Here is a 72,089-nt window from a genome sequence, read left to right on the forward strand (position 1 = left end):
TCGCGCAGTTCTCCACTGATTAGGGTTAGTCTCGCAAAGTATTCGACTGATTAGGGTTAGTTCTCGTTTTCCTCTGATTAAGGTTAGTCTAGCACCACCCGGGAGATTAAGTGTAGTTCTTAAAGACTAGTATACTAATTGCAATTAGTATCGCACCAATTCCAGAGGGTGAGGTTAGTCCTCGCACATTTGTTGACTGATCATGGTTAGTCTGGATCCCACCCTAGAGATCGTACCTCGTGTCTTGTAATAAGAGACACAATTTACATTTTTTTTCGTGATTATTTCTATACCATCGGACCTTGTTGTGGCAACAACATGACATTTGGTGCATTAGTGAAGACCAATGGAATTTTGCGTTTCACCCGATAGACTGCATTTGAACCATCGGAGTGTTAAACCATTGAGTTTTGCCGCAGACCATCGGACTATCAGACGTTTGAGTGAAATCGCACTTTGGCGTCTTACATACATTGTATATACGTTTGAGAGACACATATATCTATTTTCGAATTATTTAACAGAAATATCATACCAGATAACCTAGTAGAAGCAACTTTTAGAAAAACTCAAACAAAATTAAAACCAGGAATTGTTCGGATGGAACCAAAGAATCTCGGTAATGTTACAAATGGCACTGCTGATGTAAAGCAAACAATGGAAATGGTGAAGAATGTCGGCAAATCAGACGGACCCAACATACTTGGTAATATTATGGATAAAATAATTTTGATCTCAATCTGATTCAACTTGTATCATGCTGAAAAAGTTTATCAATAAAAATTAGATTAATCATTGTTTCGCCACCTCTTAATAATTAATAGAAATATTCTGCAAAGCACAGGAACAACGCCATTTCAAGTTCAATATTTGACAATTTTGCCAGGACTGATATTGGCCTGCATGTTCATAGGAATTGCTGCTGGGAGATTTAGAGAAAAAGCCAAAACTTTCCTGAACTTCTTCGAAATCAGTGCTGAAATTGTGCTGCAAATTCTTCGCTGGTTTATCTGGTAAAGCTCTAATGATTATTACAATATACTTAAGAATTTGTACGTTACTGACATATTTTATTTGTGTTTGTGCACTAGATGTTGAGTTGAGACAATTGTGACTTGTGATACATCTACATTACAGGTAACGTGCATTTCGTTCTGAAACAATTTTTTTTTAGATATCAACATAAACAATAAAGATGATTTAAATGATACAGAGAAAGAAAATGTTTCATAACGAGATCGCCATAAAGGGTGTTAAGAAAGTTCATTCCGTTATTTACATTAGGCCTAAATTTATTCATAAAAACACATGTGCATTTTTTTTTTTTTGGATGTTTAATGACCAGAAAGTCCACCTTTGTTTTTCAATTCATTTTTGATTTTATTTGGCATGGAATGAATTAATGAAATCAAATGTTTCTGACGTATTAACCTCCATACACGTTGAAGACGGTGGTGTAATTGGTCCATGGATGTTGGGCCTGAGTCCTGGTAGGCCTCACTGTCCAGAATACTCTAGAGATTTTCTACAGTGTATGTAATTGTCAAGGCCATTCCTCTTTGGAAATAAGGTGTGGTAAAGTATTTTTACACCAATTCTGTGTTATGAGGACAGTGTGAGGTGACGCCCCATATTGAACTAGCATAGCGTGTCCCGGATATTGAACCAACTTTGTTCACGAATCAATCCTGAAATTTATTCTGTTTTTTTTTCCTTTTACAAGTAATTAAAAACAGTAGCATGACTCACATTAAAGCCTGATTTCTTGAGTTCCTTGCTGCATTTTTGTGGTTGATTTTCCTCTTTTGTATTATCTGTTCTCCATTTTTCTCTATACGACGCCTTCTATTTTCAACGGTCGGCCAGATCTCGGTTGATCGGTTAGCGGTCTTTTTTGCTCTTGACTTTGTCGCTCACCTTGACACAGTTGTTTAGCCGCATCCTTAACACTTAGTCCTGCATATAATAAAGCCAATCTTCAGCTCGTTCGTTGACAGTATCGACACTTGTACAGGACGTCTGCTTTTTCACCGAACTCGTCATTTTATTTGATGACGTAATAGACATACGCTATAGTAACACAAGAGAATGCACCTAGGGAAAGATGACTACTGATATGATGAGACATATTGTACAGTGAATTTGAAATAGAAATATGGCTTTTATTAATTTTTTTTTTCAAAATCTACCAACAGAACGAACTTCTTAACACCTTTTACAAGTTGAAAAAAGGTGTTGTTTTCAGTCATGTCATTGTCCATCTGTCTGTCTGCGAAATATCCACATTGAGTTGTGAAGTGATGTAATCGGGAAAACGTGTAAAATAAATAGAAAATCGTCAGTTTAAGTCCACTAATTATACTGATGCTTGTATTTTCCTAACATTTACAAACTTTTTTTTAATATTTACTCTATTTTAAAAGATAAAGTCGTACTACACGTACAGTGATAGATCAAAATAAATATGATAATGGGGATAATTTGTGTTTCCATATTTAGATTTCCAAGGTTGTCGGTGGTATGCTTAAGCCTCGAGCTCTTTACTCCCTCAGTGTTAGTCTTTTAATTGACTGTTCGCACCTTAAAAAAAATTGTTATGAGGGTTGAAAGTTTGCCAGTTTTTTTTTCATTTAAGAAATTTTGTGAGTGGAAACTTCTTTTACTGACGCTCTATGATAGTATTTTGCATTTCTCTTGACCAAGAGTGAGAAAATTGGCGAGTAAAAATTCTCATAATCAGTCATTACGTTTCTAATCGTCAATGTTTCCATCTACACAGTTTAAGAAATATTATTAGTCTCTAATTAAATATTGGTAGCTTTCTAACAACCATGTATAGATGATGTAAAACTATAAGTATGTTAAGTATAATTCAGTAGAAATATCTCTTTCAAAATCAATTATCAACGCTTATTTTACTTTTAGGTTGACTCCGGTAGGCGTAGCCAGTCTTATAGCCGCTTCCTTTGCAGGTACCCGTGACGTCAGCGAGACGTTCATAAGTCTTGGGTACTTTGTGTTGGCAGTTACCTTGGGTATCCTTTTTATTCAAGCCATTCTTCTTCCTCTAATATATTATGCTCTCATTCGAAAAAATCCCTTTTATAACATCTTCTGCATAAAGCGAGCTTGGCTGATGGGATTCTCTTTCGCTTCATCGTAAGTATACGTGTAAGAACCATGACATATTTGGCAGTGAACATGTATATAGATTTCTAGTCATGGACTTCAAGTGCTTAAATTTTCGCTATACATTTTCAATTCCAATAGCAGTTATGCACTCACACAGAGATTCTTAATCAAATATATTCTATAGATACTATGGGAAAATAATAAAGTAACTCAAAGAAGGGGTATCTTTTTTCTTCTCGTGATGAATAGTGGGGAAAAAATAATAGAGCTGTATCTTTCCTTTTAAAAAAAAATATAACTATATAAAATGTTCCTCTACCTTAGACGTAAGAGAATTATCCTTTTTTTTTTTTGGTAATATCATCAATGTATTTTTCAGGACTCTTGCAATCCCTGACTTGTTGCATGCATGTGAAAATATAATGAAATTCGACAAACGCATTACACGCTTTGTCATACCTCTTTGTTGTACATCGAATACAGATGGGAGTGCCTTGTTCATATCAGCAGGTGCTATGTTCATTGCAAATGTGTCCGGGTATAATTTGACATTTGGAAATGTGATCATAATAGGGTATGTGTTTTAGGATAAGTCGAGGCCAAATTTATATACTGCAGACCCTGAAATGTGCTACGTACTTTGGCGCGTACTTTTCGTTTCATAACCCTCAAAGTGATGTGAATTATATAAGGAAAAAAAAACATTACATCATTTAGACTGAAGAGGAAAAAAATAAATATGCTGATTAAAACAAACGAATAACAAACAGAAAAAAATAGATATTTAATGAAGACTGAATAATAAATATTTTTGAAAAGATTGCGTAGTCCTGATTTATCAGTACAATGATAGAGTGATAAATAATATCGATCTTTTACAGCACGTTCCTTTGTTTTCATTTAAATAATTGCCGAAAGAATCCGAAAAGAAACTGACATCGTGTGAAAATCTTGTACAAAGCGTGTGAGAACTAAGTACCAAGTTCTCATGTAGCCTTTTTGTAAACTCTGTAGCGTTTCGTGAAAATTTGTTGGTGCAGACCCGGTAGCATTTCGTGTAAACCTTAAGGTTGCATGGGTTTGTGTAATCTGTGTAGTAAGCGTGTCGGTGTACTGTATGCGCATTTGAGGAAGTAGCAACTTTCAGGTCCGTGTACAATTCACCTAAAATCCATTTTACTAAGTAGACTAGGAAATGAAGTTTTTTTTTTTTTTTTTTTTTTTTTTTTTTTTTTTTTTTTTTTTAATACAATTTTCCATGGGCTCTGCATGATATTGGACGTGCAGTTAAGTGAAGTTAAGGTAACATATATTCATACCATTATTGTTTTTTACCGCGTTTTATAAAATATCTTTGCAGAATTTTGACAACTTTATCATCACTCTCCTTACCAGGATTGCCGAGTGCTAGCATGGTAGCTCTGGTCATGGTACTTTCTGCCATTAGTGTACCTGTACAGGAGGTTTCTTTGTTGTTTGCCGTTGAATGGTTTCTGTAAGTAACTCTACGACACCGACAGTATCATCGTGATTCAGCAAAATTTCGTTCATATGACATCATAACATGTTTGTGTTCGTACAATTAGATTGTAGAAAAACTACTCTTATATAATTAGTGCAGGTACATGTAGAGGCAGTTATACACATATATCTAGTATAATAAATTAACTTATAGTAACTATACGTAAATACAACATACACATAGATTCATTTTTCACAGACATTCATCAAAGTATAGTTTTATTTTTGTTTCTTTAGCGACCGCCTTAGAACAGGAGCAAATGTTGAGAGCCATTTTGTCTGCGCTGCAGTCACGAATCATTTCTGTAAACGGAAATGCGACTTGAAGGAGGAAAATGTCGAAAACAATCCGGAACCAGACATTGAAATCATTGTCCAGTCAGATGAAGAAGAATATATCCACAATGTTTAATTCTTTAATATATTTCCCGTCCCAAACAACCGATATTCAATTTCACAAGACATCCTTTAAATCCACTCCTTTAATGATTATTTTTCATCCAAATTCAGAGAAATTGAATATGCAATAAAAATGATTTGATATTTAAAAAAGAAATATGGTATTTATTTTTTAAGTACATTACATAAATAAACAGAGGGGGAAATTAACCATTTGCTTTGATACGGGAGGTTAATGTTGACAGTTTTGAGTGACATTCCAGTCTTTAACCTGTCCTTAAACGAATCACGAAACTTTGCACACAACATAGGCCAAATCAAATTTAAGCGAATCCATTTTATACAACATGCTGTTATTTCGTGGATTGATAAATTATACCATCCTTCTTAAACTCATTAAAGCCAAAGCCTCGAGTGACCTTTTCAAACTCATGAAAGCCAAAGCCTCTAGTGAGCTTTTAAAATTCATTAAAGCCAAAGCTTATAGTAAGCTTTTAAAACCCATTAAAGCCAAAGCCTCGCGTGAGCTTTTAAATCTTATTAAAGCCAAAGGCTCCAGTGATCTTTTAAAATCAAAAAAAAAAATTAGCTTTTCAGATCAACATTGGTTCTTCGCCCATCTCTGCGACAGAGAGTCAACATTTGACACAAAAAAATATGAATTCTTCAAAAAGTTATTAACAACACCAGTGCCAATTATTCCTATTGATCCACACAACCCATGGCTTGACATTGTGCCATTATTTTTCCCATGATGACGCTTCAATTAAGAAAATTTAGAACAAAGATTAGCGATGGTATAACTAAAAAAAAAATATTTAAAAAGAACTCTCAACAAGAGGCCCAGGGGCCACATCGCTCACCTGAGCACTATGGCTAGGAAAAAGCAGAAATCACTTCAATCTTGAAAGGTTGAAAAGTTTAAATATAAAAGTGGTTGTGGGGGGGGGGGGGGTGTCATGAATTGAACAAATTTGAATCTACATTATCTGAGGATGCTTCCATTTAAATATGACCAATCATGGCTTTGCTGTTCTTGAGTAGAAGATTTTTAAAGATTTAACCAATGTATTCCTATGTAAAACTTTGATCACCCATTGTGGCCCCACCGACCCCCAGGGGTCATGTTTGAACAAACTTGAATGTACACTATCTAAGAATGCTTCCATATAAATATGACCAATCATGGCTTTGCTATTCTTAACAAATAGTTTTTTTTAAGATTTATACTATGTGTTCCTATGTAAAACTTTGATCGCCCATTGTGGCCCCATCCGACCCCCGGGGGTCATGATTTGAACAAACTTGAATCTACACTACCTGAGGATGCTTCCACATAAGTTTCATGTTTTCAAGCACAGTGGTTCTGGAGAAGAAGATTTTTTAATGATGCCATTAATTTTTCACAAATTCTTAATTATCTCCCCTTGGAAGAAGGCGTGGCCCTTCATTTGAACAAACTTGAATCTCCTTTACCCAAGGATACTTTGTGGCAAGTTTGGTTGAAATTGGCCCAGTGGTTCTTGAGAAGAAGTCGAAAATGTGAAAAGTTTACTGACGGACAGACAGACGGACAGACGGACTACAGACAAAATGTGATCAGAAAAGCTCACTTGAGCCTTCGGCTCAGGTGAGCTAAAAACAGGATAACTGAAAGGAGCAATTTGACCTCAACAGATAGAAGTGTTTACTTGAGAATCATTGCTTATTGATCAAATTAAGGTGCAGAATAATCTAAGTTTTTAGCAAATAAACTTTTAGATTAAATAAAACTGTATGTACTTACTTTAGCATCTTGTAGAGTACATGGATGTACGTGTATTTTAGTGTACAGTGCTATAGTTTTACAAAATAGGCATTTGAATCTTACAAAAAAGATACCGAAATATTACAATTTCACTAACTTCACTTTCGAAAGAAAAATAGTTAATAGACGGTTTCTTTTCTTTTTTTTTTCTTTTTCTTTTAATCGAAGATCACATTGGTGTCCATTATAATGCACACTATTCGGACTTTTCAGAGACGGAAAAATACAAGTTGTTTGTGAAAAGGTTTTATGGTAACATATGTAAGTATCATCCCAAAACACGTTCTTTACACGTTTTTTTTTTTTTTTTTTTTTTTTTTTTTTTTTTTTTCATTTTTTTATTTTTTTTAATCAATTTATGCTTATATCTCGAATTTCTGAAATATTCAGGTACTTTAATATTTCCTCTTCTAATTCATTTATATCATTTGCATTTGTGTCAACATTTTCAACATATGTAAATCAAGAAGCACTAAATTTGAGCATGCACAGAATACTTAAGAAATTTATAATGACTGCTTTCAGCACATTGGGATGTTGTTATCATAATTTATCTACAAGATTTGATTTGAACATATTTAATTATATAATACATACAAAAGTATTGGATACAAGTTATTTTAACTTAACAAGTGTCTTTTTCACGCTTATTAATTGAATTTAAGCTACAAAAATAGTTGTATTGCAGGTCTCAATGATACGAAAGCCGGATAGGCTCATTTTTGACAAGATAAAAAATAATTAACTCGTTATAACGAGATAGTTATCTCGTTATAACGAGTTAGTATCTCGTTATAACGAGTTAGTTATCTCGTTATAACGAGTTAGTTATCTCGTTATAACGAGTTAGTTATCTCGTTATAACGAGTTAGTATCTCGTTATAACGAGATAATTATCGCGTTATAACGAGTTAGTATCTCGTTATAGCGAGTTAGTTATCTCGTTATAACGAGTTAGTTATCTCGTTATAACGAGATAATTATCTCGTTATAACGAGTTAGTATTTCGTTATAACGAGTTAGTTATCTCGTTATAACGAGTTAGTTATCTCGTTATAACGAGATAATTATCTCGTTATAACGAGATAATTATCTCGTTATAACGAGTTAGTTATGTCGTTATAACGAGACAGTTTTCTTGTTATTTCGAGACTTAATAGCAATATAGGAATAAAGATGGCTGCAGTTTTAAATGCCGTTGAATTTTTAGCAAGTAATTATCAGTCAAATTTAACTTGAACAATTGATAAATGGTTGAAAATTTAATTTGCTCTGGGGTTTACTTATGATTAAATCTTGAACTATCTCGCTGTCAATAATCATAGCAACTCTAAGGCGAACACATTTACACATTTTCGTGAACTCCTCCTCAAATTGTTGCATTAGGACGCAATATTTTTCTTAAAAAATATTGCCAAACATACTTGCTTCAAACTTTGGCAATTTATTTATGACAACTATTTCTGATGAATGACACTATTTCGATATGATTTGGACGACTTACCGGTATACACTTTCATATATCAATTTCTATACCGCTAAAATTAAATATCAGAGACAATATAAGTGCAACATATCGTTTATGCAACATATAATATATAAATTACAGTGTTATACATATGTTACTTCTGAGATTCATAATTGTTTTGAAGACGAGGGATGGTGAGACATCAGCAGTTAGATCATAGGCGTAGTAATAGAGGGGCTAATGTCCACACCACCACTTTTGAAAAGGGGGCGGTCAAGAGTATCTTTGTGCCCCTTCCTCCATATTTTTTTTACCTGAATAAATATCTCCCGAAAATAATGGCGAATACTCGTAGTTGGAATATCAAATCTATTTTTTTTTCTTTTTACTTGTCAAATATTTTACTTGGTTTACCCCCTCCCCCCCTTTGAACTTCGTGACTTATGCATATTGTCCACGATAATGAGGAATGGTGAAGCAAAAATGATATCACATCCTTTTAAGTAATAAGACGTTAAATCTGATCTGCTGATATTGACATTTTATCTAATATTCTGTCATGATTCACTGTTTATATTTTTTTTTTTTTTGGGGGGGGGGTCCAAGTTGTGGAGATTCACGGAGACCTATTTGAGATTCACGTCTATTTGGCGGATCCTATATATGTTTACCACATAGTGTCAGAACGTCAAACCAGAGTTTACAAAACAAAAAAAAAAGTTTACAGAGTTTACAAAGCCAGTTCACCTTTATAATCTTTTTACTTAGGATTGATCAACGAATAGGCCTAATACTACATATGTACATTTATATTATTAATACAACATTGAAGCAATGTCGTTAATTATTTTCCTCATCACAATATTTAGTATGTATACTTTACAAGCATATAATTTTTATTTCCAAAAGAGATTGATGATTTTTTTTTTTTGGGGGGGGGGGGATAAATAGAGGATATTCAATGTTTTTGTAGTTGATATGGAATTTATTTCACGAGTGGGACAGGAATTTTTTTTATATTTTCATGAGTGCGAAGCACGAGTGAAAATATCAAAAATCCTGTCTCAACATACAATACACATTTCTTGGCAAAATTTATGCTTGAAATACACCTTAAGTAATGCTTATCATATTGTAAACTTTAGATATTAAACTTTCATTCTATACCCAAAAAGGATCACAAACATGTCAACTGTTTTTACTAATGCTGACCTTCACCTTTTATTGTGGCTTCCGTAGAATAAAGAGCTCCAAAAGTTTTTTTTAGTTCTACCACATTGATAATAACGCAAAAATTACATATTGTAATCTAAGATTCCATGCCAAATTGGTAAATTAAAATGTTTCTTTCTTTTAATAAACAGAAGAAATATATAAATTATTAAGTGATAAGTACAGTATTAGTTCTTGATATTCATCATATTTATTATTGAGGGGAAGGAGGGATTGATGATAAAAACAACGTGAATTTAGTTTTTTGTCATGCAGACATTGAATTTTGATCTTGCCCCTTTAAGACGATAAAATTGAACTGGTATTCCTTGTTAACAGGCAAGGAATTATCAAAATATGATCGTTAAAGCCTAACAAATGGTTTCATATCCACATGATTTATTCGGAATATTCAAAATAATGGGATTATTTCTATGCATTTTTTATTGCGACAAATATTACGCAAACATTATTATAATTTTAACAAATTCAAGAAAGCTTGAACAGGGCAGTAAAATCAGCCAGAGTATATCATTTTTTTCTGATCTCCTTGTACAAGTTGACAAAATTTTGATGTTATATACATTCCGTTTGAAGATGACACTAATTCTATTTTGCAATTTTAAGGTATAACACAACAACATGAGGCGGTCAAAATTTCCGTATATTTGTCTTCGGTCTTTCCAATAAACAATACTAATCAAAGGCATAACAAAAAAAAACTAGTATGCTGTTCCATAGAATCTTTATCACGCACACTTCAAACAAATTTGATCGACTTGCTTCTGTTTATTTCCTATAAATAATGGTCTATTCTTTACTTAGATATATCAATTCTAGATCAATTTTTATCTTGTTATAACGAGATAATTATCTCGTTATAACGAGATAACTAACTCGTTATAACGAGATAATTATCTCGTTATAACGAGATAAATAACTCGTTATAACGAGATACTAACTCGTTATAACGAGATAACTAACTCGTTATAACGAGATAACTAACTCGTTATAACAAGATAACTAACTCGTTATAACGAAATAATTTTCTCGTTATAACGAGATAACTAACTCGTTATAACGAGATACTAACTCGTTATAACGAAATACTAACTTGTTATAACGACATAACTAACTCGTTATAACGAGATAACTAACTCGTTATAACGAGATAACTAACTCGTTATAACGAGATAATTTTCTTGTTATAACGAGATAACTAACTCGTTATAACGAGATAACTAACTTGTTATAACGAGATAACTAACTCGTTATAACGAGATACTAACTCGTTATAACGAGATAACTAACTCGTTATAACGAGATAACTAACTCGTTATAACGAGATATTAACTTGTTATAACGAGATACTAACTCGTTATAACGAGATACTAACTCGTTATTACGAGATAATTATCTCGTTATAACGAGTTAAATATTTTTTTGTCTTGTCAAAAATGAGCCTATCCGGCTTTCGTACAATGATGATAGGTTTATATTAAAAAAAAAATTATTTCTCCCTGAATTTTAATTGGGGAAAAAAACCCTCAAGGTGATTACTTTGCTTGCAGTAATCAACATAGTCTTTTGACAAGTAAGCTTGTGTTGTCTATTTTCTACGTCTGTTCCTTTGTTTAACGTCCTTTCGAGAATTTTTCACTCATATTGAGACGCCATTACTTTCCGGAGGGTTGCAAATTTAGACCTATTTCTCAGCACTTACAGCAAGTACCTACTTCAACAAGGGACTATAGTTTATAGGTCTCATCCAAGGGATATTCAAGTCACAAAGTGATTTAGAACCGATGATGTAAGAATCAACTCCTTACTCAGCGACGCCAAGGCATTTGCTCTAAAAATTGCCTCACGTGGGCAACACTATTTTCTTTGTAGAATAGCAACGGAATTGCTAAGGTAGCAAAGTTAATATTACTAACATAGCAGGTAAAAAGATAAATTCAAGGACATTGTATGGTGATAAAAGTTTTGCTGATAGGATAGGTATAATCTTTAACATTCCACTTTTTGTGGATTAAGAAAATAAGCGTGTTTTATATGAAGAATTTCATTAGAATCATGCATCAGATCTTCTGTAATTTATGCCGACAAGCTCTATTTGTACAATTAACAACACCATACAGACGATTTCTTAATTTTTATTCACTGCATATTATAATTTTTCATCATTCTATTATTTGCTCTGCACAGCGCTGAAAAAGTCCAATAAGGTCACGACGGTATTAAACATTGGAGCTTTAATAATTAGTTAAATTTTAATTTCTTTGTATCGTAACTTTTTTTTAGAATAGACATACGTCCAAGCAAACTTGTTTTAAATGTGTTTTTTAGAAGAATTAAATATTTGAAGATCTCCTGATGACTTAAAATTAACAGCTGTAGGCTCGTGTAAATGTTATATAGTGGATAAACCTCTTGTTACGAAAGAAATGGCTTACATATATTCATTTCAATATCCTTTGAGGTTGTACTTCCATTGGTGTGGGATACCCATGAAATCAACAAAAATTGAACTCATGAGAAAAAAAAAATGCCACAGTATTTTTGTAAGTAACCATGTATGAGATTTTAATATCGCTTTTGATTGCTCGGATATTTTTCAGCTACGGAGACTTTGTGAAGTTTTGTCTGTAAATAAGCGTTGTTATTGTCTCTGAAGAATAAAGTTCTTCGAAATTTTATTGATGGACTATCCTATAAAAATCATTTTTTTTATATATATAATTTGGTGTCACTATTGTATTTGGCGATTTCTCTTATGATATTGAAAAATGTGTTTTTGACTGTGCACGTGTATCAAATTGTGGAAAAATCCAGTAATTCTACAATTACATAGAAAGAAGGCTTAAACAAGTATCCTATGTAAACAAAGAAGTATTCAATCTTTACCAGAAGGCTCCCTTCAGGCTTCACTGACACCTTTGTAATTATCTTCAGGGTAGCCCCTGTATCGCATGTAAAAGGCGTAAAAATTTAAGCAAATAGTTTCAGATTCAATATATTTATATCTTCATTATATAGTGTCTGTGGTCAAATCAAGGAAAGTAAAAAGTTAAGGTAGGAAAAGTGTCAATATGTTTATCGCAGTTATGAAATTTCAAGTAAATCTTTATCATTCATCCATTTTACAAGATTTTGTTATTAAGACTACAACAGGTGAAAGGAAAGCTTGTAGAGCGCCCTTTGGTAGAAATTTAGATATACCTTGTTCTGTCTTTAATCTTTCTAAGGTATTGGAAAATATTCTTAATCTATTGGGCATTGTTCTATATACGTGATTCCGAATGGTTGACGCCAATTTATCAAAATCCACGGGGGAAATTTTTCTTTTTATTCCTTTATCTAATGTCACAGACTCTACAAGTAAAATAAAATAATTAAAATCAATTGTATAAAATGAAAACACAATAAAGGATATTTGATAGAGTAAAATAGATAGTTGATACGGTGAGATAACTAATTTTCATTGGGGTGTGGGGTATTTTTTGTTGATTTAGTGACATGGAGATTCCAAAGAATTTATGTCCTCCTCGAAATGTAACGTTACAAATAATTATGTAACTTAAAAATAACAACACACACTTCGTCAACCGTAAAATAAAATCTCGATAAACCGATATATTTTATTAAAATCAGGAAAATTAGACCCCACGAAAATAAGTGATTTTGCAGTATAGCAATCTGGAAAAAAAACCTGTGTCTTGAAGGACATCAGAATTGATCAACCAATTGAATAAAGAATTTAAACCATACCAATAGATGTAAGATTTGGTGAGCACCCTTCATATTGGTTGCATCTAAATTCGGAGCAGTTACAAGTGAATTGGCAGCTTCTTCCATATTGTGGGTATTTGCAAGCTATGTAAACATGTAGAAAATCAGACTCTATTAGAATATAAAAAAAATTATACATAAGCTTAAAGATAGTAGCTTTATACATTTGTATCGCCTTACACCATTCATATTCTCAAAATAGCAAACCGCTTTACTTAATGTTTGATATTTTAAAATTAAATACTAATTTTTTTTTTCTAATTGTATCAAAATTTTATCTAATTAACAGACCAGTTTCGTCGCGCTTATCATAACGTACATGTACATTATAATAATAAGTGGTTCACACGACGCTCGAATGATGAGGCAGTTATCATGTATGGATGAACAGTCATCAACTATTTTTTTTTTGCTACCTTAAGGACTCTCTATACAGTAAAGGGAAATATTTTTTGGATATTGAGAAAATTATAGTGTGTAAAGGTGTAAATGTTGAGCTTATCTATTACATGTTAAACATAGGGTACCTTGCATTTACCCCCAGGAAAAATATTTAAAGACAATGAAGTACTGATGAACAGAAATCTCTCTTGTTAACTTAAATGGGCAAAATACAAGCAAATTGAGTGTTCAAGCTATTTATCTTGGGCTACTAATTTGCTATAAATGCTTATATGATCACAAATTAAGAAATAAACTGTACAAATCAATTTATTTTATTCTAGATCAAAGGGCAGATTGCTCTAGCTGCATAAACTTACATCAAAATCAGAACCCTTTGGTGTACAGTCTTTAGAGGGCTCTTAAGTGGAGTTTATATCATTAGTGGCACTACAGGGCATACATTCGTCTGAGTCTATATTTTTTCTAATATTTGTCAAGTCTGTAGAGTATATTTTTCGAAGCTTAATAGGGAATCTGTCAGAACGAGCACTATCGTTTGAACTATTTTCTTGTCGCCTTTTCCCGACATTGAAGATATAATCCTTTAAATTCTTACATACTGATTTCACATTTCATTCTCTAGCTACATGTATACATCTTGTATGAAAAGGCTGTTTCTTGAAAAAAAGTGACATACATGAATCCTGTGAGACCTCTATTTTTTTTTTTTCTTTTTCCAGGTTAACTATGTTCGAAAATTATCTCAAATGAAAGATTCCATTTCCTTTTAATCGAAAGTTCATCTCCTTGGAATTTGTTTTTGAAAGAATTTGCAAGAAAACGTTTAAACCATCATAACTACCTATCGGATATGTTGTTCGCGTGAATCAAATCCTAAAATGTTACCATACCTTTTTTGCATTCAAAACTGGAATAACACAAATTAACAAAATAAATGACTTGCAGTAGTACCTCTTTTATTCAGACAACTTACGAAAGCAGTCTTGTATCTGTGAGTCCCATTTATAACCTCTACAGCACTTTAAAGGCCTTGAAGAAAGAAAAAAAAAGAAGCAAAGGAACAGAAAAGTTTTATGACTTGAATTACATATATACATGTAATAGAAATACTTAATTATATTGCCGATAATACATCTGAACACTAACAAGTACAAAATTATGTCAAGTGATTTGTACTAGCTCCATTTTATATAAGGAAAGAACTTTTGCTTTGTAATATATACAATTATTGAAGTTTGTTGAGGTCTTATCTTGATTATATGAGCAATATACTTAGAAAGCTATTATTAGTGAAACTAATAAGATTATAATATAGAACGTGCCGAAATGTTTAATTACAATGATTATGAATCTTAAGCTCATAATTGTATAAGAATTTCCTTAATAAGGGAAAAAGTATAAAGTAAGCATAACACAATTTATTTTATTATTTAGTAATATTTACAGTACTATTTTATATAATTTTGGCAATTAATATTGAAATCGATAATGTTTATACATCATTTAATGCTACTTATTTTCTTTTCAAACCTCATGCAAAATATATAAACTTCCTTGTCTGATGCAAAAAAGGATGGAAAAGATAAAAATGTTCACTTATCATGTTCATGTTTAAAACTATATTTTTAAAGTTATAATCATAAGGGAAACGTATGGAATCAATGTGGAACTTTACTTCTTAATCAAGGATTTTTAGTATTTTTTTTTTTACTTTTGCATTTAAAAGTATAATTAAAAGGAAATTCTTACCCAGAACATCGTTGTCCAGAGATATAAATGGGATCCAGCAAAATAAATAAAAATAGAGCACAGATCATTCTATAGAAGTAATGCAGAAATACCGACGCATGAATAGCCTCTGAAATAAACTGATATATCTTTTTAATTTCTAGCACTTTAAATGACACAGTTACTATAAACACACTTGCGTGCATGCATCATCAAACTACGAAGTATTTCCTTAAACGTTTTATGTCTGTTAACACGAACATAAATTGGAGTTTGGAGAATTGAGTGTGCATCGCAGGTGCTTGCTATTTCCGGTAAAAAAATGTAAATGATGAATATAAACGAACAGAGACCAGTCTCATAAAACCCTATAAACACTATCAATTGTGAACAGGGTAAATATACGGACCTCTGGGAACACAAGAGGTGGGATCAGATGCCTGGGAGGAGTAAGCATCCCCTGCAATTCATAAAAAAAAAAATCATGAACCCTTCAATTCAATTCGCCTGTATACATTTTTAAATCTATTTAATTACAACAAAAAAGTTGTCTAAATAATATTTCATTAGAAAATCTCGGATTTGTTTCCATATTAGAATATTCGGGTCCAGATCATTGTACACAGAAAAGTTTATGCAAAGAAATAATATTAAGCATAAGGAAAAAGTCCGTCTCACATTTCAAAGATTCTGTGATGGTTTAGGTAATACTGACCCGTGTCTGTAAAAGCATTAAATAGTGTGTTTAGCTGACATAAGGGGACATCACAGACTTAATGATGACCATAAGTGAAAGGAGACCATAACTCGTTTCTTTCAAAGATCTAAAATCCATTTTTAGGGTGACGTTTTCATTGCTTTCATTGCCCCAAAAATATCATAATAGATTACTAAATAAGATTAATGAGCAACTCACTATTAACTGTAACATTCCTTAATAAAGTGTCATTTTTTGTTCATGTTTAGTTGTATGTGTGGTTTAATTTCTAAATTCTTAGTAAAGTGAATCACTGACCTTTATCGCAGATTATTTGTACATGTATATATCGATGGTAGTGCTCGACCTGTTTTTAATCTGTTCAATCAAACATCCTGGATTGAAGGCCATGAGCAACGAAATTAGTGACAGTTGTTTCCTGTGTAATGAAGATCTGAAATAAATTCTATTATTTTGGAAGAGGTAAGTTTTCATATTTTATCGAAACATTTTGAAATAGGATATTATCGATTAAAATATATTTTTGTTTGCTTACCATTAAGTTATCATGCCTTTATAGTAAATCATAGTTTCTATAATTATATGAAAATGAATAATCTTCATTTTGGGTTATTTTTCATTTTGTATTATTTAGAATCTTATTTCAGTCGCAGTGTTATTTTCTTTATGTTTAATTTTAGTGAAGAGACCTGACATTTTTTCAAATCTTGACGAGAACACCGTGGGCTGTTTTTATCCTTTGTAATACTATAAATTGAGCTATCCCCCGTTCGAATTAATTAAAATAAATAGTAACAAGAATTAATTAAAATAAATAGTAACAATTAACATAGTTATTTAATGAACGTAAACATTGACAGTCTTTTTTTCTTTTCGGCAACGTCTAGTACACATACTGGTGTCTAAAGAAACATATTTTCAAACTCAGTAGTAATGCCCTATACTTTCAATATTTCAAAAACTCGTAATTAAGATACAATCAGAAATTACATAAAGGACAATTATCTGAAATAAATGTATGCATGGTCGTTTGTGATTATCACAATCACCAATAACATCTCGCTTTATGTAATATATGAATTCTTATGAATTCTTATTCCTGGTGAGAATCTGTTTTGATGTTATAGTGTTAATAATATAGTTAATTATTGAATGCAAAAAAAATTGTGTAATCAGAAATATGCAATGAACTTAATATGGGAAGAAATAGTACTGTTTATGCCACAGGTTGTGAAAAATCAAGTCTCAACAGGGCCTCGGACCACGGGCCTCTGACCTGCGCGAGCGTTCTTACCACGTGGCAATTGAGACACCTGTCAACTCGGTGACATTTATTTTGCATTGCTAATAAGGTAATTTCTTATTGAGATTGTAGCCTTAATTCAAAAGCCCATTTCATTAGCTAACATAAATGTACAGTTGTACAGAAATATTTAATATGTCGAAGAAGTAAACAGATTATTAAAGTTCATGTTTCACTAGGATCGAGAACAAGGGGGCTCTTAATGAATTTTTATAGTAAACATTGATGAAATATACTAAACTAGAGTGTAACTACGTGTAATTCAAGTAATTTCTGTGAACTGAATTCTCTGAATTCTGACATCAATCTTAAGTAATACATGAAATAGAAAATAAATCAAATAATAGTTTCCTACATTTTTGTTGTGAAGAACAAATTATTTTTACTTGACTATTTTCTGCTGAGAAAGGCATATAAGACAAATAAAATAGTTTTGATCATTTAAGCAATAAGTGACTTGGTTTTTAGATAGAATTGGTAACCCTGGGCAAACATGGTTTAAAGGCATAATTGCATCGCCATATGCTACATTTACATGTATACTGATCGCTACTTTACATCATTAGACTTGTTGTTCAATCCAGAAAGGAAGGAAGAACGAAAGAAAGATAGATAGATAGATAGATAGATAGATGGATAGATAGATAGATAGATAGATAGATAGGTCTTCATTTCATTTATCGATTTTTTAAATTTGTTTTTGTTAGATTACTCAACATATTTACAAATGAAATTTTGAGTAAACATGAAAAAAAAGTCCTTGGCTTTCCCTGATAAGTTTCCTTTTCAACAAGTAGAAGCTGATAGAGAATGTTTTTATTAATAATTTGAAGTCATCCATAGTATATGTATTCATGCAAACAGAACATGTATTAGAAAAGGTATTAAATTTTCATTTTTGTCTTAAAAGTGATCATTATTTGATCACTTACATGTATCAAGGCGGAAATCATCTTATACGAATTTTCTTTTGCCATCCTTATATCCGTATAAATTTTTAATTGGATATTATCTTGGAAACCTTTAAATGTTCAAACGATACAATTATCAAAGGACATGTATCGATCTGCTTAAACATGCTATACTATACTCATCAGTTCATTTAAAAAATAATAATAATAATAATAATAAAAAAAAAAAAAAAAAAAAAAACAAACAAAGAAACAAACTCAGCGATTTCTCCTCTAAAAATATGTTGGTGCTCTTCGTTGCTTAAAAACATGAAACAGGATTATTTCAAATCTATAAAATGTTGCACACTTTTACACTGTTCGTAGAATGGGAGCAAATCAGAATTTCATATTCCAGTAAGTTAATTTAATATACACAATAAACATATAATAGGAAAAAATTGACATTATAGCCAATTTTGAATATCATTCATAGTAAATGGTTTTTATAAGGATCTATAAATTGCCATTCTTCATTCAAATCTATCACGCAAAAATCAAAATGTTCACCACAAGTGAACTTATGACCATCATGTTGTCAATTGATAGTCATCTCTAGAAACAATGCACTATATCCTTTTTAAAGTGTTTTCGCGAGAGCCATTTTGACACTTCTGAAATACAGAATTCCATGGTCTGCTGTCCACCAACCAATCTTTTCATCATTTAGGGCACAACGATAACAATCGTTAAACCACCATCCATTGTGGTTTACTGCGCATGACTTGGATGCACTTCCGTCGTTGTCTTGATCATAGGTAGAAAACATCATGTCGTTATGACAATATCTTTCACAGACAGATCCAAAAGCATCAACTTTCGTGGAAAAGAAAAGAAAACAGGGTTAACAATGTTTTAATCTTATTAAGGCTGTTCAATGAGTGCAATCAATATTAGATTATGATTTATGGATTTATTGCTAATTCATATTAATGTTACAAACATTCAAGATATCTTTAAAAACTAAACTTTATTGTGTTTGATAGTTAATTTCATTTGCATTCAGTTTCATGTGTTCTTTACGCTTTTAATATGTTGTTTTATCTAAACAACAGCATGTTTTGTTTTCAGGGCTTTTTCATTACATTATATCATATTTGGTGGTACCTGTATTTGGAACTGTATATTAATCAGAAAAAATACGCACCAAAACAAACAATAAACTATCTTTCATACTTTATTTTAAATTAATTGTGATTTTGAGATTTGGATTAAGTGTAAGTGATGTACGAGCTCAAATCAAGATTGAAATTCATGGATTTCCCATAAAAATGATTAAATGATATATTCCTTTATTGCTTAAAGGTTAATGGGAGTAGTTTATGTATATATATATATATATATATATATATATATATATATATATATATATATATATATATATATATATATATATATATATATATATATATATATATATCACTTTTAATTTGACGGAAAAGTGTGCATAAGGGAGTTTGCTATTCAACTTTTATTTGTTATTGCTTGTTGAATAAAAAGCCAAGGTATAACTTATTCTGGAAAGTTAAATAATGATCATTTTGAGTTTGGATTAGGTTTTGGTGCAATACATGTACATGTGCCTGACAAAGTCGCGAATCAATTTTGAATATGTATAATGTAAACGCGACCTATTATTGGATAAAACTGGAAAATTCTATACTTTTAAAGCTAAAAATTTATGATTCTATACATTTAAAGATAAAAATTTGGAGTACTGATTGTTGTGTTTTGTGGAATTCTAACAATTTCTGACTGGCTTGTGTTCTGCTATTTTTAATGCCTGATGTTTATTTAAGAAGTTACCGTTTCGTGTTAATGGTCAAAATACATTTCAATACTTTTTTTATTTACAAGAACAGACATGAACTGAGAAATTGTATTAGTATGGATTAATTTCTTTCCTCTACTTAATGCACATTTGAAGGAAATATTTATTATATCATCGGCTTCATAGTATAGCTACTATTAATAATGATAGTACAATTTGAATTCTCATGATGTCTAGTCCCATAAAACAGGCATCTACATCAATAAATATGTGCATTAATGTGACATTTATAATTTGCGAGATGAAATTACCATAAGAACAATATTTTTACTTATAAAAGTAGATTTTCACAATAAAGGTCATTCTGCACGCGCATGCATGTACGTGCGTTCGATTCGTGTGCACTGAGTGAAATGAGCAATATACTTGATATAGGCGTAACCTTTTGCTTGGTTTGTGTAAAGATGAATAGTGAACACCGTATAGTAACACTTAAAAATGACTTATAGTTGCTATTTTACGTAGAAAATAGGCCCAAGAAGCGTGTGTGTTCAAAGAATATGTAAATTTCAGCAATCAACGTTACCATCTTGTGTTTTTTAAATTAAAATCCACAGAAAATTAAACATTATTATCTTAACAGAAACCCATCAGCACTAAGACCTAAACTACAGTTTCTATACCTGAAATTAATAAATAGGACCGAAAAGATTAGTTTTTGTTGTGCAGCTGCATTCTTGTAGATAAAGTATGAAAAATACATCAGTCATGAAAATTCTAGGTATTCTTTGTGTGTTCACGTGCAGTGTTTCTTGATTTACCAGAGTTGAGAATGTCGCAAATGTTGAAAGGCACATGATATTTATGAATTGGAGGAGAATATACTAAGACATTTGAAAAATTCAGAAAGTTTTAGATAAAATATATATGCGTCGATTAGAAATATATAAAAAGTGTTTTGGATGATACTTACATATATTACCAGAAAATCCTTTCACGGACAACTTGTATTTTTCCGCCACAGCTTTAACTGAAAAGTCAGAATAGTGTGCATAATGATGGACACCGTTGTGGTCTTCCAAATCTCTAAGGAGGCGTTTATGGTCATTTTGAGTCAGAACATGAATGACCTTGTTTCCTGAATTAAAGAATTGAATAAAATAAGATATTTAAAAAAAAAAAAAAAAATCATGAGGTTGATACATATTAACTTGATCGTGTCATACATCATCCGAATTTTGCCAATTTACTCAGAAAATGTGCATAAGCGCCGTCTCGTGGTTTCTTGAACTTTTTAATGCAAGGAACTATCAATTACATGTAATGTTTCTTTTTGCGTTTGTCTACGTATATCGAATAATATTTCAAAGCTGTCTTAAGTCTTTTTTACCTTCTAGCCAAAAAGTCACCGATGAAATATAGTTTTTTGAAAGGAGTGCAATGTAACACTATTCAATCACAAATATGGAATATATACAGAAATGGAAGACGAAGAAAATTTACAAAACTACGTTATTCAGTGTTAATGTAAAGTCTACAGGACTTTTGATTTATGCTAAAGAAGCTTCCACCATGAAGACCACTTAGGAATATATTTATTGGAGAATTTGTTTTGTCTGAAGTTGTACAGAATCAATCCTAGTAAGCGCTCTGATATATCTAAGTGTAAATATGCAATGACTTGAAATTTGTTTTTTTAAAAAATCCGAAAATGTTCGATAGGATTGTTTTATCGATAACAACATACATGTATTTGTGTCGTGGGACAACTTAAATTTATGCAAACTTTGAACTGTGCAAAGGAAATATCCAGTAACTTTATAATTTTAGTCTTCGTTGTTGATATGATATTTCCCCTTTCATACAAATGTTTAAGTGTTGCAAATTTTACAAAATTTAACTTGTATATTAAATAAACATTACATCATTTTCATTAGTGGCTTGCATCTTAATTGATATTGAATGCGTTTAGATCATATCAAAGTAACCTATCCCAAATAAAAAATAAATTACCAATCCAAAAGTCAGTGTCTAAGCAACCAAATCCTTCAGCATATTCTTTCCAGTTTCTTTTAAAACTTATCTACCCATTTACACGCCTTTGAATAACCTATTTAAAGAAAATTTAAAACATTTTCTTCAGATGAGAAATAATTTGTAAAACAACTGAAAGATATTGTATTTTGCCGAAATTATTTGATTCATTAAAAGTTATAAATATGAAAAAAGGGTCAAATAGATTTCATTTTCAAACCTATATAAAGTCAGCACTGCAAACGTAATATTAATCTTGAGTCATAAAATATGAAAATAAGCAACAGTTATCATGCTCAAAAGTCCAATGAATCAATGCAAATTGTGAGCACAGCAAACATGAACCTCTGAAAATATCAGAGGTGGGATCAGGAACCATGGAGGTGTACGCATCCCCGTTTAACTGTCACATCCGCCGTGTGCCCTTTGTCTTGATCGGGTTTAGGGAGAAACCTTGGCTAATGCAGTATGAAAATGATGGTCTAACAAATTATATGAAAGACGCCAGTGAACATAGATTGTATTGTAAGGTCAGTTTATCGAACATAGCATTTGCGAAATTCCAACTGAAAACGAGATTGTTGATACCCCTGTATCAACAACAGTAGATTTTTAGAAATTTTGCTCACGAAAAACATGTTCTTGCTCGTTGAATCTACCGGTACTTGGAGACATAAATTCCATATGCAGGTGAAATCGGTATATTGCTACATAAACATGGGAAGTTGACGAAAGAAAAATTGAAGTCATCACGTTCATCATAAAGTTTAGTTATAAGTTTGCCATCAATATCTTTCTCTGTGTGATGTGTAAGACTCTGTGGTGGCTTTCATTTCATTTAACCGGTGGACTGCAAATTTAGTCCTGTACTCGGCACTTAGGATCATTGAGCAGTGAGGGATCTTTTTTGTGCCAGCACAGGCTGGATCTCGGTTCCTACGGTCTCATCCAAAGTACCGGTCTCCACGTCGCAAAGTGGAATTTAACCCGCGACGTAAGGATCAACCCTTAAGCTGTGACTCTTAAGCAAACGCTCTAACGACTGCGCCACGCTTGCAACCAGATTGTTGATGAAACTGGTGTACAAAGACTACATAGTTTTTGTCAATGAAGAACCCAGGCAATTTTTAATGTCAGATTCAATTTTTTTGTGTAAAGAATCATAATGTTTCTTAACGAAGTAAGTTTGTAGATGTCAAATGACAAGATTTGAAAATCTGCAAGTTCCATTCTTATTTTTTTTAAGTTATCGATGATATCAGAGAAACGATTTTAATTTATCGTAGGGAATTGTTGAGCATTGAAAAGTGTTGATAAGTCATACGTTTTGGATGCTTTTGATTCTCTTTTTTAAAGTTTTATGATTTTATCAACACATCATCCATAGATATTTGATATTCTTTAAGCAGTACTCATAATTTACATTTTTCCTCCATTTTTTCATCAATAGATTTTGTTTGTTCAGAACACTATTTATCTAGTCATATGCATGCATAAATGATATTTTGAAAGATTTCTGACTTATATATCTTTTGAATTTCTTTCTGTTGTTCTAACAGAGCAACTATTAGTCAATACATACTGTCCAGGAACGTCCGTTTCGGAAATCACAAAATACTCTCACAAGTGATTCTGCCAACTGAATGATGTATTCTCCAGACTCCGAGGTCTGAGAAAAAATACATTCGCAGTCACTGCATCCTAAACATGTTAAAAAAATAAACATCTATTAAAAGTAGTAACAGTAGCAATAGATGTAGTAGATGTAGTAGTACCCCTGGTAGTTGTTGTTGTTGTGTTATAATATTAGTACAAGTAAAAGTAGAACATTTTCTTACCATTTGTTTTTTCATAGTTAATTCAATACTAATAGAACAGTAAAATAATATTATTCAAATGACACCAACAATTTTAACTTTACTTAATATTCCAACATTCTTACCATTTTACCCAAATATTTGTTTTTAAAAAAGAGAAAAAAGTTGCCCAGAAAAAGACCACCGAAAGGGAACTGTATTCTAAGTATTTCTTTTTAAATCATATTTTCTAATTTTAATGATATATATTGATTAAGGACTTGCCACAGTGTTGTATTCTTTAAATATTCTGTTTTAAATTCTACAAAATCAGGACTAAGAAAGAAAACTTGTCAATAAAGCATGCCAAATATTTGTTGTTGTCCTTAATCAACACCAAAATGCCAGAATATTGACGGAAACGGTAAAAAATGTTTCTACCACTCTAATGACAAAATTATTTTTGTTTTGGTAAAACTGTGTCAAAAACATAACAAAGATATTCCAAGATTGATAACATATCCGTACCAAAACTTGCGTTTCCCTTGTTCATCATAAATGGACTGACTTGATTTTCACATGAAGTATTTGTTGTTGTTAAGTCAGTTGCAAATGTAACAGATGTATTGTCTATGTTGCTGCTTGTTTCTTCAATGTCCATGTCTCGATGCTGTCAAAGTGAAATGCAGGTTTAAAGACTAATATTATTGTGTTATTATTCATACCTATTATTGCGACCCGCAATAAAGACAGGTACATTTAAATGAAAATGATTAAAATAAAATCATACCTTTGTGTAATGTTTACATGTTGACGAATTGGTTTCCGTGCCATATACGTATGATTGGTTGAAAAGTGTGCATGTAGTTTCTCCTTCAAATTTACAACCAAATACTGAAAGGCAGTCCTCTGTCTCTTCACAAAGTATGACACATTCTATGACGGAGCGTCTTTCTTTCTGTATGATTTTATTCATATATAAACGTTCGCCCGTTACCTCTTTGGTGGTTTTGAAGTAAAATTCCTCTCGATAGAGCCCTAAGCATGCTGCACACATGAGACATGCACACAAAAGGAAAATTCTAACTTGTTCGTGTGTCATGTCTTGCCCCTTATTTTATCATTTAAAAGTGAACAGTTGGAGGACTGCGTCAGTAGTTATGTTAAAAAGTCACGTGGTCGGAGGAACCTGAATTTATAATAAGTTATGATTTTTTCCAGTGATAGAACATTTAACGTAAAATTTACCTGAAAAGAAATACTGATAGTGAAGGTAAAGATTCACAATCAAAATTTAATCAACTGAACACTGGTAAGTCTGGTACTTTGAATCTACAGTGAGGCTCTTTGCGAAAAAAAAAAAATCTCTATGTACTAATCTGTTGATCTTTTTTAGATTAGATAACTTTGAAGAAAAAATGTTTTTTAATACTGAAGAAAAATGTTTGCTGAAGGATATGACAGGGCCTTTAATCCATTTCATGGAAATCTAATCCAATATCATTATAATTCTTCTGAAAATATAATTGAATATTGACTTGAAAATAAAATTCACCATAACATTCATATTTTTTCTGGAGAGAACATATTTTTTTAATTTCAATTTTTTGTGGTTTTCGTAAAGAATGAAGTTGATTTTTTTTTAAATATGCTTTATCTAGATAATTCTAATGGCAATATTGCTTATCTAATAATTAATTAATTACTATAGCATCGTCTGCTCGATAGATGATCGTAGATAATAAATATAGGCGTAAAACACCAGGACACTTGTAGAATTTCATAATGCGCTAACTCTAAACTTAGTGCTACTGGATTTCCATACTACATTTCTTATGTAAAATGCTTTAAGAATAGAGATTGTCAATCCGTTTGAGAGAATGAGAAAACAAATGCCAACAATGCATTCTATACGTAGGATGATTTATCAACTTGACAAGACATTCTCAATTTTAATGGAAATCACGAAAATTAAACATTTTTAGTAGCAACTTTTAACAGCATGGTTGACCCTGAAAAAAAAAAATATAACAAATAAGAAATATTTTTTTTTGTGAATTTAGAGTTAACGGATGATGTCAAGCTTCAGCCTTCTTTTGTACATATCTGAATTATCGGTGAAAAGATCATCGAAATTCTAATAACCCTCGGGGGATTTAAGTTTGTTATGATTTCAAATCTTACATTATTTGTCACACATTCTTGACCAATAGCCAGTGAAACGTGAAAATGAATGTTTTAAATCTTCGATGTCTTAAAAGTCGGGACTCAGTTTTAATAAATCATCTGAGCAGGCTCTAGTTCATTGAAACAGTCTTGTGAAGTCCTGTGACATAGATGACATTCTGAATTAAAGACGATTTATACACTTATCTATCGTATAAAAATGAAAAAGGTAAGCGAATGATACTAATAATGCAAAGTATAAACTACATTCATTAACATTTCCTTAACTTCTTAAAAACTATATATTGATAATTTTATTTAAATGTAGACTTAAATATAAATTCGTATTGTATTATTGTATAAACGAGGGTTGATTATTAAAGATTTTATAGCAGTTGTGACATTATTTTGGATCAATCCTCCTATATAAAGGAATATTGGGGGGGGGGGGGGGATCAACATAAATCACGGATCCTTTAGACACACACACTGCAGTTCTACTTTTTTTGCAATTTTTTTTACACAGTTGATTCAAGCTACAGAAGTATCATTTAAAATTTATTCTTGTATCATTTATTTTGCTACTTTTTCTTGGGGCAAACTAAATGTAAATAAGTTAAATATCATATGGACAGTTATAAATTTGGCAGATTTTATTATTCTGTTAATCATTCACTTAAAATTAACAGCGTATTGTTTTGTTTTGTTTTTTTCATTTTTATACAAACGCGAAGTAAATGTATTTGTTGAATTACTTCTTCTGAAGGATCATCTTTCAATTAATGAACAAATTGGAAGAAATCAAATACCCATACATATATAAAAATTTATTTATTTAACATTGGTAACAGGTTAATAGAAGAAAACAATCTTATAATCAGTTTGCCCAAAATTTCAAAAATTTGTATTCCGGGATCTTTAAATGTTTTCAGAACCCACAATTGTAATTTTAGATGTAAACTATATACATATTTTATCTGCTGCATCTTACATGTAGCACCGACTAATATGTGAATTAATTTGATGAACCATACATGATTTCAAGTAAAAGAAATTTGAGCACATGGATTATTTCTGCATAGTAAAAAATACTGTGCATTTGATATTTGTCCTCTGCAAGTTCTCAATGATGAAATGAACGAAATAAACGTACATCTATTATAGTGTATGGATCCTGATTTCAAATAGTGTACCTTCATTATCCAAACATGTGAAGCCTTTCATTGGCACATACATTACTTGGATATTTAAAGATGCATTTTATTATTTTGAGAACTGAACTATTTCCATTTTCCTTCGCTCATTATGCATTAATAATGCTCTTAATAGCTTAGTAACTACGAACGCTAAGAAAAAGTTATGTAGACCATAACATTAGAATCGATGGTATATAGTTTGTTTTTTAAAGCGTCCAAGGCTAAGCGATACCGTCGCACATTGTTAACTAGGTTGAAATGATGTACATTTATGCAGTATTTAATGGGTACATATACTTAATTTTAAATGGAATAAAAATGAAAATTGCTTTGTTAACAATGATGCATTTTAGGACTACATGAACTTACCTTAAATGGGAAAAAATAAAATAAAATAAAATGTCCTTGTTAACGATGAAACTTCAATCTTTTAAAGGATTTTATTCAAAATTACAAGAAAAAAAAAAACACATCGAAATCTTTAGATCTTTAATGTCAAGAAATGCCAAGAATGACATGCATATTGATCGGTCTTCTAATATCTTTTCGTTTGTAAAACTTTGTAAAATAAATCAACCAAGAATTGAAATTAGCATTTATTTATTTTAAATAAACATCAAATCAGAATTCACGGAAAGAATCACATAAGATTACAGATGTGTCAATAATACTTTTACTTTTCACTAGCGTAAATTTTATTCATTGCTGTATTTAAGAGATGAAATGATATTAAAATTAAAATTTCTTGATAAATTTTGCAACATTAATGTTTCTTTTTCATTCACATGATAAAGAACCAAATAAAAGTCGAAGGCAACAAGAGAAGGTCCTGTATTCAAAATATTCAACGAATCCTTCATGGACAATTGTTGTTTGTGCTGACATTTCTCGCAGTCATTCTTGGATTTATAATCGGATTCGGAATTCGTGAAGCTAGACCTTCTGCGGACTTCATACAATGGATCGGTACGTTTTCCTCAGCTAGAGAAAGTTTGAGCCAGATTTATTGAATCTTTCAGGCTTTATTCTTGATACTTTAGATGTTAACTTTATTCTCGACAACTGTAAAGTATCGTTTAATGAATGATTTTTATGGTATAGTGCTTTCATTATATAGGCATCTGTGCTTTTAAATTATCTTTTTTTTTCTCTTTTTATCATCTCTTGCATTTATACCCTTTTCTGTTTAGCGCATTTTTTTTATAGATTTATCCTGTGAATTCGGGAGAAATAATTTTATTCGACAAAAACAGCAGGCTTTCTTATAAAATTAAATTACATATTTCAAAGAACATAAATAATATATCTTTATCAATCTCTTCTTTGAAATAAAGAAACGAAACTGAGGAAGGCAGATATAAGACATGAATTTAAAAAGATATAATTTAGGTACATAATGACTTGCAACTATTTTATACAAATACAAAAAAATTTTAAACCAACTGAGTGCAACACGACATTGTATTGAAAGTCTACATATTTTAGAATGAGCCCTATATATATGTACTTGCTTTAACAAAAAGTACTTCAGTTGGATTTCGATCTTATAGAATTGTAAAATTATTTACAAATCGTTTGTACTACCGTTTTGCATTTTTGCTTATATTGTTAATCAGATTTTCAGTAGTTCGTGATGATCTTTTAATCTTTTAATCATAATTCGCGTGAATTATGTGAAGAATAAGGCTACATGTACTTTGACTCTGACTTTTTGGGGTGGGGGGGGGGGGGGGGCGGGGCAGAGGCTTTGACATTCAACCTGATAGAGGTTCCTTCCATTAAAAAATCATAGAGGATTTTACATCTTTTCCATAAGAAATGTATGATTAAATAGAAATAAATTGCAATATGTAGTAGAATTTTATAAAATCGTAAAAAAATGTTTTATACCTGATTCTTTCTTATACTTATCTTGGTTTTGAAATTAAACTAAATATGTACATGAAATTGAGATTTGATACGGGCATGGTGGACGGAGAAGATGAATTTACAGAGAGTTTTACACAAGCCTTAGCCATTCTCAGATTTCAGCATTATGGTAAGAAATTAATGTTTGATGCAACATAATTGAGATATATTTATAGATATATTATTTATATTTCAAAGGTATGCCAGGCGATCTTTTCATGCGGTCGCTGAAAATGATGATCGTTCCACTCATTGTTACAAGTGTCATACACAGTAAGTGATTGTTTTCTCATAGTTTGAAATATTAGTATTTGAGACTCAAACGTTCTTACAATTCATGGACTTTTTAATAAAGATTTTACACATGTCAAAAAATTCCAAATAAATAAATAAAAATTCAAAAGCTTGATATTATATATACATGTGTATCTGTATATATGAAATGGTAATTTAAAAAAATATATTGCTTGAAAATAGGTCAGTTAAGCTAGATTTTGTGAATTTTAAGTAAGTACGCTGTTATGTTAAATACTTTTGTCAGATGATGAGAGTACATTTAGCTGCGAAAATATAATACATTGTAATAAAACATTTAAACCACCCCCCCTTTTTTTTTTACCAGGTACTGCTTCTTTAGACCCAAAATCAAACGGCAGAATAGGCCTGGTATCCATCACGTACATATTGCTTACGAACATGCTGGGTTGTATGATTGCCATAACACTTATTTATATCATCAAACCAGGTAATTACAAACAAAATGTTTTCAAAGTATCAATATACATGTATATCAATCGAATATTCAAAAACTAATGCTTTGCCTACAAAATGAATTTTCAGTAAATGGAGATATTTATATCAAACTACTAATCTATAGTTGCATAGTTTTCATTGAATTTTGTGGAATCATTAGAATTTGTTGGGACCAGTTCTCATGGATTGCTAAAATTTTACAGGTTCCCGAAGAGGGAATTTACCTATAAATGAAAGATAACCCTAATTTATTAATTGGTATAAGGGTGCACAAGAATCCACGAAGATTGCGACACATCTAGGTCTTTTGATACCAATGTATTGCATTAAATCAAAAACTTTCTTTGTAGGAAAATATTTTTAACGATTGAATTTCGTATAAAAGTTAACAATTTTAGCCTGGTTGAAATTGCCTTGGTGATCATACATGTACATGTAACTACGTGTGTTTCCTCTGAAATAAAGGGAAAAATACAAATCGTGCATAACAACAAAGTTTCATTATTAATTTATTTAAAGGTGGTCTTTTCATAATAATTTCAGGCTTCATTAATTTTTTTTTCTGAATTTCAATTGTTAGTCTCGTTATACTTATTGAAGCAAGTTTCATTTTAAGTTTTAGTTCCTACATTTAAAGGTCCCGTTCACTTAAAGTTTGTGTTCGCCGGCGTCATTGATGCTCCTATCTAAGAGAGACTGTATTTGCGTTGTCACTCATTCTTCATACATAAATTTCATAAATATATAATTCTGCTTCGAATCACAAGCATTGTCTAACTTTTCGTATCAGTTACATCACTTAAAGTGATTAAAAAAAAAACGAATAATTTCTTCACAGTAATTATTCTGCGATTATAATATTTGCTTAGAACAGCGTGAAATTCTCACACAGCATTTAAAACATGGGACCGACTTTTGGCGATTTGCTAGTTTTTACCTTCATAATTCCTTTTAAAATGTACAAAACATGTAATTACATTAAAAAAAAAATAAAATTGTTAGATAAGAATCGTCTAAAGCAAACACCAATTAATACAATCATTTGATTTCTCTATAATGTGAATCACTCTTTTTTATTATGAATATTATTGATAATGAAGTTAAATAGTTGTAGATATAAATTAAATCTATAACTACATGTATATAGCTTCATTATCAATAATGTCCATTGCGAAAAAGACAGAAACCACCATTTACATCATATTTTATATGATGTAGATGATGGTTTTTGCTTTTGCAATAGATATGCATAGCTTACATGTATATACATGACTGTTTAATCTTCGAATTTTACCTTATGCTTTCATTTGTAGGACGAGTCAATGTTGCACACAACGAAAAAGTAATGGTCAACAAAATTGAGCCACAAGATATATTTGCAGATTTACTAAGGTATTGATAATACTGGAAACATAAAACATGGTCGATTTTTCCTCAGTGTTATACCACACTGTATCGCTATCGATGCTCCGTGCGTCTCATGACGTCCATAAGTTCCCATTTTCAGTTACAATTATTTGCTTCTTAAATTGATTTCTATTCAACGTAAAACATCACAATTTGGAGCATGAAATGATGCAACAATCCAACTTTAATGTTTAGCTTATATATTTAACCCAACTTAAGAGATATGCATGTGATAAGAAAATATATACAGTGTTGTAAGTATGTTACTTAATATTGTCATGTCCCATGACCCTATGTTAACAGTTTTAAATTTAAATAATTTTGAGAGATACATGATGATATATTTAATTTTTTAAACTTAAATTATTCAGATTTATAATTTAAAATTGCTACCAATTTAGGAGGTGATATGAAGTTGAATAAAAAAAGAGTGTAACAATTTTTAGTAACTCTGTAATACATCTTATAAATACCAGTTCTTAATAGACAATATCTAAAACATTTGTTAGTTTTTGTTTGTTTGTTTGTTTGTTTTGATTTACGTCCCATCGAGACTTTTTTATTGAGACGGGTGTTGGCACGAAAAAAATCCCTCACTGCTCAATGGCCCTCCGTACCGAGTATTGGTATAAATTTGCAGCCTTCCACTGGCAAGTGGTGGCGTCTCCATATGAGTGAAAAGTTCTCGAGAGTGACGTTAAACAACAAACAAACATACACTACTGGACGAAAAATGTGCTGAGAATCCCAAATTTTACTGATAATGTTTGATAATTACTGATACGGTGCTGTTCTTGCTGATAAATACTGATATTTACTGTTATTATTACTGTCGTTGCTGATAATTTTGGTTGTTTCTGATAAATACTGATAATTACTGTCGTCTTTACTGTGGAGTCTGATAAATACTGATAAATACTGTTGATGTGCTGTTGATGCTGAGATTTACTGATAATTACTGTGGTCATTGTTTTTAATCCGGGAAGGGACTAAAATAGCCTAAGAAATGATTATTTGTTTTAAAGAAAGTATTTTATCAACAAAATCATTACAGTATTCTAACAAAAAAAAAATATTCTGGAAAAAAAAAGTCACATTTTTGATTGTTTTCATATTTCATGTATTAATTTTATTATAATCATTTTTACATCATAATATAAAAATTAGATCATAAATGTTTGTGTTTTTCTTTACCTTTATATTTCTCATTTCACAAAGTTTTCAATATCTGCGGAAAATAATAATTGTGTTGTTATTGCAATGGTTTTTCTCCCCAAGTACTTTTTAAAACAAGTTTTTATTTAAGGTTAAAAAAAAAACCCATCTCATATTTTTTCCACGTGTATTTGTATTGTCATCAAAAGCTTAAAGAGGACATCTTTAATATAGTCAATGGTTGTTATTGTCAATTTATTTTTTCGTGTGGAGAACTGAACATGTATGAGCTCTGTAAGTTGAGACCCCCCTGCCCTCTATTTACATACAACTCATTTTAAGAAGACACTTTAGCCAGTATTAAATATATCTCACAAAAAAATCTATTCTGATTTTATGTTGTGTTCACTATGTCCTTTTAATGAAGAATGTGACAGGTTTGAATAATAAAAAAAAATCTTTAATTTGTAGAATAATCTCTTTTATACACATATAGCCAGTGCGCTCTAGTTCTCTGATTATGTCCTCGATGCGAATTTGATATCATTGTGTGGTATCGAAGCTTTCTATCTTTGGGTTTTTTTAATTTTAATTGTAAAGTCATCAGTACACTATAAATCTTATGCAGTGTGATTTTCAATCAATGAAATACACGTCTTTCTTTAACTCTTTGTTAATAGTACATAAATCTGCGTTAGGTCTATGGACATACGCCGGTATCAGGGAGATCAATAAATAACTGCTTATACATGTTATACGCGGTCAGTCAGTTAAAAAACAAAACAAAATAAAATAAAACAAAACTTGAAGTTGCTCTCGTCCATTAATGCCGTCTAGCTAAATTGCTGTTCTGGAACACCCATGTCAACCACGTGTATAAGTTTTACTTTCGTTTTGATAATCGGGTCAATTATTAGTACATTCTGTGTATCGTGCGATATGAATTTGTAAAATTAGAAGTAGTTTTGTACAGAGATTATAATGTTTTTTTATTCTATTTTCTCCTTGTCGGAGACCTTTGTATAAACGGACAGTACAGGCTGGGCGCTTACCGACTTGATTATGCTTTATTGTTGCACAAAAAGGGGGGGGGGGGGGGAGTTGAAATACTGTTAACTTAAAACTGATACGTGCAAGATTGATTCTTTAGTTTTATGTTTAATAAGTCATACATGTTATAATTACTTATCACATATTTTTTATATACATGAATAAAATTATTTTAGAGAATCAATGAACGATACCAAATTCAGAACTATTATAACATTTATTCATGAGTGCGATAAACAATGTCATGTTACTGTCATTCAAAATTCATAAAAGATTTTTTTCACGGATTCTGAGCGATGTGGAGTTTAATTCCTTGTTTCTGAATTGTGAACAGTTAATGCTAATATAATTTCAATAATTGCTTTCACTAAACCATCTATTTTTTTTTTAATTTATATGTACATTTTCCATAATGTTTTAATTATAAGAGGAAGTCAAATGTTCCGTATCAATTTCTCGTCTCCGTTTCACGGGCCCCACCATCGTTAACCGAGATTCAGAATTGAAAATACATGTACAGTCCCTGAAACGTTCTACTTTCCCATTTTTCCGTTCGCTCACCGTTCGTTCACCGTTCGTTCAGCGTGCGTTCACCGTTCGTTCACCGTGCGTTCACCGTTCGCTCTCCGTTCACAGTTTTGCGTTCACCGTTCACCGTGCGCTCGCGTTCACCGTTCACAAAGCGTTCAGCGTTCGCTCTTCGTTCCGTTCACAAAGCGTTCACCTTGCGTTCAGCGTTCACCTATCGTTCAGTTTTCATTGCCATTCGGAACTCCCAAGTGAAAGGACTTATCTTTTTGTAGGTAAGGAGTTACAGATCTTTTAATTTAATAACTAACATATCGTGTTTAAAGAATCATTATTTCATGGGGGAAAATATCTAAGATATATATTTTTATTATTCTAACTTAGCTATTAGGTTATTTATTAAATTACTCTGGAAAATAAATGTTGTTATAAGCTCATTCTGTACCTATCTAGAACGATGCTGAAATATTAAATTTAACTAAGGGCAATGTGCAAATACTTCAAGCACTGCAACATTTTGTTGTTTTGTTCAAGGCGACAAATCGTTAATGGAGATATAATTATCCAAGTCAAATAATTACGCAGCAAAATTACGAAAATATTTATTTCTAACGCGTTTTTTTTTTTTTTATTCAATTACTACAGAAAATATGATAGAACTAGTTCTGAGAGTTATACATAGTACTGCGGATATCCTGTTAATTTATTATCTTTGGAACGAATTAAATTGATAGTGTGTTTAAAGGAAATATTTATTTAAAATGTAATGCACTACAGAATTTTCGCTACTATAATACATGTAAGTAAAGTCTATAGTTATAGAGAAAAAAAATTCTTTCTTCAGCGTAACTTTATATGTTTGCCATTCGATATGATTAATACCCCCCACCCCCCTTTCCCCTAAATCGGTTACTTAGTCAGTACTGTATTTCCAGAAAAATTTAATTAACCTGTTTAAAAAAAGTTAAGGTCTTTTTTAGAACAAAAAATTCAGTCTCAAAACAAACATGCATCTAAAAAAGTCACAAAGCAATAGTAGTTCAAAATGTACACGTGTCGGCGATGGTATTTGAAATTGGCTGAGAGTATGTTTCAAATTCAAGTGTTAATGCCCAATATATTTTATTCATTTATTATTCAAATGTTGGTATCAAATCTAGAAATGATAAAAATAAATGTTATAACTTGTTGGAAATACTCGCACTTCGTCTTTGATGTGACGAAACTTTCACACCTGCACAGTGTCGAATGATTTTGATTGACAGGACAAGCACGTGGACTTCGTGTGAACTTGAAGCAGGAAAATAAAAACGAGTAATACTGTCAAACAGATGGATATGATTTGTTGATTTAAAAAAAAGTTACTCTCACTGTATAATATATTTAGAAAACAATTTCAGAGTTATTGTTTGATATAGGTACAAACATTTAGTGAAGCCTGAAAGGAAGGGGGGGGGCTAAAACGGAATCTCTCTCTCTCTCTCTCTCTCTCTCTCTCTCTCTCTCTCTCTCTCTCTCTCATATTTGTCTGTTTAATAAAAATTATAACAGCATATTACTTAAATATCAAGTTCTGAAAATTGAATTTATAACAAATAATATGAATACGTATCTTTGTATTATCTTGTCCGAGTATAATCACGGCCATCTACAGATACATGTAGAAATCTGCTCAATAAATGAAAAATAGAAATGACACACAATATATTATTGTATTAAAAATTTAAAATACCAGCGTATAAATGCAAAACGTCCACTGATCTTTGTAATTAATTTTTTTTCATTACTTTACATGAAATCGCCTTGACACGGAGATATATGAATGGATGTTACAATCGCTTTAAATCATTCTATAAGTCAGAAGTTTTCTCTGATTTGTTATCAAATAAGAATAAACATTTTTATTTTTCAACTAAAAAAATATCTTTTATACTTCAGCGTTCGGCAACCATTGCAATGTTTTAATGCGTTAAAAATCGTGTGATTAAAACTTAATGTGCATGAATCGTCTTTCTTAGGACAATTTGGAGAATTTATTTTATTTACTTATTTATTCATTCATTTATTGGTTTACTTATTTATTTATTTATTTATTTTTTGGCACCTGACATTATAATACAATAAAATAATTTCAATGCAAGGAAAAGATCAGAGGCATTCCGAATATATCGTTCATCTTGCGTTCACCGTTCGTTCACCGTTCACTTTGCGTTCGCGTTTGCGCTCCGTTCGCGTTCTGCGTTCGCTCACCGTTCACCGTTCACACATCGTTCACCAAGTTGCGTTCAGCGTTCACACATCGTTCACTGACCGTTCGCTCTGCGTTCGTTCAGCGTTCGTTCACCGTTCGTTCAGCGTTCGCTCACCGTTCAAGTGGGAAAGTAGAACGTTTCAGGGACTGTAGCCCCCTCCCCGGGATTTTCTTTTAAATTTATCTCAAGCATGTCAAGAAATGTGCATAAAACTAACAAATAAAATTAAATACTGAGCAAAGATACATGTAGATTTATGTGAATTAAAATAATTATTGAATATTAAACCTGTACAATGTGTATGTATATAACTTCATTTCTTTTCTTCTTTTTTATCTTAGTACTACAATGTCCTATTTTGCTAAATAGTTTTTTTTCTTCAATTTTCAATTTTATTAGTCAACAAATTGAATATTACAGGATAATTTTTTTTTCCGTGCGACCGTAAAGATTTTCCTGCTAAAAGAAGAAAGTACATGTACATGTACAGTGTAGGTAGTTTGTTTATTATGTACACCGGTGGCCGCGGACGAGTAACAATAGGTAATTAGTGCCCATTGTTACGCTGACCACTACAATTTACATGGAATATACAAGTTGTACCCCGTTCTACCCCGGGGCGGAAGACTTGTACACAATACAACCAAATCAGAGACTGATCTTCGATTTTTTATCAATGAAGATCAATTCATTCTATGCAATTTTTGACCACACAAGACTAAATATACATGTAGTTTACTAAGTAAACATATTATATTACGTCTCATTTATTTCACATTCCATAAAATTAAATTAATGAGATTTTAAAACTTATTGAATAAAAATGTTTCGTGTCATGAAATTTTAAGAGACCAACATCAAAATAACATGAACACATGTGTACCTTCGCTCTGACACTGGGGATTCTGACCATGCACTAATTTTTAATCAGCCCCCAATCTGCCGGTTGCACATGTATGTATCGTGTACATGTAAATGTAGAAGAGATATTCTGGAAGAATCTAAAAAGCCTATATTACGTTCAAATAAACAAATAAATAATCTGTGCCTCCAGATTGAACATAATCACCTCTGTTTTCATCTCTTTATTAAATTTAAAAATGCATAGCATTTCTCATTTTCGAGCAAATTTTCAAATATCTTGACAGAGATCAGAAAACCGAACATTTAAAAATGAAAAAAAAAAAAAAATAAATGTCTTTGGGAATGATAAAACAAAAATTGCTATATGAAAGGTCATCTTTAAAAAGAAAATGTCGTCCTCTCTTGACCAGTTGACGAAGTGAAACCGTGCGAATCAAACTTTTCTAACCTGCAGGAAATATTTTCTATCCCAATTTTTTTCCATCCATTAAGAACTATTTCTTATTATTGAAAAAAAAAAAAAACATCACCGACCTCCCTACCCAAATATCTTTGAGACGGGAGAGGGCATCGATGAATCTTTTAAAAAGATAGCCTTATTTTCTTTTTATTTACAGTACATTAATAAAATTCCATTTATCTTGCTTACAGATAAATTATACAATTTTCAAAGATTGGTAGAAAACATTTGCTTAATATACGCGGAAGGTTTCATTTATTTATTGTCAACATTTTCACAACCGTATTGTAGTAAATGAGATCAGCGTCATTTTTGTCACTAGCAGACCATTTAAAGAAATATGAAAATGTCGTAATGATAATTTATAATTCAAAGAAAGAAATAATTGAAGGTTTTTACAGCCCTCAGTTCTTCTTTAGCCCTTCCCAGATTAAAAACAAAGACCACAGTATAATTATCAGTAAATCTCAGCATCGACAGCACATCAACAGTATTTATCAGTATGTATCAGACTCAACAGTAAAGACGACAGTAATTATCAGTATTTATCAGAAACAACTAAAATTATCAGCAACGACAGTAATAATAACAGTAAATATCAGTATTTATCAGCAAGAACAGCACCGTATCAGTAATTATCAAGCATTATCAGGAAAATTTGGGATTCTCAGCACATTTTTCGTCCAGTAGTGATATTGAGACGCCACCACTTGCCGGTGGAAGGCTGCAAATTTAGACATGTAACTTAGAGCCTTTGAGCAGTAGGGGATATTTTTTGTACCAGCATCTACAGCGACATGGGACCTCGGTTTATACGGCCTCCTCCGAAGGACCGCTCTCCACGTCCCGCAGTGGGATTCGAACCCGCAACGTAAGGATCAACTCCTTACTCGGCGACTCTAGAGCAAACGCTCTAACCACTGCGCCACGCGAACGAACTATCAGTTAGTAAATTAAAATTTGCATTCTAGATATTTCGATCATGACAAAGAGCTCCGACATGAAATAGATCAATGAGCCTTTGCACAAATCAAAATATACATTGAAAAGGCACATTTATTTAAAACCTTATAGTATGGAACACTTTTTTTTATTTTAAATATCATAAAGACACCTTTTTTCTCTAAGGATGTTATAGCTTTATTTTTCTAAGTTGATGCATAGGATAGCAATGACATTTTCAATATTCAAAACAAAACCTTAAAAGTTTTTATTTTCAAAGAAAAACGCATATGGTTCATGAAATATATTTTATACGTTTCATACACACAACTGTTATTTTCGAATCATTTGACAGAAATATTATACCAGATAACCTAGTAGAGGCAACTTTTCGCAAAACACAAACACAATTCAAGCCTGAAATTGTTTGGATCGAACAAAAGAATATTGGCAATTCTTCGAATACCACTGCAGATAAAAAGCAAACACTGGAAATGGTCAAGACTGTCGGGAAATCTGACGGACCAAACATACTTGGTAATATGTGAATTGAAATTTAATCTCACTAAATCTGTTTTATCGTTTCTGACAGCGTAAATATAGAATAAAAAAAGAGCTTGATATTTATTTTTAAAAAAATTGTGGAAAAAATTGGTTTTATATCGAAATACGTAACTTCATCATTTAACATTCGTTACTCGACAATTTTCCAGGACTGATATTGGCCTGTATGTTCATTGGAATTGCAGCTGGGAAATTTAAAGAAAAAGCCAAAATATTCATAGACTTCTTTGCAATAAGTGCTGAAATTGTGTTGCAAATTCTTCTATGGTTTATCTGGTAAATTTCTTTTGAATTATACATATGTTAATAATACTTATATGTCACCGGCTAATCATCGACAAGATATTTATAAAAAAAGTAGTAATGGTTAATCGCTTTTAAAAGAAATATTTTTTTTATTTGAAGGTTAACCCCCGTAGGCGTTGCCAGTCTTACAGCTGCCTCCTTAGCAGGTGCTAATGACATCACCGAGACGTTTATAAGCCTGGGATATTTCGTTTTGACAGTTACCTTGGGTATCTTTTTTAGCCAAGCCATTCTTCTTCCGCTCATATATTTTGCTTTCACACGAAAAAATCCCTACAAACATATCCTTAGTATAAAGCGGGCTTGGCTAATAGGATTCTCTTTCGGCTCATCGTAAGTATACATTTTAATTTAAAAAAAAAAAAAATAGGCATGATATATGTTTCCAACAGTGTCTTTAACGTGCTCATTTTATGTCGTATACTTTAATTCTGTTATAAGAACTGCTTTCATCCGTAGTTTGATAAGAAAGTGTATGATTTAGATAATGTTGGAAATTAATTCATTATTGAATCGCAGTAAGCTATCTTTTCTGGAGTTTGAATTTGAAAAAAAAAGTGTTATCTTCAAACCTCATGAAATAAATGTTTTTGTACATGTATTTTGAATCTGAGAGAACAAACCTATAATTAAATCTAAAACATGTATTTTTCAGAGCTCTTGCAATGCCCGATTTATTGCATGCATGTGAAAATGTTAATAAAATAGACAAACGGATCACGCGTTTTGTCATACCTCTTTGTTGCTCATCGAATGCAGATGGGAGTGCCCTGTTTATTTCAGCTGCTTCTATGTTTATTGCAAAATTTTCCGGTTATACTCTGACATTTGGAAATGTCCTAATCATAGGGTACGTGTTTCATGATCATTCATGGCCTAATAAAAAAAAAGTACTTTAACTCTATTTAATTACATATTCTAAAGCAATAAGGATATTGAGAAAAATACTGGTTGATCCGATGATTGTCTGTGTTGTTAATTGTTTCTAAAGAGTTTTATGAAATATTATTGTAGAATTTTGACCACTTTTTCAACACTTTCTTTACCTGCAATGCCGAGTGCTAGCATGGTAGCTGTGGTTATGGTACTCTCCGCCATTAACATTCCAGTACACGAAGTTTCTATGCTGTTTGCTGTTGAATGGTTTCTGTAAGTAAGTCCATTCCCATCACCAATCATTGTATTTCAATAACATTTTGTTAACTTGACATCGTAGCATGTTTCGCAATGACCAAACACTTCTTTTGTGGAGGAGGTTTTTACTTGTAATTGTACGAGTAGAAATTCGAAAGAGGTGCAAAAAGAATTGTAATTCCTAATAGCAGACGCACACAACTGCAACACGCATCTTGATTCAAGTTTCAAATATAGCTATTATTCATTACAAGTTTTTTTTTTGTCCATAGCGACCGCCTCAGAACAGGAGCCAATGTTGAGAGTCATTTTATCTGCGCTGCTATTACAGATCATTTCTGTAGACGAAAATACCGCCTAAAGGAGGAAGATGTCATAATCTATCCAGAGTCAGAGATGGAACTCATTGTCAATTAAGATACAATGTAACATATTTGTAATATTCAATTCTTTGAACCATTATTGACTTTCATAGGATCTTTGTATACTCGAAATAAACACACACTTACGTCCATACAATTTCACATTAATTGAAAATGTGTCTCATTCAATTGAAAATTTGAATTTTTAACTTGAATCATTGATACATGTATTTCTGTAAAGGAAATATTATCCCCACAAATCAGTCAGATTTTGAAGCCAGATATTAGTATTTTGTAGCGTTTTTAAACGTATTTTATTTTATATTTCAGATTTTATATATATATATATATTTCCTTTGTATTGATTGCTAATTACTTTATGTACATGTACTAACCAATAAAATTTTACCTGTATATCTTAGATTAAGTTACATTTATGCAAAACAAAGATTTTGTGCTGTGTACTCTATTACAAATTTATATTTTTTCATTACCAAAAAGATGATATGGGGACTAAGCTTGATAAAATTTAAGTAAAGTAGTTTTCATGTTCTTATGCATCACGTGTTTATTTGTAAAACAAAAGTTATGAATAATTTCCGAATTCAGAAGTGAGGAATATGTAGTATACGGCTTCTACTATCAATATTACTTTTGACTGTATCTGCTTAATAGAGATAAATTAAGAATTATTCCTTTAGATGAAAATAATCGGGAATTGTAATGCTCAACTGAACATTAACTCCTTCTAAACATCTTCATGTATGGAAAAGGCACGTACGTAATGTTGAAAAGAAACTTCTGGACAAATTTACTTATGAAAAACAAAATAAGTATCCCAAAAGGAAATATTACTCCGTTACATATTTTCTTGTGAAATCACTAATTTTCGTAGGTCTTTCCTTTTTTATGTTTTCCAGGTATGAAGACACCCCGAATTCATGTCCACCACGAAATGTAAAATGTCACATACATAACTACTCAACAATTCTTCATCCACAAAATCAAATCTCCGCAAACTCCTACGTTTACTTAAACCACAAAAATTTGTGATTTTACACTCTAGTTAATTGGAAAATGTACAAACGAAGATAGTAACTGATCATTGAGGAGGTTTTACAGGTATCATTCTTAATCCATGTATAAAATTTCACTAAAACGAATGGGACTTCGATTTCCTAAATATTATAATTGATAAAATAATTTACATTTTGTAGAGCATTTATAATTCTGCAGACATTTCCTAGAAATATTTAATGCATGTAAAATTTAAACGTCATATATATTAACTCGCATATTTAGAAGTTTACGTAGTTATTGTCAAATAACAAACAGTTAAATAAAAAAAAAAAAAAATAGACGGAAAGAGTTGTGCGGATTTGTACACGAGTAAGCGAGAATATCTTTAAACATAAAGAGACGCTGTCAAATAATTTTCAATATTTTTAAATAAATCTAATGAAAAAACTAGCACAGTAACATAGATTGTTTGTTTTTTCTTTTTCTTTTTTTTTTCTTTTTCTTTTTTTTTTAAACCATATGATACTATGCAGCACATGGTGTATTTCCAATTCATCTTGTCAGGAGAGCTGCATTCGATTGACTGCGATGGAGTCTGTGTGTAAAACTAGGTCATAAATTATACAATCAAGCGTTAAACAATATCAAACAATCATTTTAAATCTGATACGGTACCAATTATGTGACATAATATACCCATTTCGACAAACTATGTAATGTCAATCTCTCTCTCTCTCTCTCTCTCTCTCTCTCTCTCTCTCTCTCTCTCAGAGAAAGCAATAAAGTTTAGTAAATTACTTAGTGAGGGACAAATAATCAAAAAGGGGCAAGTGTAAGTTTTAATATAAAAAATCTTTTCTTTTCACACATTTGCCCTCTGCAGCAATTATTTGAAATAAAAGATGGTATACTGCGTTTATAATAAATTATATATCATATTGTTTTAAATATTTTAAACATGGACATTTTTTTACCAATAAACTTTGAAAAATTTATGGAGAAAATGCGTGTTCCCCATCCATCATTTTGCCTTGTCATGATCGAAAAAAAAAAACAACTGAAAAATCCGTAGACAGTTCAGTGTTTAAATAATGGCCTAACAATAATCATGAAAAACTTCAGTCAGCGTTTCACTCAATGATAGGTTGTATGTGCTGACATGGTCATTGTAAACGAAACGAAAGACCAAAAACGACAAGAGATTTAAAGAATGTTAATCAAAAGTCTGGGAAAAAAATATAAAATGTAAACCACTCTTTCAAAAAATACTACAGTGTATATGCATCAAGAAAATGTATGTTGAATGTGCTACAGAATGAATATATGGATCGATCCTACGGTTCTAAAGGTCACTGCACAGGGGTCAAGCGAACGAAAAAATATGATTTTTTTTTCATTATTGGTGGAGTTGCTTTTTTCCTTGTCATCTTCTTATGAGGTTTTCATTCCTTCCTTATGAGCCTAGATTGTTTACCTGGGACCTATAGAGTCCAAAGTTTAAAGGATATGGAAATCTGGAAACTTCCTGCCTGTTATGCATCTGAGGATCCAAAAAGTAGACAGAATAAAGGCAGAGCCTTTTTATACAACTTTCTTTCCCGATCCATTTCAAATAAATTAGGACATTTTCACCTGGGGCCCAGCACCAAGTGCAGGGGATCAGAATCTCTTCTTTTTTTTCTAGCCATGACGCATTTTTAAGCTTTAATTATGGATATAAATTCTTAAATATATTTTAAATATTTTTTGATATTTTTATGAGAAAATAGAAACAAGCTCTTGCTGCAAATTAGACATTTGAGAGCTTCATATCTGTTGATAACTAATGTTTGATATAAATATCTAATAAAATATATCAAGAAAAGTCAGATAAAAATTATGTATGACTATAACTTAATATTAATTTGATAATATAGTTTTTAATCTCTAGAAATAATCTTTACATTCATATTTTATAAATAATTTTGAAACAAAATTCCAAAATTAATGAAAAAAAAATGATATATATTTCTAGATTTAATCCTTTCCCGATATAAATTAAAGTAATCCCGACTAAAAACATTTCAAACGGAAATATTTAGGAATTTCAATTTTACAGTAATGCAAGCTGCTTGGCTGCAAGATCGATCTTAACGAATGTGACATGAACTTATTAAGCAAGCTAATTTCTCCCTGCATAGGATTGACAATAATTTGTTGATTTTTTTTTTATTTAGGGTTAATTTTCATTGGCTTTTTCTAAATGGGATTGTTACAAACTGGAAAATTGGTAATTCTTTTGAATGTCCCAAATTCAACTAGAGGGATGATTTAACTTTAATATGAATGAATTTATCAAAAATGTCATATTTATTATTCAGTAAGGGTGATTGGTTATTTCATATTGGAGTAATTTTTATAATGATGTGTGACGGTCAGAGAACGACTGTTCCGGTGCGAGTTAGTTCAGTGAGTAGAGCACCTGACAATAGATTTCGAAGACCCTGGGTCTAATTCCAACTGGTTCGTTGTTTTTCACGCGCCCTTAAAATAATGTTTATGTGTGTTTGTCCGTCTGTGTGAGAAAATTTTGTTATTTGGTTTTAACTTTTAAACCGTAGTAGTAGATTCGATTACGTTTGACCACAAGGCACCCGACGAATGGTTGGTGTAACATCACTACACTTCCTTTTGGGAATATTTTTTATTAGAAACGATGACAAATATACATGAATTCCTAGCCTATCATTCCTATAATCCGGTATCTGGTATCATTTTCGGTTTTAGTTAATATGTTTTAGAGATTGTTCCTCGGTACATTTTTTTTTACACCAACCATTCTTCAGATGCGTGTGGTTTGATATGCATATTGAACTGGATACATGGCATTTCCCCCAGAAGAAAATGTTCAGCTACCATGAAGTATTGATGAAAGGTTGATGTGCGTTTCCCTTAAAGATGGACAACATAGAAAGAAATATTTTAAGGTGCGACTGCAGCATTTAATGATACAAGAGTATGTGCCATTAGAGGCGGTAAAGTAGATATTTGCTTGTTTTATTAAGCGTTGGGGCTGTTCCGCAATTATGACGCTTAATGACATAATTATATCATTAAGCGGCAATTTAGCAATAGCGGTTGATAAGGTCAGCTATAATTGAAATAATTTATGGCATTAAGCGTTGAAATTGCAAAGCTTAATGATATCTGTTTCATTGGGCGGCGTTTAATCATTAACGGTTGCTATAGTCCCTGAAAGTTTATACCCCAAACGAGAAATTGTATTTCTTGTCAAAAAAGCAAGCGCAAAGGCATGTATACATGTATCCATATAATTCTTCTCGAAACAGTTGTACGTTTTCCATGTTGGAGATTTTTGTTAATATTTTCTTTTTGATACTAATGTAGCGTTTCCGAGTAAATCCTTTTCACATTCATATTTTGGTAGCTCTCAATCATAATTCCTCTTTGTAATAAAACACAAAATAACGGTAAAATGTTTATTAAATCCAAATGAAAATAAAATATAATCCAAATCAATGTCACAAAGTATAAATCCAAAAGAATTGAATGAAAGGCACTTAAAATAATTATTCCAATGTAACTCAAGTTAAATTCCCATTAATAAACTACTCTTTCAAATTACTCCCTCCTCATTATAAAATGAGCCTTCTTATATAGTTTATGACTCCTCTTACTCCTCCTAATGTCTCCCCTAAAGTAAACTAAGGTCAAGCTATAAAATCTAAACACTATAAATCACTACCATTGTATAAAACCTCCTCCTAACCTAATTAACAGCTCCCCGTGAGCTGTTCGCAGTCTGGGTCAAGACATTGATAAACAATCTAGTCTAAGAATAAAAGTAAAATAATAAAAACATACTAATCTATTGAATAATAAAAGTAAATATAAAAAAATAATAAAGATAAAAAAAAAATAATTATGCTACATTTCCCCCTGCTTAGCTTTGTACCCCGTACAAAAACAATTAAACAAAAATAAAAGCCTTTCAAACAAAAGTAAAACAATGTAAATAATAAAAGCAAACGATAAAACAAAATCAATCATGTACATCATCAAAAATATGCAAAATAATGGCATTTTAAAACAAAAATACTTATAAATGATGAATTAAAAAAAAATATTAAAATGTCATCTATTTACAAATTTATACACGGTCACAGTTCATTTATTACTCTCATTAGAATTGTCCAAGAAATCGTCCATGAAATCTGATATCAAGTCCATCACTGGCACCTCTCTCATTTCCTCGGTATAAGAAAAGTTTATCTCTTTAACAATTTCTGAATGTCCGTCCTTGTGATTAATTTTCCTATGAATTAACTGGATGGTAATGGATTTCTTTTCCTCAGAAACATTGTCTTTTTCTTCCTCATTACTGTTCTCGGCACTCTCTTCTGTTTTGTCACAATCCTCAGAATCTTTTGATGGCTCGAACTCTTCTTCATCAGATGAAATATCCTCATATAAATCACTTTTCACGGTAAAATCCATATTCCGGTCATTAGAAAAATTTGGAATATCTTCTGGTGAAAGGTCATCTAAAACTTCCATTAAACTGTGTTGCGAAAAATAATGTCTTTTAAAGTTGAAATTCCTTGTAAATATCCGTTGACAAATGTCACATTGATAAACTTTCTTCTTGGAAAAATGGTGTTCTTCTAAATGTCTTTGTAAATTCCTTTTATATTTGTACGTAATATTGCAGTCAAAACATTGGAACATTTTCACATAGAGTAAATTTTAAGTGTTTATTTTCTAAATCTTGTTGGGGTTTTTATAAGCCTGCCCAGTCTTGTTTTCTTGGGTTCCATCTGGGTTGGGGTTGACAAATGTCCATTATTCTCCCCCCCCCCTGCTCCTCTCTAACGGTATATCCTGGGTCTTGTCTTTAACTGGCAAGGTGTTTTCGGCTTCAGAATTTCCAGTGTTGTTAAATTGATCTTCAATGTCTTCGGGGACTTCATCACTTGGACATAAATTTGGAATGATGACATCTGGTTCACTATTTGTAGTTTTCTGAATAATGCGTTGCAGTTTCAAATAAGTTGTCTTGTTCACTTTTAATGGTTTAAGATTGTCCGCATGAATTACAACAGGTTTTGAAGAAATAGAATGTTGAATTCGATATAACACACCACTGAGTTTTTTAGTCACTACCCAAGGTCCACTCCAATTTCTTGCAAGTTTAAGTTTGGTTCCTAATATTTGCTGAGGTTGGAAACGACACACAGTATCACCAACACAGTATTGAATTTTTCTCACATTTTGATCATAATTTTTCTTCTGGGTTTGGCTACTTTTCTTGGTTTCTTCTCTAGCAATTTCATGGCATTGATCTAATTTTTGTTTCAACTCACGAACATAGTCATGATAATTGTTTGAGTCACTTATGACATTATTATCCTGATCAGAGAATAAATCAACCGGCATGACCATTTCTGTTCCAAATAACATTCGGTACGGACTTATTCCACTTGTTTCATGCACAGTACTGTTGTAAGCCATGGAAATTCCATCGATGAATTTGTCCCAATCATTTTGATGTAAGGAAATGTATTTTGACAGCATATCTTTAATTGTACGGTTCAACCTCTCTACCATTCCATCTGATCTTGGGTGAAACGGAGTTGTACGGGTTTTATGAATTCCAAGTAATGAACACAAGTTTTGAAAAAGTTGACTTTCGAATTGTCGGCCTTGATCTGTATGTAACGCATAAGGGCATCCATAACGTTTAATCCATCCTTTGAATATAACATTAGCAACAGTTTCAGCTTCCATATTTGGAATCGGGAATATTTCAACAAACTTTGTAAAATAATCTGCTACCACAAGAATATACACATTTCCACTAGCTGTTTTTGGAAACGGTCCAGCAATATGTGCTGCTATTCTTTCCCAACGTCCTCCTGCTATGAACGATTCCATAATACTTCGCTTTTGTCGTTGTGGATTCTTTCTTTCTTCACACACATAACACGATTTCACATAATCGGTCACATACTCACGAATATTTGGCCAGTAATAAGAACTCTGATTCACTTTACGAATATTCCTCTGAATTCCAAGGTGTCCTGAAACTGGTGAATCATGGAGATACCACATCACAACATCCCGCATTGATTTTGGTGTACATATCCTCAATCTCACTTTATTCAATTCCATCCATTTAACACACAAAACATGTTGATGAACTTCTAGAATTTCCCATCTATTGTACCAAAACTTACACTCAGGATCAAGTTCTGTGATTACACTACTAGATGGTTTGTTTTCAGATCCAAATTTTTCAAATAATTGAAGAATCGGCCCAATTCCTTTGTCATTTTCTTGTTGATTACGAATTTCTTCATACGTAAGTTGTAGATCTGGTATTTCTCGTTGTTTAGCACGACGTGGACGATTACGTTTTCTTCTTGTAGTTGGTACTGTTTCAGGCTCAGAATCACTTTTCTCTTCATCCTCACTTGTCACATTAAATAACTGGAAAATGTCACAGATGATGTCATTTGCCCCCTCGATAGTCTCCTTTGAATTTTCCCGCAGATCTTTCACATGAGTCACTAAGTCACCATCATAGACACTATGTTTTTGTTTACACTGTTTACATGTTTTTTCATGTAAATCCTCTTTTAGTAATCTTGAAAGTGCATCAGCATTTGCATGTTGTTTTCCAGCCCGATGTATAATTGTAAAGTTATATGGTCCTAACTGTTGCAACCATCGGGAAATTTGTCCATCTGGCTCTTTGAATTTATGAAGCCAGGTTAAAGATCCATGATCTGTTCTCAAGATAAATTCTCTTCCTAATAGATAATGTTTGTAATATTTCACAAAGTAGATAACAGCTAACATTTCCTTCCGCGTTACACAATAGTTTTTCTCAGCTGAGCTCAGTGTTCTGCTTCCATATGCAATAACTTTTTCTCTCCCATCCTGGATTTGAGAAAGAACACATCCAATGGCTTCATTACTTGCATCTGTGTCTAATATAAAACTTCCACCATCGACATCTGGATATCCTAATATTGGCGCATTTTGTAGTTTCTTCTTTAGTTCAAATAATGCTCGGTCACACTCTTATGTCCATATCCATTTGCTATTTTTGCTAGTCAGAGAATGCAAACACTTTGCAATATTAGCAAAATCTTTAATATACTTCCGATAGTAAGATACTAATCCTAGAAAACTCCTTAATTCTGTGACATTCTTTGGTATTGAAATCTTTTCTATTGCTTCAGTTTTAGCAGGGTCTGTCTTGATTCCAGTCTTAGAAACAACATATCCAAGAAATGACACCTCTTTCTTGAAAAATGAACATTTCTTTGCTTTCAACCTCAAATTAGCGTCTTCCAGTCTATCCAATACTTGCTTTAAATTCTCCAAATGCTCATCAAAGCTTTTTCCATAGACAATGATGTCATCTAAATAAAGTACAGCTACATTCCACTGTAGACCACTTAATACTCTTTCAATTATTCTCTGAAAAGTCGCTGGAGCATTACATAATCCAAAAGGCATAACATTGTACTGATATAACCCTCCTCTTGGTGTAGCAAATGCTGTTTTCTCCTTGTCCTGATCTGACATAGGTACTTGGTGATAAGCCATATTCAAATCCAAAGACGAAAACCAAACAGATCCAGCCAATGCATCCAAGTTATCATCTATCCTAGGTATCGGATATGCATCCTTTATCGCCTTCGCATTCAAACGACGATAATCCACACAAACTCGCCAACTTTTGTCCTTCTTCTGAACAAGAACAAGTTGCGACGACCATGGATGCTGGATTTCTCAATAATTCCCTGATCATGTAGTTTCCATATTTCTTGATCTAGAATTTCCCTTTTAAACAATGGAACCCGCCGCGGCGCCTCCTTAAACGGCGTTCCGTCACTCAAATTTATCCTGTGTTTACCAATGTTGGTTCTATGCAAAACTCCATCCGGGTCAGCAAACACATTTCTCCTTTCAATGAGAAATTCCTTGAACTTTTCAGACTCTTGAGAATTTAAATTTGTAATTCCGTTTTCATAGACTGGTTTCAGGTACTCTGGTAATTCTTGAGTATCTCCCTGGCTAATTGTTGCTATAATTTTTCCTTTGTCACAAATTGGTTGACTCACATATGCAACAGGTACAAGTAATGCTATTTCAGTATGCTTCGGTACTGTAATTGCATGGTCCTCTGGATTATATAACCGAATGTAAAACTCTGTATTGCTTGAATCAAGAAGTGTTCTGGCAACTCCTAATTTATACGAACTAACGAAAGTTTTCAAAGGCATTGGTATTCCAATTTTCCCATCAGCATTCATAAGCATAGATCTTACAACAAATTCATGTCTGCCTGGTATGGTAAAAGAATCCAGATTATAAATTTTTCTCGTTGGACAAACTTCATTCACATCATTTTCTTGATCATATGTAAAACTCAAAGCACAATGTTGATAGTTCCAATTACACTTGAACTTCACAATGAAATCTTCTCCCAGTAAATCATGTGTGACTCCTCCAACAAAAACACGAAATTCAATATCAACATCCTTCAAAGTAAGAATCATTTTAGCAGTACCCAAAAGTTTTAGTTTACGTCCATCAACTGATAAAAATTTACTTTTCACTTGCTCTAGTACAGGACGATTATCCAAAGGAATGCTATAAAATGTTTCTTCAGTGATAAAAGTTTTCCTCGCTCCTGTGTCAATTTTCCATGTTACTGGTGTTCCCTGAATTAAACCATTAACCAAAAATCCATTCCTTCCTGGGATTAAAATGTCAGATGTATTCTTCTCAAGAACATCACAATAATCACTTTCATTGAGCTTCATATCCATAGAATCAGTATTACATGCTTCCTCATGAGCTCTGTTATTAACTACTTGTAAATTACTGTGAGTTATCTCTTCTGTACTAGGCCTATTCATATCAGCGACCAACGCACGGCCTACTGCCTCGGTCTCCCGCTGTTTAACTGTTTGACAGTTCCACTCATTGCACTGCTTATGTTCCCCTTATTTTTGACAGGACAATTCCTTAGAAGATGTTGTGTTGAATTACATTTGAAGCAAGCCCTCTTCACACGTTGTCTCATATTATCAAATCCATTACTCCCATCATTTGGTTGGCTAACTTGATAAATTCTGGGCTTTGTCAAGGTTTTTTGATCTCTGTTTTGTTGTTCACTAATCCTTATGCATTCTTCTTGCATTGCAGCCGTTACTGCTTCTTGTAATGTTTTAGGTCTAGTTCTCCTAACTGCAAGCCTAAAATTTTCCATCTCACTGCAGTTATCAAGGAAAGTCTTTAGACTACATTCTTGAACATACTCTCGGCTTTCAGGGCGAGCTCTTCGATACAAATCTTCCAGACACTGAGCAAAATCCCTATATGATTCACCTTCCTTCTTTCTTCGTAGTTTTGCCTCTGCAACATAACTTTCCTTCATTGCCTTGTGTCCAAATCTATTATCCATTGCCTTGATTAGTTCCTCATAACTATTTCTCTGTTCATCTGATAATCCATAAGCGTATGTTTCGGCTTGTCCTCTCAAGGTGGTGAATAAAATTCGTCTTCTACGATCAAAATTCCAGTTATTGAGAACAGCAACATTTTCAAAATATCTGATGAATTCGGTCCATATTTCATTTCCATCTCCTCTGAAAGTACGCTTAACATTGACTTGATGTGTGGACTCCGGAAATGATGTTCCAATATTGCGCTCTTTGCCATTGCCACATTTTCCTGGTGTATTTTGATAGATATTCCATCTATTTTCTGATTTGATTGATCCCTTAGAAAATTTTGCAATCAAACTTATGATCAATAAACACAGCGTAACAATTCCAACGGAAACTAGTGCTAATTGTAACGGGAACCGTTACAGATGTTCCCCAAACGGCTCCCCAATCCCTTATGATGCCCCATTCCCTACAAGCTTCAATAAATTAGACAATACTTTTGTAATATAGATGGACACTTTATTTTTAAGGGTATTTCATTGGAAAACTACTCCGATATAGCCATATGGGTATTAGCCAATCAAATTTCAGCGCATGTGCTTGCACATGTTTTCTACATTTTTCACAATAATTTTCTTATAGTGTGTCACAATACATACATTTGTGTTAAATATTAAAGAATTTCATTGAAAAATAAGAGAGATGTAACCCTTTAAGTATTAGCCAATCAGAATTCAGCATACACGCATGCATGGCCTTGCATTCAATTTTGATAGTATCATAATGTAGGAGCTCTATGTGCCTATCCATGTCGTAAATTTCATCCTGTTTTGTTGAAAACCAAGGGAGTTATGGACATTCAAAGTTTCAACCAATCAGATTGCAGCACACCTGCATGTGCGTGTTTTCAAGAAATTTCCTATATAATATGTTGTAGCACCTTATAATATATACTTATATTCTAAATTTCAAAGTATTTTGTCAAAAAACAAGGAAATTATTGAGATTTTTGTATCAGCCAATCAGAGAAGAGCGCACGTGCATGCGCGTGAGTTCACGCTAATTTGACCATGTTATCTTGTCTAGACTACTAATATATCTTTATATTTTGAGTTTCAAAGCAATTCATCAAGAAATATAAAAGTTACGGCTTCATGAAGTATATCAGTCATTTCACTCATTGCACGCGCGCGCACGTGCATGCATGTGCGCGCAAAATGACCTTCGTTCCGAACACCTACACAACATGCCTATTAACCCTAAAAAGGTTTCTTGTCAATCGGATGAGTGGTTCTATGAGAACACTCCCGGACAAAAAAGTACCGGAGAAGAAAGTAGAAAAAAAGAATAATAATAATAATAATAACTAGATACTTATTGCCTCGGCAATAACAGGTCTTCCGTTTTCTTGACTTTTTTGAAAAAAAAAAAAAAACACAATCATCTCAATAAGATTACTCTAAATAATTCACAAAAGTTATCTCAAGGCTTCCAAAGATATGTAAATACAGATAAAAACAAACGGAATTACTTTTCTGTTTTCTTTATGTACTTTGTCATGAACGAAAGTGTCCAAACGAATAAAATGTTCATTCTACACCTAAATTATTCACAACTGATTATCCCTAAAAGTTTCCATGAAAAAACTACTCATGTTTGAGACAACTTCTGTTTTATTGGTTGGCACTTCCGATGAAAATAATTTGCATGGTCATGGTCTATCTAACATCTGCATTAGCCAAACATTTCTATAAAAAGAAAAGTAAAAAGAAAAAAAAACTCTAAAAATTCATTTTTCATCGCTTCCTGTCACGACAGGAAGTGACGACAACGTACGATTTTTACATGATGTAGTTAAACTGGTGACTGACTATCAGTTCTGAAAGTTTTAGGCTTCAGTCATGTAGTCATGTACTGTTTTTCAGCAATTAGGTGAACAAAATCCCAATTTGAGGACAGAAAAACACACGACCGGAAGTGCATTTTCCTAGGATGGTTGACTTTAAACTAGACAATTTAGTCTCAATAACATATGTAAAAATCATTCAAAAACTTTATCAATAAGTGATATTTTTTGGAAAGTTAAAAATCCCAATTACATAGTTTCTCTCTTATAACCAGTAGTTGTCGTTTTTTGTTTCCAGTGAGACCAACATATATAGAAACTGTGAAAGAGATTCAATTATATGATGTAAGTTTTATTTCAAGGGAGAAAAGTTTAAATTTTTGATTTCTTTGATCACTTCCTGTAACGACGGGAAGTGACGGCTGACGCTATTTACCCAAAAGGTTTTGCCTACTCATTAATATCTATTACTCATATAAGTTTGGTGTCTTAATCTCTTACCGTTTCTCAGATCTCACTTTGACAAGTTCTGAATTTGCGGACAGTAGAACACGCGACCGGAAGTGAATTTTACTAAGATCTTTGACGTTAACCTAGACATTTCCAGTCTAAATAACATATCTAAAAATCATTTCAAATGCTTCATCTATAAACGATATTTATGGGAAAGTAAAATACTCAAATTATGTAGTTTTTCGCTTATAACCGGAAATTGACGTTTCTGTTTCCGGTGGGACCAACATATTTCAAAACTGCAAAACAGATGCAATAAAGTGATGCAAGAGTTAATTAAAAAAAGAAAAGTTGAAATTTTCGATTTCTTTGATCACTTCCTGTGAGGACCGGAAGTGACGGCTGACGGATTTAAACATGTTCCACAAACGTACTTGTCATGATCTATAATCCCTGAAAGTTTGAGGTCTTAATCTTTTACCGTTTCTGAGAAAACGTCCGGACATGATCTCTTTTAAAAAACGGAAATCGGACATATCTGACAACCGGAAGTGAATTTTGCAAAATCCTTCAAAATGTTTTTAGTTTATTTTGTTTGTCATAATCCCTGAAAGTTTCAAGGTAATCCATTGAGCCATCTCTGAGAAATCGCTTGGACAAAAAATGGGAAAAAAATAATAATAATAATAATAATAATAAACAGTACAATCACTATAAGGTCTTCCGACTGAAACGGAAGACCTTAATAAGAAACAGAGTAAAAACAATATGTTCCCAAACTTCGTTTGGGGAACATAATAAGAAATTCCTTGGTCAGGCAAAGAAGCATGTATCCCGGAAAATAACGATATAATCCAAGAACAGAAACACATCCACAGAAAAACATTAAAATCCAAAATAATGTTAACATATTCCATTTTGAATGTGAAGAATTTTCTCCCTGAAGTCTCCTATTTTGCACAATTTCAGGTGAATTTTCGTCCACAAATGAATCCTCCAATCTTCGCCTGACATTAGAAATTCCCGAATTTGAAAATAGTCCCGGTGGTGTCCTTTGTTTCGGAGTTCTGTCACAATTTGTCATTTCCATGTCAATTAAGGAATATGAAGTTTCATCCATTTTTCATTCCAGAAATTTTCACAAAACACATCACAAAAATTCCATTTCAACGTTTTCTCTATTTAACATGTGCCTTAATCCTGCATTTACAACTTGGACATCTGTAATATTGACTTATGATTTTTCCATTGTCCGCACATATTTTATGATGGTTTTCCTTCTTCAAAAACATAACAAAACAATTTGGACACTCTTTCCGATTATCAACACGAATAAATCCAACGAAAATCAAATTTCCGGAATCACTATAATCCAACACATTTGCAAATTTAGGTCCGTTAAGATCCATTTTAGTTCACAATAAAGTCCACAAATTATCAACAAATTATCCCACCGCTGCCACCATTTGTAGCGTTTCCGAGTAAATCCTTTTCACATTCATATTTTGGTAGCTCTCAATCATAATTCCTCTTTGTAATAAAACACAAAATAACGGTAAAATGTTTATTAAATCCAAATGAAAATAAAATATAATCCAAATCAATGTCACAAAGTATAAATCCAAAAGAATTGAATGAAAGGCACTTAAAATAATTATTCCAATGTAACTCAAGTTAAATTCCCATTAATAAACTACTCTTTCAAATTACTCCCTCCTCATTATAAAATGAGCCTGCTTATATAGTTTATGACTCCTCTTACTCCTCCTAATGTCTCCCCTAAAGTAAACTAAGGTCAAGCTATAAAATCTAAACACTATAAATCACTACCATTGTATAAAACCTCCTCCTAACCTAATTAACAGCTCCCCATGAGCTGTTCGCAGTCTGGGTCAAGACATTGATAAACAATCTAGTCTAAGAATAAAAGTAAAATAATAAAAACATACTAATCTATTGAATAAGAAAAGTAAATATAAAAAAATAATAAAGATAAAAAAATAATTATGCTACATTAATTTCCTTCTTTATCATTCCCAGAAAAAAAAATCCTTTTGTTCATTAGGAAAAAGACAGTTTTCTACATTTAATACAGTGTATACATTTCTTACAAAATAATAGCAAATGTTAAGTTGGGTACAACAGTTCCTGATTCATATTTTCAGTTAATGGAATACGTCATTGATTTAGGAAGGGATATCAGTTATATGTATAAACAGATAATGCCAAGTCAATACATGCTTAAAATTAACATTGATTGTAAAGAGCAATATACAAGTACATTTTACAGTTTCCAGCACTCCTGAATTTGAAGAATATTCATATTTTCTGTTGTACAAACGAACATGTGACCCATAATTAAAAAAAATCTGGAATTTTTTTTTCCAAGTTTAATTCCTTTTTTAACCTTTTGGTTATGAAGAAATAGACGTGTAATACAGTATATAGGAAAATAAATCATAAGGGTAGCATATGTACAAATGTAAAGTAATTAAAATACAATACGTAACCCCCCCCCCCCCAAAAAAAAAAAAAGAAAAAAAAAAACGAAAAAAAAGAAAGGAAATGTACAATAACATATTTTCAAGAACACTACAAAGCAATAAAACTTGGCATTATTATTTGAATTTAAAACTGCTTTGTTAGTTATAAAAAATCTTTTTAAACAATACATATTCCTAAAAAAAAATTAGTATACGTTTTCAGTAAAATAATATGTTTCATATCTCATAATTCACTCATTGACATTTGAAGAAAGAAAACCTGTTTTTCTTTTGTTACTATTGTAATATGTGTTTCTTTTCAGCTGCACATTCAAAGTAAGCATCTATTGATAAATATATGAATGTATTAAAAGGTTAAACAAAGATCTTATTAAAGTCAGTACTGGATATAAGTGCTATTTGTTTGAAGAAGGTATAGTAAGAAATTAAACATTGCAGATAGTATCCTCTTTATCTGACTGTACAATCATTTCCATCTCTGGTTCTGGATAGATTTTGACATCTTCCTCCTCTGATGGATATTTTCGTCGACAGAAATGATCTGTGATAGCAGCGCAGACAAAATGACTCTCAACATTTGCTCCTGTTCTGAGGCGGTCGCTTTGGAAACAAAAATAGTCTTGAAGCAATATTGCTAGCTACATGTACATAAACTTCATCATGATACCTCTATCAAAATGCAAGTTGCAACTATATTATTACTACTAATAATTAAAATTACCGTTGCATTTATTCAAATTGCTACTTATTCGACCGATAACTTTCTGGCCAAAAGAAGTGTTTGGTTAATATAAAACACGTTATGAAGTCAGGCTAAAAAATACTGTTGAAATATAATGATTGTGTCCTTATATTACAGTTACTCACAGAAACCATTCAACAGCAAACAACATAGGAACCTCGTGGACTGGAATATTAATGGCGGAGAGTACCATAACTACAACCACAATACTAGCACTCGGCATTGCTGGTAAGGAAAGTGTTGAAAAAGCCGTCAAAATTCTACAATGATATTTTATCAAATGAGAAAAAGGAACAATTAACAGTGTGAATATATCGTTCCTTAAACAGCAAAATAAAATCATCCGAGCCACATTTAATTTTTCAATACACTCATTGTTCTAACCTATGTAGCAAGATGGAGCTAAGAATGCATATTAATTAGGTCACCAGTTATCATGAAACACGTACCCTATGATTATGACATTACCAAATGTCAGAGTATACCCCGAAAACTTTGCAATAAACATAGAAGCAGCAGAAATAAAGAGAGCACTCCCATCTCCATTTGATGTACAACAGAGAGGTATGACGAAACGCGTAATCCGTTTGTCCATTTTATTAACACTTTCACATGCATGCAATAAATCAGGCATGGTTAGAGCTCTGAAAAATAAATATTTTAAATTTTAATCAGACGTTTGTTGTCTGAATTTCATATTATAAAAACATTTATTACCTAAAATTTAAAGATGGCCATTTTCCCCCAAATTTTAACACGAAAAAAAGTGACATCTTTGTTCATTCCAATGAATGAATTATTTTCAAAAATTATTTAAGCATACTTTATAAACCAAACTATCCTGGAATACATTACTTAATACATTAAAATCAAAATATATGGAAAACAAATTGAATATTGAATATGTCAAAGAGCATGATAGAAACACGCCAAATTTGTATTTAAATGAATACTTACGATGACCCAAAAGAGAATCCTATCAGCCAAGCTCGCTTTATACTAAGGATATGTTTGTAGGGATTTTTTCGTGTGAAAGCAAAATATAAGAGTGGAAGAAGAATGGCTTGGTTAAAAACGATACCCAAGGTTACTGTCAAAACAAAGTATCCCAGGCTAACAAACGTCTCCGTAACGTCACGGGTACCTGCTATGGAGGCAGCTGTAAGACTGGCCACGCCTACTGGGGTCAGCCTTCAAATAAACAAAAAACTTTCATTACTTTGAGAAACCATTAAACATTTTATAAACATAGTTTACTTTAATCTATATATGTATCCAGATGGAGATCAAAAAGTTCTTAAAATTTGAATTTTGATTATCAATACTTCTTTGGATTTTTTTTAAAAGTGGAAACTTTGCAAACACATATAAACCCTCTCTCGATGAGTTAATTTAGGTGCATCAAAACAAACATTTGTAAGAAATATTGTGAAAGCTTAAAGTTGCATAATGAGTCAAAACCATGTGTTATTTCTAAGAAAATGGTATCACAAAGCAAAGATTTCTGTGAAATATGAATATAGCGAAGTTTTGACAACTCAACTGCATTGTAAAGCAAGAAAAAAAAAATGCAAAATATAAGTGCCGGAAAAACAAATGTTGTATCTATCGCTTTGCTTTTTATCGCAAATATCAACAATGTCAAGGTCACGCGTCCTTTATTTTTAGCGTGAAACTTGTAAACAACATTTAATTGGGGCAAGCAGAAGTAATGAATAAGTTATGATCATCTTTTTTGAAGATTGTATCAAAATTCTCAGTCGTCCGACATTTATATGTATGGAATTGAAACCATGGTAAATTCCTCAACTTTTCAACGCATGCGTACAACAAAGAGGAAAAAGTGTAGCAATATTTTTGTGATGGGTAATACAAAGATAATTTTTACTTTTATTTTTTTCCATTAAATTAGATTTTTTAGGTTCTGAAACCTGTAATTTTCTGAAACCTAATATCTTCAAGAACTGAACAAAATTTGCATGTGTCATGCAAAAATTCTACTGTCGTCAATTTTCCTGTTTGTCCGTCACAGTGTCAGTTTAAGGTATATGTATGTCACTCGTGAAATTAGTTGTATAAAGATTTTTTGGAGAAGTATTTTTTTTTACATAAGTACTTGTGTAGTATGACTCAAAATCGCAAAGAAAATGGGTGGTCAGTGTACATCTTACTGAGCTACGGTACGATTAAGTTGACCTTTTTTGACTTAAATTGTGACTCTTTGGTTTATCACTTTAATAATCATCATTTTTTTTTTTACCAGATGTAATTATGGCAATAAATATCATCTTATTTTACGTGAAATAGTTTGAATGAAAAACAAATCATGCAAATTGATGCGCATAAATTATTGTGTGACCTTTTTGCACTAAAAAGTATCATATTGGGATATAAACAATCTAAATAGCAATATAATAGAAATATAATACTTTCTTGTATCAAACTTTTTATGACTTAAGTGTTGCTCGGTTGTAGGGGTGAAACGATACACCTCCTTCACGGTTCGATACGTATTGTATAATTTTGTCTCGGTACGGTTATTCTCGATACAATACATTTTGATAGAAGGAACAAATTCAACCTTGTTTTATGCTTTTTTTTTACTAAATCTAGTCACTTAATTTATGAATTTTTATTTGCAAATTGACCAGAAGAAATTGATTAGATTTTTTTGACTGTCAAGAATTATTTTACAAACTATCAGTTATCAAAAATTTACGTTTTCTATACTTATTTATACTGAGTAACGTGTTTTACCTTATGCCAAACCCGACTGAATAACGATCCCGACTGAAAAATGAACCGAACCGAAAATTAGAGATTTTGCACCGTGTATCAAACCGAGAAAAAATACCACGGTGAATCGATACCGCGGTGAACCGTTTCACTTCTACTCGGTTGGAAGTATCGTGTTGTTTAAAATAATTAAAGAAAAGTTGGGGTCAGTGATGTAAAGTTTGAGATAAAGATCAAAGTGCGCAATTTTCAGGCAAAAAACGGTGTAAATTTTATCTTGACTTCTTTAATATATCTTCATTTCTTGGCAAGGTCTGTTGAATGAATGCGTAAAATTTGTTCTAGAAATAAAATCTCAGACCTGTATTTAATATTCCTAGCATATCTTAACGGAAAATATTCTCTAAGTAAAAATATTCGGGACTTAAGTTCCAAAATATTAAATTTAACAACTGATTTTGTAGATTTGAAAAAAAAAAAATCTAAATATCCTTTCACAGCAAGAAATAGTCCCTCATAAATCTTTCTTTTTGTGAATTAGTGATCAGTTTTTTAATTGAATGTTGAATAATTTGCATTGTTTGATTAAAATCTGTTATAAAAATCGAATTGTATTAAATAGTTTTGAAATTGAAGGTTCTGTCCTGAACTTTTCTAATAAGCTGACGAGTGACAAACCTTTAGGTACATGTATGTTACTCGTGACATGAGTTACATCAAGGATGTTTTGAGAAGTATATTTCATGTAATTACTAATAGCATGCCTCAAAATTGCAAAGAAAAATGGGGGTCAGTGTTTATCTGATTGAACAACGGTACAATAAGATTGACGTTTTTGCATTTAAATTATAACTTTTAGGTTAATTACTTTACATGTAACTTCTATCATATTTTATCAAATATTTTATGGCAGTAACTATAATTTTATTTTATGTAAAATAGTTTGAATATTTATTATTGAAAAGCAAATCCTGCAAAATAATGCGTGTAAAGTATTTTGTTACTTTTTTGAACTAAATAAATATCAAATTTGGGGTATTAAAAGTTTAGTTAATCAATAAAATATTTCTTTGTATCAAGCTTTTAATGACTATAGTGCTGATCATAAATGATATAATAAATCGTGTTATTTAAAATATTGAAAGAAAAAGTCAGCGATATAAATTGGGATTTTCAGGCGAAAAACAATATAAATTTTATCTTTATTTCCTACGTATATCTTCATTAATGGCAAAGTCTGTTGAGTGAATGTGAAAAATTTGTTTTAAAAATATCAACTTGAACATATATTTAATATTCATAGCATTTAAATTTAAAAAAAAAAAATATCCGAGTAAAAATGTGTACGGCGAAAGTTTTAAGATATTAAATAAAAAAGTAGAAATTTGAAGAAATATCCTTCCCCCACAAGGAATAGTCCCCAATAAATCTTGTTTCTTAACAATTTTTTGAGCAGCTTTTAAATTGAATATTGTATTTGTTGCATTGTTTACATCAAATATGTCATAAAAATTGAATTGGAATAAATAATTTAGAAGTTAGAAGTTCTGACAATTTTTTCTCAAAAGCTGACGAGTGACATACCTTAAGGAAGGCAAAACAGAATATCGACATCGATTTCTCTACTTGATTTTGTAGTGAAATTCCTTTGATCGAGTTAATAATTATATAATCAGGGTTAAATTTAGTCTTAGCGATCAGAAGTTATCTCCTATGTCCAGGCATTGTTTCAAACGTTTAGAAGAACAAGATCTGACTCAGCAGATCTTGATAAAGTATATAAGCGGGCTCATTCAAGTCTCGGTGTTCATTTATTGAGAAGCCGTAGAAGAAGGAGGACGTGTTACGGACAAGGTAAGGTATTTGTGTTAGCTCATTTGCGGTGTATCAAACTGCTGCATACGGACCATTTGAGCTACATGAATCCTTACAGGTTACTAAATCAGGGTAAATTACTATATTATAAACGGGTGTTTGAATCCCGGTGTTCGAAACTATAGGTCTGGGAGCTAGTGCTCAAACATAGTGTCAGACCAGGGGATTAGTACGTAGACTAGGAGATAACAAGTTAAGGAAAATTATAGCAAAATAGAGAATCAGTTTAAATCATAGTATTGTTGATTATTATTGATTGTGTTTGTTATTATATTGAATCCAATCAGCTGAATACGTCAAGTAACGTAAAGGAAAATTCTTTATCTATACTTCATCCGTGGTCGAACCCACAAAATACATTACAATTTCTTCCTCATATTGTACATTTTCCTTCAATTAACACGTGTTCTCGCTTTAACCATTTTAAAATCATTGGAACTATCTTGAGAACAAATAGATGAGAAATTAGAAATGACAATAAATCACTTTTATCATATCGGACCATCACGTTAGCTCAGTCGGTAGGGTGCTCCCCCCGTGATTGGAAGGTCGTGGCTTCAAACCAAGCCCGCGACTAACCTAAGGTGATGAAAAAATGTAGCACATTTTCCTTTGCTAAAAGCTTGGCACATTGAAGTGAAAGAGAAGGGTATTTTTAATGAGACCGAGGCCCCGTTTCACGACATGCGTTGGCCCAATAAAGAACCTTCACTGCTCTTTGGACCTCAGTGCCAAGCACAGGTCAAAATTCGAAGCCTTTCGCCGCTTTATGTTGACGTCTCTGTATGAGTGAAAAGTTCTCGAACGGGGACGTAAGACAACACACAATCAATCAATCATTTTTTTTTATATAGGTCGACTAAATTGTTATGAAATATTATCTTTCTCCTTAATTGATATTAAAGAATGTGTTTATTTTATGTAATAATTGTAACTTGTTGTTTTAGAACGAAATTCTATAAATAAATCGTTGATTAGCATGTTGCATGTCACGTCAAACACCTTTCGGGTAAATATCGTTGTTTATTAACTGGTGACATTGACATGCCAATAGCATAGGAAACACGAAGAAAATTACCAAATAAACCATCGAAGAATTTGCAGAACAATTTCAGCACTCATTGCGAAGAAGTCAATGAATACTCTGGCTTTTTCTTTCAATCTTCCAGCAGCAATGCCTATGAACATACAGGCCAATATCAGTCCTACAGAAAAAGTCAAAGATGAATGTTAAACGAGGAAGCTAAGAAAATTCTTATAAACCCTTTCTTTACAAGAATTTCGTTAAAACTATCCACGCTATCTTTATATTAATCATTTTTTCGGAAACAATAAAACATGTTTAGAGAGATTACATTTTACTCTATAATATTACCAAGTATATTTGGTCCACCTGATTTCCCAACAGTCTTGACCATTTCCAAATAATTTTGTTCTACATCTGCAGTGGTATTAGAAAAATTACCAAGATTCTGAAGTTCGTTCCAAACAATTTCAGACTTGAATTTTGTTTGTGTTTTGCGAAAAGTTGCCTCTACTAGGTTATCTGGTATGATATTTCTGTAAAATTGATTTGAAAATTAACAGTTGTGTAATACGTGCATCATACATGTAATTAGCTTACGTTCAAGAGAAAAACGTACATTTTAGGGATTTGATGTGGAGATTTGAAAATGGAGTGCATCTGACGAGAAATATTAGTTATAAATTTCTTTGAGAAAAGGGGTCTCTATACTGGATATAATTAAAACAGTGCTTGTATACAATCAAGTTTGAAATCAACGTACTTTTTCGATTTTTTTATGATCATTACTCTCCATTATGCGGGTGCTATTTGTCATGTTCGAGATAACTTGGATGCTGATTTAAATTATTTAACTGATATATTTAAATGTTATCTAAGAACTTGTATTTATGAGATGTATTTATACGAAAGTTATTAAAAATGTTGACTTTCTGAATAAAGGTCATATCATTACCTAATTTGGTAGCTATTTCTAGAACAAAAATGAAGCATGCATGAGTTTAAATAGCACAGGAATTTACAATATTGAAAGAAAATTGATTATCAGTGAAAATCTTCTCAAAGCGGTTGAGGAAATTAATGAAAATTGAACGCTTCATTGCAAAAGCAAAAACTCGCGGTTGAGGTGTATATACAAATAACGCTAACAAATTAAGATTTGATTACCGTATAATTGTCAGTAAACTAAGATTCAAGTTTAATATAAACTTCGTAATAAATTTGGAATTTACGAGAGACTGACTAGGAAATATTTTGGTGAATGTTTTCGAGAACGTTCAAGTCGTTTTGTTTTTGTTTTACGTTGTTAAGAGTGCTCCTTGGGGACAAAAAAAATGATTTTAGAATAAAGTAACATAAGTTTCATATCATAAATTAGAATGAAACTGTTTACATAAAGTTATTGATTTTAATTGCTAAAATGTGCCGATCTAAAATTTCTGAAAAATAAGACACAGAGGACCATTTTCTATGAATGGCTTTTAAAATGACCCTCGTACATGATCCTGTTTATATTTCATGATTGATTTTCCAGTCCAGCAATACCTTAAGAAATCTGCAAATATATCTTGTTGCTGAATTTTATTGACCATTACTTTCTCATCATGTGCAACATTTACTCGTCCTACAAATGAAAGCATTGTCTTCAAGTTTAAGAACTATATATGAAAAAATTCAACATTGGTCCCAATAAATCAATATTTTTAAATGTGATTCAGTATTAAATTGGATAGTTTTTTTATGTAGAAGTGATATTGGTGATATGTACAATACATCTGTCTCATTTATATGCAACCATTGGCTGTAATTGACGTCAGAAATGATACTTTGCTTTTGAAATTCAATAAAAATAACACAACATTTTGCTTTTTTCTTGATATTTCTTCATGTGGAATACACAGAACGCAGCTTTTGAACTAGCAAACTTTTTTTGTCTGTAATTAGTAATGGATAGATACTTTTTTTTGTAAAAAAAAAAAAAAAATTAAAGTAGTTCATTTCATCAAATTTTTTTCTGGAAGAAAATCTGATTGAAAATAAGCAATTTTATTCAAAATACGCTTAAATGGCAGGAAAAATGGAAATGCATGATGTCATATTTGTAAACCAATGACATTTTGAACAAATTGAAAATCATGAATAAACGTCACATGTATAGCTGTACAAAGTAAATCTATACAAAAAGTAAAATAAAGATACTCATTTCAAGGGGCGTTTGAGACACCTATCATAGATAGTTCTTTGAAAATCAAATACATGTATGTACATAACATATGCATATATTTCTACAAAGGCAACAGCATCCCCTATGACAGATATTTACAAATATTTAGATTCCCCCTTTTATCGTACTTATGGTTCCTTATACATATACATGTAACATCAGCGAAATCAAATGATTTACATTATAGAGACAACAAATGTTTGTTTTGTGATGGTCTAGATAATTTAAATCTGACAAGAATCTTAAAGTAAGTTTAATGACATGTTTATAACAGAATAATTGGCTTTAAAAGGAGTTATATAGGTGTATTTAAATCACTGGAAGTCAGACACATGTTTGAAAGGCTTTCGAGAATTTTGTGTTTTTCTAAGTTCATATAAAAACCCAAAATAAGTTTCCTCTAAAGATATTATTCTACTTTTTCATCAAATTATGGATATTGACTGACACAGTTGATGCGAAACGTGCTTGCACGAATTCATTGCAGAATTATACACGTCATTTGTGTCAAAGGAATGAGTGAGTAATGAAACATGACGTGAATTAAATGAATGGCATGAATGGCGCTAATGAACACAAAATAGACGTTGGATGAAAAGGAATAGGAAACATAAATGTAGAAACTTTATTTGGAAATTGCTTTAAAGTATATGCAGAGTGAGTAAAAAGACACTCGGTTTAGTTGATAATTTATTGAAGCTTTAGATTATTCTATAATTTTTGTTGCTATGTATGACTAAATGTTCTCTGCTCTTTATTTCATAGGAAAATACATGTTGTTAGATATATGACCACAAAGACCTCCTGAGTTTCATAATCTATATATAAAACCTTAGATTGCTAACTTTCATTTTAAATTCAATCATTTAAGATAATTTCCTGCAAAAAAAAAAAAAAAAAAAAAAAAAAGGAAATTGAACACATGAAAAGAAATGTAAATCAATGTAAAACGGTGGAATCATTAGCTTTCTTGTTGGTTCAATTTTTTGTGAAATTCTTGGTTACAAGTATGCAAGAATTAATATCCTTCACAAACTAATAAATTAGATTTACAGAGCCATCTCTAATTTTGTAGTAATGAGTGTATATACAGATACGAGATGTCATCCCCGGGCACGTGTAAAATTGAAGTAATCCACAAAGTTGGTTTCAAGAAAATCCACAGTAGTTTATGAAGCATTGTTAATGAAAACTACGCGATCCTATATAAGTAATTTGATATTGATTTCGCCCCACACTGAATATACAAGGTATATTAAATTTGATATCCTTTATTCCATAAAACTTGCAAATAAATGCCAAAACATTTTTAAGTTGGCATGAAATATCATACGTTTCTGAATTAAATGATGAATATATCGAACTATAATTGAAAACATATTTTTTGTTATTACCTGGATTAATGGTATAAATAAGTATGATGGCAATCACACAACCCAGCATGTTCGTAAGCAATATGTATGTGATGGATATCAGGCCTATTCTGCCGTTTGATTTCGGTTCTAAAGAAGCTGTGCCTAGAAGAAAAAGAAAACTGTTATTACAATGATTCTATAGGTACAAACACTCTAATCAACTGATAGAAGTTGTCTACATACCATTGCATTTACTGAACTCACAAAAAATTGTTACTCTGATCCATTTTAAAGAAATGTCCAATTTTCAAAATTATTAATTCATTATAACAGGTATATGTAATATCAAGCTATTTCGAGTTGAATAATATTTAGTAATTTTTTTATGTGTAAGACCGTATTAAAAAAATCCATGATTTATAAGAAGGTTTGGTTCAAGAAACCTAATTAATTGTTGAAGTACAGCTGAACATACATCACTTACTGTGTATGACACTGGTAACAACTAGAGGAACGATCATCATTTTCAGCGACCGCATGAAAAGATCTCCTGGCATACCTTTGAAATATACGGATTTATCTTAATCAGCTTTTCTTGCTTAATTCAACCAACAGTTACATGTAATTACATAATTCTACATTCTCGAAATACATAGGGATTGGATAAAACTTTCTGTAAATTTACCCCCCCCCCCCCTTGCACTATGCTTGGAATCTAATATAAATATTTCTTTTCACTCCTAATTCCCAGAAGTATATGAGAAAGAGTAAACTGCATTTGTAGGAATTTCTTAATTATTCTGTTCCGTTGATATATTTATTCAGAGGAAAGATTGTGGGTTTTTAACTTCTTCTCAAGAAATCAAGACAAAAAGAGTGATAAATTTCATTTTTTGTTGTTGTTGTAATTGCTTTTTGGTTTTGTTTGTTTTTTTTTTAAAAAAAAAAAAAAAAAAAAAAAAAAAAAAAAAAAAAAAAAAAAAAAACATACCGATCCAATGTAAAGCGTCTATAGAAGGTCCAGCTTCACGAATTCCAAAGCCGATAATAAATCCAAGAATGACTGCCAGAAAAGTCAATACAAATAGCAGTTGTCCACGTAAGATTCGTTGAATGTTTCGAATACAGGACTTGTTTTCGTTGTCTTCGACTTTCAATTGCTTTTTCATTATGTCCATATATTTAAAACATTAATGCTGCAAATATTTTTCAAATATTAGAATATGTAATTGGGGGAATACACTGTTATATTTCATATTTTAACAACATCCTTAGAAAATATACACTAGTGAGAAATATAACAATACTTTATAAGAATATCTAATCTTATAATGCAATGTGAATTCTTAATTAATATTACTTTTTTACAATATATATACGCAAGTCTCAATTTTGAATAGTTTTAGCTATACATGTCTTTTTCTTGATTGTTAAAATGTAAAGATTTTGACCAGATTTTAGTAATTTTGAATGAAATAAAATTTTGAATAAAAACAGTAATCCCCGTAATAACAAAGAAAGTATCTTTTAAAGAAAGTACTTTTTAAATGAACTTTGAAGATAATAAAAATAGTAATCATACTCAAAAATCCTATCAAAGAATTACAAATTGGGAGTAGCTAAAGCAAACGCGGACCTCTGCAAAGAGAGGTGGGATCAAGCATGAAGTAGTGAGCATCTAATGTTGACCAGCCACCCCCGGTGTGCTTTTCTTGTCATGATCGGTTGAACGGAAAAATTTGTAGACATTTCAGTGTGTAAATAATGGCATAAAAATTTGTGCGTAAAACATCAATCAACATTCAACGTAACGATAGATTGTATTTGCAAACAAGGTCATAGTAGCGACCAAAATGTTTGCAAATTTTTTACTTTAAACAGATTTATTAAAGTATTTGCATCATGATTTGTTAGTAGTCTGTCTGCAGAAACTGATTGTATGTGGAACATGTTCTAGCGTATCGAATCAACTTGGAGACGTACACCTAATACGCAGGTGATCATGGTATATTGTACATACATGTAAATAGAGGAAATTTGACGGTTGAAAGTTGAAGTAATCATGTGAATCCTGTAAGTTAGTTGTTGGTATGCACTTTTTCTTGTGAAACATCTAACTGTTCAAAAGACTTATCAGATACTCTGTTGTCCTTAAATTCGTGTTCAATTTGATACATCGAAACAACGTATGAAGAAAAATTAATGTTGTTAATACAAAAAGTCGACGATATAAGTAAATGTCGAATAGAAGTTAATGAACAACTTTAATAACAGAAAGGGTTAATTTCATCTGAACAAATATCGTTTCCTAGCCATTTTAACTTCAGACAATAACATGAAATCTTTTAAGTTGTTCTCAAAATATACAATCTACTTTATCTAAATATAAAATAACTTACATTGCGTTGATCATTTATTGAACATTTGTCTGAACAGGGAAAAAAATAATGACTGGTTTACCTATTGCCTTGCATTGTAGTAAAATTTTATTCGTAATTTTTTTTCTCAGTTTGATCAAAGGATAAAACCACCAGACATGTGTTTCATACAGCATTGATCAATATACTTGTAGCATATGGCAGTTTAATTATGCTGATAATGCACGAATTCACAATTTTATACCGTTTGAAGCAGAACTATTCTAAATTGATGTTATCAGAAAAATGATAATGTACAATGATACAAATTAAGGCAATTATCTTAATTTGTTTCTTTTTGTCGGTGTTGGTCTCAGTACAGCAAAACCATTTATTATACATAGAAACATAATATCTGGTGAAGGCAATTATTTGATACCTCCATCACAATTCTCTATATATTGAAGTTATTTTATTATAATTCTACTTTAAGTATTACTCTCACTGAAGAAAATTTTAAACGTAGAGTCAAGAGTTCAAATTTCTCTCAGGACCATGATGCTTCATAATTTGATACAATCCCTTATAAACAATACATGTATATTTAATCAACTTTCTCATGAAGATATATCTACATCTTTACGTGATAAAATGAAATAAAAAAAAGAAACTTGGCATAATTATTGTAATGTCTTGAAAATGAAATGCTTCTAATTTTAATCACATTAAACATATCAGTACTAAGAATACACACTGCTTTATCATTGAGTGTAGGGAAGAACTTATCGAGGTTTAAGAGCTAGGATTACAAGCAAACCCTTTCATGAAGCAAGGTCGGCAAAACGATGAAAGAGTGTACAATGAAGCTAAATTATTTTCTTCCTTGGGGAATAATTTACATTTTTTTTTTTGCAGCCGTTTGGCCGAAAACATGTTTGGTTCAAAGGTTTTTTAAAACGCATGATCGATGTCAAACAATAATAGACGAAGAAAACGCCAACCAATCCAATAACATGCTATTTCTTCCAGAAAAAATCTTTAGATTTAGAAATTGTTTGTAAAACTGATTCTTATCTCATCAATCATTTATTCGAAAAAAAAAAGAAGATATAATCTAAATAAATATTACACATACATGTATGGACTGATAAGCAAAAAGTGTTACCTGCTAATGTTGAATGCTTCGTGAAAAAAATGTCGTTGACGCCTTTTTTTCAAAATATTATTTTAAGAAATGTATTTTTGGAGGGAACATCTGTTTCTCACCACATTGCACCTCTATTAGTGTTTCAAGTACTAAAATTATGAAAAGGTTATGTGCATCGATGTATGTCTGTGCGAAAATAGCTTGTGATGCCCCATAAGGATATTAAAATTGAACTACATATGAAAGAAAATACGACAAATAAACATCATTTGAACAGTTATTGCATTCTTATTTCGTTGTTTAAATGTTTATGAAGTGTAATTCTTAGCGGGCCAGATAATTATTTCTCAAAAAAGCTCAATCATACTTTTTCTTGGTTCCTTTTACCCGATTTTCTTCACTATATCATGTAATAATACCTGATTTAAGTGATTATAAATAACTGTAATAACAAGTTTATAGCTGTAAATTTCTTTATTTATGAAGGAAATTATAATGGTCATTCTTTGTTAATATGGAATTCATTGTCTTTTCCACATGAACAAGTATTTGTTTCTTTCTACGAAGGAGATACTTTACTTTACCGTAATTTGTTGTTTTCGAAAAGAAAATCTTTACAAATAACACACCCAGCTTAATCAAGCCGTAGGGAGTTCTAAGTTGTAATATTTATAAGTTAGAACAAGTGTTACAACATCCTGTCAATGTATCTCCTATTTCGAATCCATGTTAATTATGCTTGAAAAAAATCATTAAAAAATATAAATATTTATATATTGCAAAATTTTGTATTTGTGTACACCCCAAATTTTTCGTAACTCCGATAAAAGTGATTATTTGATATGCATTACACACAAGCCTTTAGCATTAAAGGTTTTTTTTTTTTAATTCATATTATTTCGATTTCTTTGGTCATCAGATATTAATAAGGACGGAAAACGCTCATTAGCCTTTCCCAAAGCATACAACATAGTTTATTGTGTCTATTGATATGATACCCTGAAATCACTAAGAGACTCTCATAGTACTGTATCTATTATAGGGAAGATTGTTCATGTTCTATGGAATTCTCAAAATAATGTCAAAATTCAGATGCATTTTTGTAATAATGATTTTTTCTTTGTGTCTTTGGACATAACGGAAGATGCAATGGGCAAGGGACTTTTAAAAGTTACATTAATTTTATTGTTAAAGTTTATGTTTTACCGGGTCTGTTCAGTTTGTTTACTCTGCACACATCATTGAGAACGGACTGACAATACTGGTGAATTGATTTTGCTTTCTCACATTTCTACTCAGAATTTTCTTGATTATAATCTTTATTAATATTTTTCATTAAAACAAAACAAAATATTTACTTTTCTAAAGTACAAAGTTTACTTTTCGAAAGTGCCAGGATATTTGTCAATCAAACGCATCAAAATTCATAGTTTTAATAAGTTGCACATAAAGCAAGTTTCTAAACAGGCTTTTATTATTTTCTGGTGGGAAATGCTCTAGCAACATATAAGTCATGATATTATTCAGAAAAGTTAAAAAAAAAATATCTGTGTCCAAGACCTTTTATGTAATGTATAGAGAGGATAATGTATCGTCTATAAGGTCAAGAAAAAGAAATTTTTACTTAAACGGAATTACGTGGAGAAAATACTAAAGTTATTAAACATCTCTTAAGAAACCTCTCTACACTGCACGCTGAAGAGTCCTCCAGTTTAAAATTGTTTTTTTAGGGAATAGAGTAACGTGCTCATTGAGAGTATTCTGGAAAAAAAATTATCTGCTCATATTGTTTATTTTAGAAATTCAGTTATGGCCCTTTACGATCTCTAGTACCTAAAGATATTAAAAAAAAAATGCATCGTTTCTATCGAAGCTTGAAGATTGAAAATTGCGGGAAATGTATAAAGAAGATTAAAAAGGGCCGATATAAACGTACTATTAACCGGACAGCAACGGTGACACAGGCAGAAGAGGTTAAAGTGCCTATACTTTATTGAAGGTATGATTAAAAAATATAAATTATCCCGAATCGCTAAAAGATACATGCATCAGAGTAGCAGCAGCAGTGGCCCAGAAGATTATTGGGAAAAGTTATGAAACAGAGGTGGGATATATTATGTGTAAATGCTAAAACATAACTTTTTGTGCATGATACCATATGAAAATTGTGTGTAACATTATAAAATTGAGTGTATCTGTATTTCCTGGTAATTGGGGAGCTGAGTCTTTCACCTGGTTCCCAAACGCAGAAGG

General features: G+C 31.6%; 5 protein-coding genes and 1 long non-coding RNA gene across 7 annotated transcripts in view; 2 read left to right on the top strand and 4 right to left on the bottom strand.

The window, feature by feature from the left end:
- Positions 1-5,185, top strand: part of LOC133178758 (excitatory amino acid transporter-like) — a 9,625-nt gene extending 4,440 nt beyond the window's left edge. Inside the window, exons 5-10 of the mRNA XM_061313467.1 lie at positions 525-706; positions 887-1,013; positions 2,926-3,159; positions 3,512-3,706; positions 4,493-4,627; positions 4,891-5,185. Of these exons, the coding sequence (XP_061169451.1) occupies positions 525-706; positions 887-1,013; positions 2,926-3,159; positions 3,512-3,706; positions 4,493-4,627; positions 4,891-5,065 (1,048 nt within the window). The 3' untranslated portion in view covers positions 5,066-5,185. The remainder of the gene's footprint in view (positions 1-524; positions 707-886; positions 1,014-2,925; positions 3,160-3,511; positions 3,707-4,492; positions 4,628-4,890) is intronic.
- A 13,143-nt stretch (positions 5,186-18,328) lies between these two features.
- Positions 18,329-23,907, bottom strand: LOC133178797 (uncharacterized). Its single transcript, XR_009720034.1, has 4 exons — positions 23,823-23,907; positions 22,220-22,316; positions 21,180-21,344; positions 18,329-19,251 (listed from the first exon to the last, which is right to left on the bottom strand). It is a non-coding gene; the product is annotated as an uncharacterized LOC133178797 (long non-coding RNA).
- A 586-nt stretch (positions 23,908-24,493) lies between these two features.
- On the bottom strand, positions 24,494-25,138 carry LOC133178760 (uncharacterized). The gene is made up of 2 exons (XM_061313469.1): positions 24,827-25,138; positions 24,494-24,706 (listed from the first exon to the last, which is right to left on the bottom strand). Exons 1-2 carry the CDS (start codon positions 25,136-25,138, stop codon positions 24,494-24,496), a joined length of 525 nt encoding a protein of 174 aa, XP_061169453.1.
- A 1,199-nt stretch (positions 25,139-26,337) lies between these two features.
- Positions 26,338-41,472, top strand: LOC133178537 (excitatory amino acid transporter 1-like). 2 transcript variants are annotated; one of them, XM_061313239.1, is made up of 11 exons: positions 26,338-26,431; positions 28,193-28,364; positions 29,505-29,579; positions 29,929-30,051; positions 31,373-31,451; positions 39,073-39,254; positions 39,431-39,557; positions 39,687-39,920; positions 40,243-40,437; positions 40,602-40,736; positions 40,994-41,472. In XM_061313239.1, the coding sequence occupies exons 1-11, from the start codon at positions 26,423-26,425 to the stop codon at positions 41,136-41,138; spliced, it is 1,476 nt and encodes a 491-aa protein (XP_061169223.1). In that variant the 5' UTR covers positions 26,338-26,422; the 3' UTR covers positions 41,139-41,472. The 2 variants fall into 2 exon arrangements, with proteins under 2 accessions (XP_061169223.1, XP_061169224.1); XM_061313240.1 differs by lacking the exon at positions 29,929-30,051.
- A 15,027-nt stretch (positions 41,473-56,499) lies between these two features.
- On the bottom strand, positions 56,500-57,713 carry LOC133178764 (excitatory amino acid transporter 1-like). Its single transcript, XM_061313470.1, has 3 exons — positions 57,568-57,713; positions 57,244-57,378; positions 56,500-56,976 (listed from the first exon to the last, which is right to left on the bottom strand). Exons 1-3 carry the CDS (start codon positions 57,711-57,713, stop codon positions 56,802-56,804), a joined length of 456 nt encoding a protein of 151 aa, XP_061169454.1. The 3' UTR covers positions 56,500-56,801.
- A 358-nt stretch (positions 57,714-58,071) lies between these two features.
- On the bottom strand, positions 58,072-67,522 carry LOC133178765 (excitatory amino acid transporter-like). The gene is made up of 7 exons (XM_061313471.1): positions 67,324-67,522; positions 66,817-66,891; positions 66,372-66,494; positions 64,299-64,377; positions 63,105-63,289; positions 62,808-62,934; positions 58,072-58,309 (listed from the first exon to the last, which is right to left on the bottom strand). Exons 1-7 carry the CDS (start codon positions 67,508-67,510, stop codon positions 58,072-58,074), a joined length of 1,014 nt encoding a protein of 337 aa, XP_061169455.1. The 5' UTR covers positions 67,511-67,522.
- Between the last annotated feature and the right edge of the window lie 4,567 nt (positions 67,523-72,089).

This window comes from Saccostrea echinata, unplaced genomic scaffold (assembly GCF_033153115.1).
Source record: "Saccostrea echinata isolate AGI-Se365-2 ecotype Australia unplaced genomic scaffold, CSIRO_AGI_Sech_v1 ptg000003l, whole genome shotgun sequence".
In the NCBI taxonomy this organism is placed as follows: Eukaryota; Metazoa; Mollusca; class Bivalvia; order Ostreida; family Ostreidae; genus Saccostrea; species Saccostrea echinata.

Bases quoted from the DNA above. Each gene is read 5' to 3' on its own strand.
- LOC133178760 (XM_061313469.1), bottom strand. From the start codon at position 25,138: ATGACACACGAACAAGTTAGAATTTTCCTTTTGTGTGCATGTCTCATG. The intron at 24,707-24,826 runs GTATGATTTTAT...TCACTTTGACAG, and splicing joins CATGTAAACATTACACAAAG to CATCGAGACATGGACATTGA.
- LOC133178537 (XM_061313239.1), top strand. The intron at 29,580-29,928 runs GTAAGTGATTGT...TTTTTTTACCAG, and splicing joins TGTTACAAGTGTCATACACA to GTACTGCTTCTTTAGACCCA. The intron at 39,921-40,242 runs GTAAGTATACAT...TGTATTTTTCAG, and splicing joins GGATTCTCTTTCGGCTCATC to AGCTCTTGCAATGCCCGATT.
- LOC133178764 (XM_061313470.1), bottom strand. From the start codon at position 57,713: ATGGACAAACGGATTACGCGTTTCGTCATACCTCTCTGTTGTACATCA. The intron at 57,379-57,567 runs GTACGTGTTTCA...ATATCATTGTAG, and splicing joins GGTAATGTCATAATCATAGG to AATTTTGACGGCTTTTTCAA. The intron at 56,977-57,243 runs GTGAGTAACTGT...TTGTTTCCAAAG, and splicing joins TTTGCTGTTGAATGGTTTCT to CGACCGCCTCAGAACAGGAG.
- LOC133178765 (XM_061313471.1), bottom strand. From the start codon at position 67,510: ATGGACATAATGAAAAAGCAATTGAAAGTCGAAGACAACGAAAACAAG. The intron at 66,495-66,816 runs GTAAGTGATGTA...TTTTTCTTCTAG, and splicing joins TGTTACCAGTGTCATACACA to GCACAGCTTCTTTAGAACCG. The intron at 64,378-66,371 runs GTAATAACAAAA...TTTCATTTGTAG, and splicing joins TATTTATACCATTAATCCAG to GACGAGTAAATGTTGCACAT.